The sequence below is a fragment of the Mustela nivalis genome, assembly GCF_964662115.1.
Source record: "Mustela nivalis genome assembly, chromosome: 2".
Classification (NCBI taxonomy): Eukaryota; Metazoa; Chordata; class Mammalia; order Carnivora; family Mustelidae; genus Mustela; species Mustela nivalis.
This window is the reverse complement of record NC_139021.1, coordinates 110,730,641-110,802,164: the sequence shown is the minus strand read 5'-3', so window position 1 is coordinate 110,802,164 and position 71,524 is coordinate 110,730,641. Positions and strand designations below refer to the sequence as shown.

Sequence of the window (71,524 nt, the reverse complement as noted above, 5' to 3'; positions counted from 1 at the left end):
AAAAGAAAAGAATATTCAAATCAACCCTTCCACCAGACTATTTGACATAACACACAAATGGTTTCTTTAGCAACTTTTCTTAAAATATACATTTTATTAAAGTGTAACACATATACAAGTGTTTGGCTCATTGATTTTTTTTTTTTTTTCTCCACAAGTGGCCATACCATATGCTGGAATCAAAAAGTGTGCACTGGAATCAAAAAGTAAAACATTACCAACATCCTCATGCCCCTTACCAGGCATGTCCCTTCTAGGGCTAACTGCTATCCTGATGTATCACAGAGAGATTGCTTTGTCTTGTTTTTTGTTGCTGTTGTTGTTGTTGTTGTTGTTTGTTTGTCTGTTTTTTAAAATTTTACAGAAATAAAATTGTAAGACTTTTATATACTGACTTCTTTTGATTCAGTATTGTGTTTCTGAAAATCACCTACCTTGTTGCGTAGAGCATTGTTTTACTTATGTTGTATGAAAACACTGTAATTTATATGTCCCTTCTACTCCCGATGTACATTTGAGTTAGTTTCAGTGTGAGGCTATCACGAACAATTCTGTCATGCACATTTTTGTCTGTATTGGATGGCGACTGTTTGTATGTGTGTCTTCTGGGTGTATCTTCTCAGAAGAAAGTTCGGAGTCATAGAGAATGCTCCTGTCCACTTTTACTAGATATCACCCAACAGTATACTAACGAACTTGACTATACCCTCACCACGAGTGTAGGGACTTCCTGTTGAGCCACAATATCACCAACTTGTGGAATAGCATATCTCTTTCATTTCAGTCATGCATATAATTGGGAAAGGGTGTTTTAATTGTTCCTACTTAGCATTTCCCTAACTACGTACAAAGTTGAGCACCTTCTCCTATGATGACTGGTCATCTCAAGACCTCTGTTTGACACGTGTTTCTTCATGTCTTTTGCTCACATTTTTCTATTGTTATCTGACTTTGTTCTTTTTGTTTCTATGAGCTTTATATATGAATATGTAAATACAAATACATGTTGTGTATACGAATGCTTTTAGGATATCGGCTTTGCAAATATCTCTACCCTTTCTGTAGCTTACCTTTTCATGGCTTTAGTGATACCTTTTGGTGAACTGATATATATTTTTTTAAGATTTATGTATTCATTTGAGAGAGAGAGAGAGGGAGCAGAGGGGAGTGGGAGAGGAAAAAGGAGGGAAATCCTCAAGCAGACTCCCCACAGGGCATGGAGCCCAATGCGGGGCTAAGTCCAGGACCCCGAGATCATGACCTGAACTGAAACTAAGAGTCTGACGCCTGACCAACTGAGCCACCCAGGTGCCCCAGTGAACTGATATTCTTAATTATAATGTATCTCTTCCATGGTTAGTGCTTTTCAGTGGCTCTCATTTAAGAAATCTTTGCTTGTTTCAAAGTCATAAAGACATTCTTCTGTATTTTAACTTAGAAGCTTTATTGTTTTGTCATACTATCTATCTGTGCATCTGGAATCAATCTGGTTTACAGTGAGAAGTGGGAGTGGGAACTCGTTTTTGTTCATATGGAAATCCATTTGACCCAGCAGCGTTTATGAACACTGTCCTTCTCCTGCCCCATGGCACAACAATAATCAAGGGACCATCTATGAACTGTCTGTGTCTGGTTCTCCGTTCTGTTCATTCCATTCATTTATCTATTATCATGCTGATATTGCTTTAACTGCTCTATAAAATCTTCATATCTAGTAGTGCAGTAAGACCTTCAGGTTTGTTTTTCCTCTGCAATATCCTCTTACTTATTCTTGGATCTTTGCATTGCTCACAGAAATAAGAGAGGCATCGTATTAATTTCTACACGTACACGTGCACACAAACATGCCTGAAATTTAATTAACTTGGCATTAAATTTATAGATCAATTTGAGGGGAAGGGAAATTTTTGTAATTCACAATATCTCATCTTATTGCCCACTAACATGAGGTTAGGACATGTTTTAGTAGGCTTTCTGCTTTCTTTCAAACTTGCTTTCATTTCTCAAAAAAGGCAACTCCATCCTTCCTGGGAGAACTTTTAAAAAATTTTATCACTATTTTATTAACGTACAATTTTTCTGGCTGCACCAATAATCACTATTTAGTGTACAAAAATCTTTTAATTATAAAAAAGAGGAGAGAAAAGTCAATAATTCATTCATGATCTTAACCATCTAACTATTACCATAAATGCCATAAAATGGAGATATTGTATACCTTCTTTCGTATCTTTGGTTGTCTCTCAATATTTCAGGGAGCTGTTTTCTCACTTAATTACATTTGCACTTAAAGGTGATTTTTAAAATAACTAAGTAGTATTATCCCAACGTATTGACATCAAATCAACTATATAACAAAGCCCCTATCATCGGTAATTCAGGCTTTTTTCAGATTTTTCTCTATTCTGAGTCATACTGGAGCAACCATTCTTGGAAATTGATATTTGCTCTTATGCCTGACTGCCAAGATTCTCTGAAAATATTGGGTTTCCTCAGGCCAGGTGTCCTTGTAAGAAGGATGTCATCGTTTAATCTTGTTTGGCCATTCCTGATGTACCAGCAGGATGCCCAGGGAAGACAAGTGACCCAGAGGTCTGTTTCCTTCCTTAAGGTCCCCCACCTATGAGGTTCTGGGAGCAGACAGTATGGGGTCCAAGATGCAGCCCATCCCCGTGTCCCTCCAGATGGGTGAGAGCAGCATGTCTGCAAGGCCAGCGAGGACATCTGGAAAACACCCCAGCTCCCCCCATTTCTCTATATTCTCTAACACTCAATGGTGGTCAACCCATCTGAGAGCTTCCCCAGGAATATACAATGCATTTTTCCCAAGATGCTCGGAAGCGTCAGAAGTGGTATACACTGTGCCACGGAGGTTGTTAGGAAACATTACTTTCCAGTAAGTTCTTCACTAGGGAGTTTCTGAGATTATAGAAACATCCTTCCCCTGCCCCCCTCCCTCCTTTTTGCCTTTCCTCCTTTCTCTGAGAGGAAAAAGCAGTGAGGAGGGCAAAGGGAATGGATGAGCCAACGAGATGAGGGCAGCTGTGGTCAAGTAAGTCTGGCTTTGCATAGAAACTGCTTCTCACCTCTGTGGGAGTTTGATTCTTGATTTAAGAAGTTACTGTCTGGGGCTCCTAGGTGGCTTGGTTGGTGAGGCATTTGCCTCTTGATTTCTGCTCAGGTCATGATCCCAGGGTCGTGAGATTGAACCCTGGCTCCGGCTCCATGCTCAGTGGGGAGTCTGCTTGAGGATTCTCTCTCTCCCTCTGCCCCTCCTCCAGCTCATGTGCTCTCTCTCTTTCTAGAATAAATAAATCTCATCCATTCAGGGCTAATCTTCACGGGGGATTTATCACTGAGCAATAGCTCGTTCCAAAAAATTATTCCAGAAGGATTTGTCGGCAGTGGCAAGTAGATTTAATGTGTGTATCAACTTGTCTTCATTGGTAATGAGAAACTAGAGAACTAGGTGGGGAAACAGACTCCTGGTTTAGCAGGAAAGAATGTTAGTTGGTTGATATTCACTGGGGATGTGTGTTGGAGGAAGTGTACTTCTGGTCCTGGGTCACGTGTTCTTGTGGCTCGCTGTGCTAAATTGGAGAAGACATGGGAAGTTGATGATAATGACAGTTATGAAACATCTAGAAGTAAAAGTTAGTTGGAAAATAGCGGTGGGTAAGCCCCAATGGGCACCTTTCCTGGATGACAGTGTTTCTCACATCCTGAGGGACCTTTTTCCTAACCCTAAATACAAGTCCTTAAATTGCCCTTGATGTCTTCATCCGCATTTTTACCTGTCCTACTCTTCTCCCCTCCAGGAATTTTTATTTTATTTTAATTAATTAATTAATTAATTAATTAATTTTTTACTTTCAACAAGTACATTTAGAGGGAGAAATTGCAAACAATAATAATTTAATTCAGTGCAACTTACTGGGTGCTCAGTTCAGCTGAAGTCAACCAAATTCTTCTAACTATGCATTTTTAAATTTACAAACTTTCACTGATTCACATACGGCACACAGCACTAGCAAAACCACTTTAACTCTTCCCACCGCTAATGGATTGCGTTATTTGCTAAATAGGGTCACTTCACACTTGGAAGCAAGTAAGTAGCCTTATGTATACAAGATTGTGTAGCTTACTTGTCCTGAAATAGTAAGCCCTTCTCCAAGGAGAGCACTTGCCATACACCAGATCCTGGAAGGGCAAAGCTGAGTAAGGAAACGGTATTTTCCTGGAAGTTATCGTAATATATGCTGGTTATTTCAAAATAGGAGATGAATAAACTATGGTAAAAGCTGTCAGCTGGGGGACCACTTACCAAGAACTGTGAGGGGTCTGAGATTTTGCCCTCCTTGTAAGCTAACACATTAGTCTGACAGTTTTGTGGAAGCTCCCAGAAGACTTCGGGGTCAAAGATAAAGAACTCTATTAGCCTATTACTCATGATACAAATATGAATGTCATGTTTGTATCACTTCCCCTTGTCCAGTGATTCCCACCAGGGTGACACAGAGGGATCTGGGATGTGGGTGCTGCACGAGGAGGGGCTTGCTTCACAGTCAAGGTCCCTCCAGCTCAGGGACTCTGAGTTTTTTCTACTACACAGTAAGCAGCAAGTTCTTCAGATGGAGACAGTGTATCTATCTTCCAAGGCTTCTTTCTGTATGTGCCTCTTGTGAAAGATCATCCAAAACAAAAGGACAGCTAATGCCTCCCTCCCAAGACATGTAGAACTGCAAGAACGCCATAGAGAATTAATTCTGCCTGGAAATCAAGGACGGCTTTCTGGAGGAGGTGTCTAACTTGGAGAATAAATGGGAGGTTACAGAGTGGAGAAGTAGGAGGGAAGACACTCCAGAGTGTGGAAACTGTGTGAGCAAAGACCTGGAGACAGAAGGAGGAAAGGATAAGGGCAATTTGGAAATGCTAGAGAGGAAGGAAGTATTCTCACCTTCAAAGATTCAACCAAATTTTGATCATCATTTCAATTTATTTTTTCTACAGATTGATGTCTTCGTGATCACAGTGATGTTTGTGACAAATCATTGAGCTGTGGATCCGGGGAGGGGACGGTCTGCTGGGCTAAATACATTTTGTTTTCCAGAACCACAGAGGTTGAGTACCCCTCCGCCCACACAAGCTACATGGGAAATGTGACAGATAACTGTCCCCCTCCCCGTGGCCCCAGAGCCTTCGGGTCTTTCAGCACCTCCCACGTGGGTTGTGGTTTCTAAATCCTTCACCATCTGGATCTTCTTTTCTCTGGGACAGATCTTGGGACACCACTTGAAAAGCATGTCATGCAGAACTGGACAGAATATTTGAGTTCCGAGCCCATCTTGTAAACTCCCAGGGATCTGAATGATGAAATCTATTGTTTGCCTCTTGTTCTGCTAGAATCAGTGTTGCCCGAGAACCAGCCAAACCATGAAGGGGTCATCCTACTGGCCCGGTTAGTCTTCCATGCGGCTCTCAGACTGACTTGGCCCAAGAAGGTGAGGACCAGTTTGGAGAAAAGGACTCTGGTCTAATGATTCTTCCTGAATTGGGGCCCAAGGGCCCTCAGCAACAACAGAATGGGGAGGAAATAGCATTAAAATGCAGATTCCTGTGCACTGCCCCTAGCAAATCAGTCTTCCGGCAAGAGGGCTTGGGAAATCCGCATTTGCAACAGACTTTTATGCACTCGAATATTCCTATGGGCTTCAATATTAGAAAACTCCTGCTGAAGAAGGTCCTTTAGAATTGCGTTCTGTCCTGAAGGAGTTAATAGACGCCCGCAAGGAGTCAGTCACTTTCCAGTTCCTCGGGGAGAGAGGAATTTCCCACCTACCGCTGCCAGTGTCACTTCAACATCTCTGGGTGGGGGGAAGGGGAGAGGAAGAAGTCTCCATTACAAGCGCCTGTGGGGGGCAGAGAGTGCCTCCTTTTGTCTTGAGGGTGACTCCCACAAGTGACCCAGGAGTGCAGCTCTATAGGTCCTGGCTCCAAGGTGATAATTCTCAGAAGAAGGTGCAAACAGGTTGTCAGGTTCACAGTGAGGTGAGCGGTGAGCGTGAGTCACACCAGTAAACATGACGGGGACATGCTTGAGTGTCTAGGGGAGAACACCATCAAGCCGCGATGGGCATACCAAAAACCATGCCTCATGGCAAGAACCATGAAGGAAGTACATGGGGCACAGTGAAGGAAGAAATTCGAAGTGATTTAGGTTTATTTCCCTTCAAAGGCAAAGAGTAAGATATCTTGGGGATCCCCAGGAAGGAAATCCACTCGATCTGAGGCCAACGAAAAGGCAGGCGAATGCCAATGAGGTGCCCTGAAATAAACATTTTATATTATATAGGATTACATTTGATACATTTTGGTTTTGGTCTTCCCACTATTTCCCTAGGTGAGATAAATTACAGCTGGTTTATAGATGAAGAAACCGAGAATAGGAGGTTTAAGTTATTTATTTGTTCCACAAAGATTTATGGGACCCTCCCCCGCCCCTGCCGGCACAGCATCGAGGTCCCATAACAGGCCCGGGGCTGGCCTCTCACTTCAGGATGCAGGCTTCCTGGGATGTCTGCTATCGAATTGCTGATAATATGGCTACAAAATGCACAAATGGGAGCATGTAAGTTATAGCGCGATTTCAATATAAATACATGGTGAATTCCCAAAGGAATTGTATGGATTAGAAATATCAGTGTCTGTGTTTTGGAGGGCCAGAAAAGGCTTCTTCCAGAATTATGGACTTAAGATGCGCTTTTAAATAATTTTTAAAATAATTTTTAAAGGTTTTATTTATTGTAAACACACACACAGAGATTACAAGTAGACAGAGCAGCAGGCAGAGGGAGAGGGAGAAGCAGGCTCCCTGCTGAGCAGAGAGCCCGATGTGGGGCTCAATCTCAGGACCCTGTTATCATGACCTGAGCCAAAGGCAGCCACTTAAGTGACTGAGAAACCCAGGCACCCATGGGCTTTTAAATATTAATAGAATTTAGTGAAGATCTCAGAAATAGAAGACATTTGCTCTGAGTTGATGTGAGAAGTTTAAAATGCAAACAAGCCACTGATTACACATTAAAAATACCAGTTCACTCAATAAAGCAACATGTCTTTATTGAAGATTAGGGTGTGCACAACTTCGCAAATCTGGGGGCTCTGGGGCTCCAATGTCGTAAGGACACCTGAACCCTTATTAAAGAATTTCCAACCCAGTTGGTCTGAAAAGATTTGTTAAGAGATCTAACCTCACTGTCTACATAAAGGAATATGATAATAAATGATAAGGTAGTGGTGTTTAGATAGTAAGAGCCAAAGGCATTAGAAGCAAAGTAAATCCGACTTCTCAGTCATGTGGGAAGTTCCAGGAAGACTAAACACTGGGACAAATGTGTGTGTGTGTGTGTGTGTGTGTGTGTGTGTGTGTATGTGTGTGTGCGCGCGCACAATTGTATTTTTCCAGGAAAGACAGCGCCAAGGCTATGTTGTAGTTTTTCCCTATTCTTTTGTAGTAAATTACTTCCTGATACCGTAAGGGGAAATGTGTGTGTGATCTGTTGGCCCTCCTTTTAAGAGTACAGATTTCTATTAATTTTTTTTTATTTCTCAGAGCTTTGCACTATAATGTTCATTTCTTGTTTCCTGGAGCTCTACATGTTAACTTCCTACTTGATTCAAGGTAAAGTGAAAAATTCTTAGAATGGAATTTTTGTGTTAAGAGTATTTTTATAGGGTCCCCGCCGGACATTTATTTTTAAACTTTTTTTCTTTTATTGAAATATCCAAGACACATATGACAAACGGCTGATATTTGTATACTTGTGGAGCAAGTACGTAAATGCTTTATTATTGTATTGTCCTGGGCAGTGTTGTGTTATATGTACATTATCTGTATAATGACATATACAAAATATATAGGGTCTTGTGTTACATTTACATTTTCCAAAATAGAAACAAACTTTTTGCCCAGTTGCAGCACTCTTAAATTCTTGGCATCAAGAACACTGCTTAAGATCACAATCCAAAATCCAGCATGAAACAGTGAGGCAAACCCCCAAAAATCTAAACCCAGCACAGCAAGAGGGAGGAAGGGATAAGATGAGTTTGGTCTGATGGTTACAAAACTGTCTTAACATAAAAGGAAAAGCAAAGCTCTACTTCATTAGCAGAAACAAGTTGCCGTATAGGTAAGACACACCAGCCAGAGAACAAGAAGAAGCAGTTGTGTAATTCCTTATTTTTCCATCTCTCTTTTCCTTACTTTCCTCTAAGGCTTCCATTACATCAGGCTTAGATCCTCAAAGGGGCATTTCTATCTCAAGTTCAGAAAAGCCGTTAGGAACTCAAGAAATGAGGTGACTGGCTCTCTGCAGAATAGTTTGGGGGCACAGCCCATGTGGGCATTTCTCTCGAATTCTTTCACCCACACATTCTTTTTTTGGAGAAGCTGGACCAGGACAGCCCTCAGGTTTCCATTTTGGGGAGTTTCATGTTTGAAAGACAGTGAAATATTTTATTTTTTTATTTTATATTTTAAAAGATTTTATTTATTTATTTGGGAGAGAGAGAAAGACCGTGAGCACAAGCAGTGGGGAGGGGCAGAGGGAAAAGCAGACTTCTGCCTGGTAGGGAGCCCGAGGCGGGGCTTGATCTCAGGACCCTATGATCATGACCTGAGCTGAAGGCAGATGCTTAACGGAATAAGCCACTCAGGTGCCTGAAACATTTTTTTAAAGAGATGGGTTTTTTTTGTTGTTTGTTTGTTTGTTTGTTTTTAGAACAGATTTATGGAAAAAATGAGAAGATCTTACAGGAAGTTCTCATATACCTAGCACCCAGTTTCTCCAATTATTAATCAGTATGGCACACTTGTTATAATTAATGAAGCAAGAGTCACACATTAGTATTAACTGAAGTCCATGTTTTATTCATAGTTCTTTAATTTTCACCTACTGTCCCTATTCTGTTCGAAGACCCAGCCCAGAACACCATCCCACATTCAGTCAAGGGTTTCCATGGGCTCCTCTTGGCTATGGCAGTTCATCAGGACTTCCTTATGTGTTGATGACTTTTCACAGTTTTGAGGACAGCTAGTGAGGTGTTTTGTAGGATGTCTCTCACGTGGGATTTTTCTGATGCTGCCTCCAGATTAGACCGGGGGGGGGTGAGGAAGATCACGTAGGTAAAGTGCCTTTTGATCACATCATATCCAAGTTACATACTATCAACATGCTTAATGACTTAATGACAACAAAGTCAACATGATGTTGACTTTGATCACTTGGCCGAAGTAGTGTTTGTCCAATTTCCCCGCTTTACTTCCACACCCTCCCCTTTGGAAGGAACTTACCATGCGCAGCTCACACATAAGAAGTAGGGAGCAGCTACATCAATTATTTGGAATTTTTCTGCAGAGAGGGGTTGTCTTTTCTCCTCTAGTTCTTTTTACTCCATCATTCGTTGTATCAGTATGGATTCGTGGATATTTGTTTTATAGTTTGGGTTCTAATCCAATGCTCTGCTATTCTGTTGCTGAAGTTTGTTCCAGCTTTGGCCATGGAGAGCCCTTTATTGGTTCCTGCAGGTCATAGAATTTTACATAAGTATGACCATCTCTGCAAACACTTTATTTATTTATTTATTTATTTATTAGACAGAGATTTGTTTATTATTTATTTTTTGGGCAGAGGTCACAAGTAGGCAGAGAGGCAGGCAGAAAGAGAGGTAGGGAAGCAGGCTCTCTGCTGAGTGGAGAGCCCGATGTAGGGCTCGATCCCAGGACCCTGGGATCATGACCTGAGCCGAAGGCAGAGGCTTAACCCACTGAGCCACCCAGGTGCTCTCTGCATACTGGGAGGCTAGTCCACGGATGACAAAACTTATTCTTAAGCCTAGTTCACACATGGTAAATCTTCATATTCTATTTATACTTTAGTATTAATTTTACTGGGTTGAAAACCATTCATACCAACCATAAAGGGCCACAGAAGAGGGTCTGAAGAAGATTCAGGCCAACAACGCAACGACCATGAGTGTGTGCATGCCGAGACTAGGGGGTTCACAAAGCCCATAGAGGTCAAGCCCACCACGCAGAGGGTGTCAGCCACAAGCTCGTTCGACTCGCCGGCGCCGCCTACCGCAAGCTTGGGCAGCAGCTCTTGATGCTCGTGCCTCCATCCCAGGAGTTTCGGGCTCTGCAAGTCAAAATCTGGGGCCAAGGCTCAAACCAAGACCCAAGCTGCCCTTTAGCTCTGGCCCAGCTCCAGTGCAAGAGCAAGATCAAGAAGGGGCCAGGCCTCTGCTAAAGCTCCTGAGTAGAGGCCTCTGTCTGCTGATGAGACGAGGAATGGCTGGAGTGACCTTGGGCTGCTGTCTGCATAGGGCTGGGGTCCTCCTGGGGCATTTTATAAAAAAGCCTAAGGCAGGATCTATCAACAAAGGAAGGGGAGAAGAGAGGAGGAGAGGAAGGGAGAGAGCAAGGGAGGAAGGGAGGAAAGGAGGATTGAAGGAAGGAAGGAAGAAGGGAAAGAAACTGAGTTATTCTGTTAAGATGAGGTTACCTAGAAGATGAGCAGAGGTTACCTTCCAGGGAACTGAAGTTACCATGTCAACAGACTGCAGTTTCTGGGTTGACAGTTGAAGACTTTAATACAGCTAACTCTCTGTCAAAAGTTGGACCGGCATGCAGAGCTGAGGGCCACTCAGCCCCAGCTGAGCCCCACGCACAGAAATGCTAGACTTTCCGCACACCCACATGCACCTTCTGTTTGGGTAATTACGAAGGTAATGGAAGAGTCCAAGTTAATATCCATCACAAGCTGTTAGTTTTTTCAAACTTGTCCTCTGAATTCCTAACTTAACGTCTTTCAAATACGTCCCATGAGGTGATTAGATGATACTCCGGCTCCTACGAAGGGCATTTTATTAGCTGATTGGGTTAAATAAAGTTATTTTATGTCAGAATATATTCTCTACAATTCTACAGCCATTTTAATGACCAAGATGTGTCATCTCCTTTTAACTTTTCCTAATTATTTCTTTCCCTTTATCTCAATGTTCTGTGAGAATTTGGTTCTTTCCCATGAAATGGATTTGATGTTTTTTTCTTTATAATCAGAGTATCTTAAAATAAATGTGCATTATAACACTACAAAAAAATTTTTTTGGTATAATAGCCACTTTTCCTTAATACCTCATGAGTGGATTCCATTTTTTAAAAAGATGTACTTATTTATTATTTTAAGAAAGAGAGAGGGGGGAAGCATGGTGGGGAGGGACAGGAGAGAGAGAGCATCCCAAGCTGAGTCTGAAAGAGGTTTAAGGAATTGGCTGGTGCAGGGGTGAGGCTGGCATGTCTGAGATCAGCAGGGCACGAAGGGCAGGCAAGGCAGGCCGGCAGGCATCTATGCTGTCGTTCTGAGTCCACAGCGGGTCAGGTACAGCACTCTTTCAGATTGAAGTCAGGTGTTGTCCGCTGTGCAGAAGAAATACTGCTGTTACAGGAATCCTGCTTCTCTAGAGAGCCCTGAATAATCCAGTGTGTGTGTGTATGTGTGGTGTGTGTGTGTGTGTGTGTGTGTTGTTGTTGTTGTTGTTGTTTTAAAGGTTTTATTTATTTATTTGACAGAGAGAAATCACAAGTAGATGGAGAGGCAGGTAGAGAGAGAGAGAGGGAAGCAGGCTCCCTGCTGAGCAGAGAGCCCGATGCGGGACTCGATCCCAGGACCCCGAGATCATGACCTGAGCCGAAGGCAGCGGCTTAACCCACTGAGCCACCCAGGCGCCCCGTGTGTGTGTGTTTTGAGGCGACACAGAAGTGACTCTGTAAGACTTCCAAGGCCGGATGGAGAAAAGCTTGTAGACCTTTCTCTTGCTCCTTTTTGGTGCTTGTGGTCGAGACCTGGCCACCAGGCTAGGAGGATGGCGAGGAGCCAAACGAAAACTCTGCATGATGGTGCTGTGGTCACAGTCCAGCAGAGATGGGGTGACGAGCAGCCTCGAGCCCCAGGCATGTAAGCGAGCGAGCGATCTTCTGTTCCAGAGCGAGTGGTCTTCCCTTCCAGGCCTCAGCGGTGGAGCTGCTCGGGTTTCTGCTCCCGCAGCGGAGACGAGCCCCTCCCAGCTCCCTGCGCCCCGCCTCCCCAAGCCCTGCTGCAGCTGCACACCTGTAAGCGGACGTTTCAGCCACTCGTTTCGGGGTGAAACACTCCGTAAAGGAAAGTATGGATTAGGTGAGACTGAGTCCCAGCCCGGACACGATCAGCCCACAAGCCACGGTGACTTACAAGAGCAGAGGTTGACTTCTCAGTCCTGTCGCTTGTCGGCTGCGGGGCCACCGCCGCTCTGCTCCACGGTCTCTGCTCTGGACTCGGACCGGAAGAGCAGCCGCTGTCTGCACCCTGATGCTCTCATAGTCAACTGGGGTGGACGAGGCAGTGAAGGAACCCGTGGGGCTCTTAAAGGCCCTACTTGGAAGAGGTACACTTCACTGGACAAAGAAGTCTGGAGGCGAGGCTGACGACAATTCAAAGGTATAGGAAATTATCATTCTGCCCAGAGGAGAGGAGCATGAGTCACATGGCCAGTCCACCCCTGGGGCACGCACAGGGAGGGGTGAGGGGTGAGCACTCTGGTGACCTACAGGAGGGAACATCCTTATGGAGAAAGAGAAGAGTCAAAGTGTCCATGATTTGGACTCTTTCTTTCTTTCTTTTCTTTTTTTAATATTTTATTTGTTTATTTGACACAGAGAAACCACAAGTAGGCAGAGAGGCAGGCAGAGAGAGAGAGGAGGAAGCAGGCTCCCCCACCGACCAGAGACCCTGACGGGAGGCTGGATCCCAGGACCCAGAGACCACGACACAAGCCGAAGGCAGAGGCCTAATCCGCTGAGCCACTCAGGTGCCCTTGTTTTGTTTTGTTTTAATAAAAAAGGCTTACTCTTTTTTTAAAAAAAAATTGACATATAATGATTATGTGCTTCAGGAGTACAGGTCTGTGATTCATCTGTTTTATAGAATACCCAGTGTTCCTTACAACACAAGCCCTCCCCAGTGTCCGTCATCCAGTGACCCCAACCCTGCACTCTCCTCCCCTCCTGTCACCCTCAGTTTGGTTCATGAGGTTAAGAGTCTCTTATAGTTTGTCTCCCTCTCTGGTTTCATCTTCTTTCACTTTTCCCTCCTTTCCCCTATGATCTTCTGCCTTGTTTCTCAAATTCCACATAGCAGTCAGATCATCTGATAATTGCCTTTCTCCAACTGACTGATTTTGCTTGGCATAATACCCTCTAGTTCTGTCTATCGTTGCAAATGGCAAGATTTCATTTTTGATTGCTGCGTAGTATTGCAGTGTATCTATGGACCACATCTTCTTTATCCATTCGTCTTTATCCATTCATCTGTTGATGGACATCTAGGTTTTTTTCCGTAGTTTGGCTATTGTGGACATTGCTGCCATAAACATTCGGGTGTATGTGCCCCTTCGGATCACTACGTTTGTATCTTTAGGGTAAATACCCAGTAGTGTGATTGCTGAGTCTTGTAGGGTAGCTCTATTTTTAACTTTTTAAGGAACCTTCATACTGTTTTCCAGAGTGGCTGCACCAGCTTGCTTTCCCATCAACAGTGTAGGAGGGTTCCCATTTCTCCACATCCTCGCCAGCATCTGTCGTTTCCTGACTGGTTAATTTTAGCCATTCTGACTGGTGTGAGGTGGTATCTCATTGTGGTTTTGATTTGTATTTCCCTGATGCTGAGTGAAGTTGAGCACTTTTTCACGTATCCGTTCGCCATTTGAGTATCTTCTTTGCAGAAATGTCTTCTCCTGTCTTCTGCCTATTTCTTGATTGGAATATTCATTCTTTGGGTGTTGCATTCGATAAGTTCTTTGTAGATTTCAGAAAAGACACTGATCTGCTGATGGTGACTGCTTCTCAACCTGAGTGCAAGGCTGTCTCTCTGTTCTTCTGTCCCTCCTCAATCTTTATCATACGGTTTTGTAATTTTCTGCTGCTGGAGGAGGGGTGGACAGTCATGGGATGGGTCTAACCTGAAGGCTTTCCCTCAAGGCAGTGAGAAGTTCTTGAGATTTTGTGAGCAGAGGAGAAATCAATCTGCTTTATATTTTAGACAGACTGATCTGGGGGTAATTTGGAAGATGGGTTCAAGTAGGGTGACCCCGGAGGCTGGTTGACCAGCATTTCTGAAGATTTTTGTCTAGAGCAGTGGTGGCTGGAGTCCGAAGAAGTTGATAATGGGACAAAGAGCTCAGAAGTGGTTAAAAACACATGAGTAAATCCTGGGACCAGCATAGGTGATAGATAGGATGTGGAAGATAGAAGAAAAAGGGGAGGATGCTTGAACTTTGCAGCTGAAAGCATTCCTCAGCAGAGTAGAACAGAGGGTGTTCCTTTGTTGTGTTAACCATTTCCTGCTTCCCAGAGAGCCTAATGAACGAAGACTTGTCCGGGAACATTGGGCGGTTGCTCAAGGGGTGAGTTTTCGGTTAATTTATCACAGCTTCTGTCCCTGGTCTTAACCAGTTCTTAACCCAAAACTACATGAGAAAAGGCTTAGACCAAGAAAGACAGTAACGGCAAGAAAATTTCTTCTTGAACTTTGCTGAAGTGTGTCTGTGAACTCTTGGCAAGGAAGGAGGTGAAGTCACTTCAAATGATGCTGTCTACCGCTCCCTGCTCCGTGACAAGTTGCCAAGAGACGCGAGAGACACGGAGGGCTACTCAGCAGGCATATCTACTTGGGTTTCTCCTTTGGAGGGGCCAGGAAAAGCTATCCCTTGAGAAAAGAGGAAGGAGAGAGAGTTTCTCTGCCCAGATTCCTCTTGACTGATGTTTCCCAGTGGTCAGATTTCTCCCCACAAGGAGATAATGCCCCTTGGACTTCTGAGTACGTCAGCACAGCCTTCCATGGACCCCCTGGGATGCTAGATCCCACCCCAGGTATGGAATGGTCCCTGCTGGAAATGGTGACCAGAACTGGAAACTCCCTAGTGTGCGGGTGCTCAGTCAGAGCTGAGTGAGCGTGCTCAGGGCAAGCTAGGGGTTGGCCTTGGGATCTGGAGTAGGGGGCACATGCAGAGTTTAGGGATCTGGACTGATAGCTCTGGTCCCGGGAGATAGTGGAGATGAAGGAGTCTGAAAGGATGTATAAAATCCAGCTGCTTCATTCATACCATCCAATCCTCAGGGCCCATATCCGTCTTACATGTGAGGTTCCATGTGCTGGCAACCGTCACGCCGCTGGGACTGCAGTGAGATTTGGGAAGAAATTCCAAGTCACAGCACGAAATCAGCAGGCTTGGAGGAAGATCTCACCCACCTGACTGTTGGCTTCGTGGGGTGAGTCCCTGTCTGCTTGGCTCCCCTCCCCCGACCCCGCATTCTCCACCTCATGGTATGTCTGCATTGAATTTAGGAAATAAGATGCTCCATTAGTAGGAAAGCAATATAACATAAGCAATTCTTCCTTCTCAACTTTCCTGTTGTGTAATTATTCAAAATCACAGGACCCTGGACACCTTTGAGTGCTAAAAAATATAGTTCAAAAGGAAAAAAAAAAAAAAAACAGGAGCCTCAATTATGGACACCTTGATTTTTTTTTATTGGTAGGAAAACTCTTCTCACCTGAATATGTTATTTATGAAGACGTGCTCACTGAAAGCAGACTGGAAAAAAGTCACCTCACCAGTTAGAAACAACCTATTAAATTTTTTAAAAAGATTTTATTTATTTATTAGACAGAGATCACAAGTAGGCAGAGAGGCAGGCAGAGAGAGAGGAAGGGAAGCAGGCTCCCTGCTGAGCAGAGAGCCCGATGCGGGGCTCGATCCCTCGAACCAGAGGGTTAACCCACTGAGCCACCCAGGCGCCCCAACCTATTAAAATTTTAAAAATAAAACAGCTAGCTTTCTTACCACAAATGTTAGACTCTAAGCAGTAACCTTCACTCCCATGCAGTGGTCAGTCACCAAGATGGTATAAAACTCTTTGAAGTATAGCACTAAGTAAGGTGTTAGGCTCCAATAGCTTTGGAAATCCATAATATTATAGATATTTTCCATCTTTGATTGGTACAGTTAGGTTTTCGTTGTGATGATACTGTGGTGAAAATCGACTCTGGAAACATTATTCAGTAACATAGCAGCTTGAATAATATATCTGTCTGCCAATAAGCTATATATTCGGAGTCTAATATCAACCAAGAAAAGGAAGATAAAGTATAAATTTGCTTTGCAGTTGCATGGCTTTTTTTCCCCCCCCAGAAATTGACAAACTGATATTAACATTTATGCGGAAATACAAAAGACCCCAAATAACCAAAGTAATCTTTAAAGAAGAAGAACGACGTTGAGTATGCATACTTTCTTGTTTCAGAACATACTGTGATAAAGATTGTGTGGTACTGGCATATGATAGATATATAGATCGATGGAATAGGATTAAGAGTCCGTATGTACACCCTTGCATTTATCATCAGTTGATTTTTTGACAAAGGTGCCAGGACAAGTCGAAGGAGAAGGAATCATTGTCTCCACAAATTGTACTGAGACCACTGGATCTCTATGTGCAAATACATCAAATCGGACTCCTATCTCATGCAATATCCCCAAATTAACTCAAAATAGAACACAGACCTAAGTGCAAGATATAAAACTATGAGATCCTTAGAGGAAAGCATAGAAACAAGTCTTTGGGACCGTGGGTTAAACAATGGGTTCTTAGATAAAATATCAAAAGCACAAATGACAAGAGAAGGAAACAAAGTGAAATGCTTTAAATTAATAACTTTTATGCTGCAAATGTTATTTTCAAGAAAGTGGAAAAAATAGGGATGTCTGCATGGCTCAGTTGGTTAAGCATCTGCCTTCAGCTCGGGTCATGATCCCAGGGTTCTGGGATCGAGTCCTACATCAGGCTCCTTGCTCAGCGGGAAGCCTGCTTCTCCCTATGCCTCCTTTGCCTGTTCTGCCTGTAGCTCTCCATGCTTCTGCTCTCTCTCTGACAAATAAATAAATAAAAATCTTAAAAAAAAAAAAAGAAGTGAAAAGACAGCCCACAGAATGGGAGAAATATTGGCAATCACATACTTGATAAATAACTCACAGCCACAGTATATAAAGAGCTCTTAAAATTCAATAATAAAAAGAAAGGAGATGAAAAATGGTGATAAATTTGCATAGAAATCTCTCCAACGGAGATGTACAAACAGCCAATGCACTCATAAAAGCATTTTCAACATTCTTAGTCATTAAGGAATTGCAAATCAAAACCTCAGTGAGATACCACTTCATATCCATTTAAGTTCGCTCTCATCAAAAAGACAGACGGTAACAAGTGTTAGGGATAATGTGGGGTGATTGGGAATGCATTCTTTGCTGTAAAGTGCTATGCAGACAAGTTTGGCAGTTTATTGAAATGTGAAACAGAGATAGTTACCACATAATCTGGCAATTCTGCTTACTCCTAGGTATATACCTGAGATAAAGAAATGAAAACATTTATCTGCAGAAAACTAGCATATGCGTGTTTGTTGCAGTGTTATTCATAATCACCACAGAGTGTAAACAACGAAATGTTCATCAACTGATAAATAAGGGGATATATCCACATAGTGCACTATCACCCATCCATAAAAAGGAAGTTCTGGGGGCACCTGGGTGGCTCAGTGGGTTAAGCCTCTGCCTTAGGCTCAGGTCGTGATCTCAGGGTCCTGGGATCAAGTCCCGCATTGGGCTCTCTGCTCAGTGGGGAGCCTGCCTCCCCTCTCTCTCTCTGCCTGGCTCCCTGCCTACTTGTGATCTCTGTCGAATAAATAAATAAGCTCTTTAAAAAAAAGAAAAAGGAAGTTTTGATACACAGTTCTGATACATGATACAACATGATGAACCTTGACAATAATGTACCAGGTGAAAACAGCCAGTGGAGAGAGGCAAGATAGTACATAATTACGCTGGTGTCCAATGTCCTGAATACAGACAGGAAATCGATTAGTGGTCCCGGGGGAGGAAACTCACTGCTAGTGAGTATGGGTTTTGGGGGGAGGTGATGAAAATGTTCTACATTTAGATTATGGTAATAGCTGCACGACTCTGTGAATATATTGGGAAAAAAAGGACTATACATTTTAAATGCGTGAATTGCACAGGGGCTTTCAGGAGAGGGGAGGATATTTGATTTCTCTGAGCCTCAGTTTCATTGTTTGTACAATACTTAGTTTACAGGTTTTTGTGGAAATGAAATGATGTCTGTAAAGTCCCCAGATGAGGACGTGGCACTTGGGAAGGTGCACAGCAGTGTCAGCTGTCCAAGGAGGTGACATTTAATCCATTTTCGACATGGATTTTAAAAGATTTATTTATCTATTCGAAAGAGAGAGAGAGAGAATGGGAGTGTGTGGGGAGGCGAGGGGCAGATGGAGGGGGAGAGAATCCTCAACTCATTCCTGGAGAACTATGTTAGGGGCACAGACTTTTTTTTTTTTTTAAGATTTAATTTATTTATTTGACAGACAGAGATCACAAGTAGGCAGAGAAGCAGGCGGGGGGGGGGGGAGCAGACTCCCAGTTGAGCAGAGAGCTCGATGCGGGTCTCGATCCCAGGACCCTGAGATCATGACCTGAGCCTAAGGCAGAGGCTTAACCCACTGAGCCACCCTGGTGCCCCAGGGGCTCAGATTTTTGTACTGAGCCTCTATTTTACACACTCTGGCATGAGAACAGTCCTCTAAAATTTAAATGTACCCTGCCATGTGATTCTTACACACTCACTTCCACCAAGGTTAAATTCCGGGCCATTTGCAGAAATAAGAGGATTCAGACCACGTGTCCTCAGAATGGGATTCTAGGCACCTGTCTTGCCTTGTCCACTAGCTAGCAAGCTTCCAAGCAGCGGAAACTCTAGCCAGTATCGTCCCTTGCGTCCCCACGCAGGAGGGGTACTCTGGCCAGTGTGGGTGCTTCATAGAAGAGGCCAGCTCCCTGGTGGTGCAGGAAAACTAGCCTCATGTGATGGCTTCAGGCTGTGCCCAGCAAACACTGTCCACTTTCGAGTCGGTAGTGGATATTTTGCAATCCGTTTCTCAGAGGAGTGAAACTTGAGATTTCCTAAGTGCCTCTGTGAACATCAAATAGCTCCAGAGGCACAAAATCAGGATGGTTTAAGCCGGTGATGGATATGACTTAATTATTCTTGACTATAGCTCTCAACAAATGTGCGTGTACCATTATCTGCATAGGAACCGCCTTTAAAATATATCTTTTGTGGGGGCGCCTGGGTGGCCCAGTCAGTTAACTGGCTGCCTTCGGCTCAGGGTCCTGGGATCGAGCCCCACATCCTCAGGTGGGAGTCACCTTCTCCCTCTGCCCCTCCCCCTCCACTCCACCTCCCTCTCTCTTTCACAAAAATAAAGAAAATCTTCAATAAAATAAAATGTACTTTCTATGGAAGAAAAAAGAATAATTCCACATAATTCCAATGCCCACTCCCTGGAGACAGTAATCTTTGAGTTTTTGTGAATATCTGTTCATATCTATGTAGAGCTACATTTAGATATGGAAGGACACAGGTTGAATGTCATTTTCTTGAGAAGCGTTTTCCTGATCTCCTACCCCCACCTCATTCTAGATGAAATTCTCTGTTATACCAGTTCATAGTACATGGATTTTTTCTTGATATTCCTTATTAGAGAATACATTATTTAGTTAATCACCATAGATGTTTCCTGCTATATATTTCCACCCTGAGATAAACTCAAGTGTCTGTCCTACTTATTATTGTATCCCTAGAATTTGAGTACCAGGGATATCACTGGATATCTACTCAACACATAGTTCTAGAATTCGCCAACTAATACTGAGGGTCTGTATGCGTGTGTATGGACTTGTGCTTCTAAAGCCAGCCAGCAGCAACCTCAAATACTGTGTCAAGGGCAATCATGAAAGAATCATGTGGACACAAAAAAGGCCACTTTAGCTCTCACTGGGAGCCACTACATTTTGTCGATTTGAAACAGAGTAAAGAATTCATACACGTGCACACGTGTGTGCACTCACATGCGATCGATGAAAATGGATAGCCAGAGATTTCTGGCTGAACCGAGCCTGGTCTGGTCATCTGTACTAAGTGCCAGTTGGGAAACTTCTCCTGGAAGAGACAGTCACTGCTCACCTAATGCCAGATCTTGAGCTGTGCTGGCTGGCAGCGAAAGCTCAGTAGGCTTCCAGTGAGGGTGTGACTAAGCATTCCTACAAATGACATTGCTCATGACTTAGGAATCTCTCTTGGGTATAAAAACTTAGTCTGCATTGTCAGCAGAAAGATGTGTGAATGTGCACAAATTTTGTCTTCTTGGAACCTCCATTTCTTCTTAAAATGGAGATAGGGCGCCCAGGTGGCCCAGTTGGTTAAGTGACTGACTCTTGATTTTGGCTCAGGTCATGATCTCGGGGGCATCCTGGGATTGAACATGGAGAATCTGCTTGAGATTCTCTCTCTCCCTCTGCCTCTTTTCCCACTCGTGTGCTCTCTCTCTCAGATAAATAAATAAATCTTTAAACAAAATGAAACAGAGGTAATAACATCTGCCTCAAAGTTGGAGAGTAAAATGCAGCAGCGAAAATAAAAGTAGAAAGGGTGCTTGCATGGACCAGTGATAATAATCCGTACACGGAAGCATGAGACCATCTCAAACCCCTGTGCCCCCAATACCCTCCACCCCATCCCCATTCCCCGCAGGAGACCGTCTCAGTAAACTTCCCTATTCTAACACTGGCTCTCATTGCCAGGAAGCGAGCTATTCCTGTTATCATCTGACTTCTGGATCTTTATCCAAAGCAAACTAGCTCTGGGATCTACAAGTCTGACAACATTATATATGTACCCCCCTTTGACACTGAAGACAGTGGAAAGCCTTTGAAATCGCTACTTTCAGACAGTAACTTGCTACTACTGTATCTGTTCATGGGGCTGTGCGGGGATTAAAACCTGCACCTTCACTGGAATGTTTGTAGTACTGAGTAGTATACTTCAGGGAGCAAATATAAACCATATGTATAAAACCAAATAAAACTATATAAGCAGGGGCACCTGGGTGGCTCATTGGGTTAAGCCTTTGCCTTCAGCTCAGGTCATGATCTCAGGGTCCTGGGATCGAGCCCCGCACCGGGCTTTCTGCTCAGCAGGGAGCCTGCTTCCTCCTCTCTCTCTGCCTACTGTTCTGCCTACTTGTGATCTCTATCTCTCTGTCAAATAAATAAATAAAATCTTTTAAAAAAAAAAACCCCATATAAGCATATAAAACCACACGTTGTATGAATGACAAGGAATAGTTTTAAATCCTCAGAGGCAGAAAACAGAGTGGTGGTTTCCAGAGGCTAGATGGAAGGGAGAGTGAAGTAGGGGCTTCTGAACAGGTGCTGGGTTTTCCTGGGAGTAGCGAGATGTTTTGGAACAAGGAAGTGGCTGGTTGCATAACTGCGCAGTGTGGAGTACAAGGCATGCCACAGAGTGGTATATTTCAAAGTGGGCCATTTTATGCCTTGTGAATTTCACCTCATTTAAAAACAACAGGTGGTGGAGGGAAGGAAGGGACTTTCCAAATTCCAAGTTGTTAAGAAAATCCTTTCTCGGTGGAAAAATGAGTAAGGTATGATGCATAGGAAAAGCCAAGAGCTGGAGGAGGAGTGGAGAGAATGCCCCAGAGCAGAGTACAACGTGCACAACACACACTTGGCAAGATGGGTGTAGACTGTGCCGCGCTGAGTGCCCTTCCCACCCGGATTCAGGGTTCTGCCAATCCCACAAATGGTCTTCGCGGGCCCTCCAAAGGGCAATCAAGCCCACGGATTGTTTCTTGCTTCCTGGTGCTGGAATTTCAGCTCTACCCCGGCAGAGTCCTGGGCTATTGCATTAAGCTTCTCGTGGGAAGCTTGGAATGATGCCCGGCTCAGACATGCTAGTTGTTCAGCAAATAGCTGCTGAGACAAAATCCCCTAGCTGTGTGTGAGCCCCTTCTTGTCTCCATCAGTGTGAAGTCTGAACACAGTCCTTTGCTAACCGTCCTGTCCGCTCTTGCCTAAGAGGAGAGTAGAAGGAGTCACCTCCACGTGCTGTGGTTACGGAATCCAAATCTGAGCTGTTCCTCCTCGGCTGTTGCCAAAGGACCGGACTGCGTCTCTCGCCAGCTTCTTCACACTTTGAATCAGACCTTCTCTGCTGGAGCCATAGTACAGTAGGGGTGCACCCTCCAAGGAGGGGGAGCCTGGGTCTTTGCTTAGAAATTGTGAAAACCTTGCCGGCACTGTCCGAAGTTCTGGTGGTCTTCCAAAGCCACAGGGATAGAAAATTCCAGGTTTGTGAAACTTCATTGCTAAACTTCTTGCCTGCTTCTGCAGGGTGAATGAAGCCGTGATTCAGCCATTACCAGTAGGCACTCGGTCATTTATTTGGAAGCAAAAAGGATCCTGTGGGGGTCCAAAGGCAGAGCTCAAAACAATTCTGTTGAGTCTGCCAAATCCTATGACCCAAACACACCAATAAAGGGGTAAAACTTCTAGGGTTACTCTACAGGCTGTCCCAAGTCTGTTAATCATCAGAGAAATATTTCAAACACTGGCTATGAACCTAGGAGAATGAACAAAATAGAGATTTCTGCCCTCATTCGTTAATCTGTGTGCAGTGGAGACTGTGAAACTTTTATTTACAACAGAAAATCATAAATGCCATTATAAGGGAAGGTAAGAATAACTTCTATGCCTTAGCCTTTCTCCTCCCATTAGAGCCTATTTGCAAAGGACATTTCCTTGCCTTGTGGTCCTTCAGCATCACAGTTATTGAAAGTAGTTGGTAATGTGCAAATTCCCAGGCCCAACACTGGACTTTACTGAAATATCTCTGGGAGCGGAACCTGCAAATAGGCATTTAAAAATGTTCCTCAGGCCATTCTTATGCACATTAATGGTTAAGACGTATTTTCTTCTTGTTCTACATAATTATCAGAAGGACAGGTGAAATGTGTCTTCATTTTGTAGATAAGAAAAGGGAAACTCAAGAGATGTTAAATCCAAGGCAATACAGTTAATTTGTGGCAGGGCTAAAATTTGAACCTAGATTTGCTTGATTTCAGATCTCACATTTGACTTACCCCACGCTGGCAAAAAAAAAAAAAAAAAAAAAAGGCCGTGGGGGGGGGGCGGGGAATCAAATTATGAAACCACTGGGATATATTTCCACAGGGATAACAAATCCCTGGGATTTGTGTATCTATGGGATAACTGGGCCACAGAGTCCCAGTTAGGCAGTTAGGACTGGAGAAACAGTGCCATCTGGTGGCCATTTTTGAGAGACATGACAGAGGGAGAAAATTAATTATTATTTTTTTTTAATTGAGCAGGGGATCATTTCCTCTTGCTCACTTTGGTGCACCTTTCATGGATGGATTTGGGTTGAGCTGGCCTCACTCATCTGGAGGACCCACTGACTGGTGTTTTGTGCTTTGGTTTTGTAACCGAGAACTTTTCTTCTCCTAGCTGAAGTTAATTTACTCATACAGGGCAGGACACTGCAAGGTCTTTAGGGCCACATAAAAATCAGTAGATCCAAGGGACCCTAGTGAAATACTTTCTGGAGCCAACATACCCTATTCTGTATCTCTAGAAGTTTAGTTTTCATTAAAAAAAAATTTTATTCAAAAGTGGTTTGGGTTTGTTGTTTTTGTTTTGTTTTGTTTTGTTTTTTACCATAGTTACAAAATCTTTTTGACAAAACCAGCGTGTCATCTGAGTATTAGGGAAGAGGACCCCCAAACCCCACCCCCAGGAGAACATGGAGATGAGGCGCCCCTCTGCCCCCCTCCACTCCCAGCATGCGGACCTCTGCAACTTCTGTGGAAGTCACTATGGGGAGCTGTCAAGTGGACCACAGAACTATCCAGACATCCCCTAAAGCAGCCAGGATTATCTGGCCAGGTAAATGAAACCGTCTACCTCCAAGATAACACAAAATCTGCTTAAGCCACCCCAGGCAGCTGTGCAAATTCTCAGTCCTCGTTTCTGGAAATCTTCACATGTGCTTATCTTGCTTCAGATGGTGAACTTGCAAGCTGGGGGTGGTAGACCCACAGGGATCCCCTTGCTCCCCCCCACCCCGCCCTTGCCCCCCACCAGCCCTGAGCTCCACCCCAAGCTCAACAGCCCTGCTCACCCCTCTGCCTCCCACTGCTCTTACTCATTGCTGCCGCAGGAACCTTTCATATCCTCTTCCTTCCTCCAGATCTCAGGTCCACGGTCATTTTCTTGACCTCACACACGAGATCACACCCTCCTGTCTTGCTGCCCTTCGTCCTTTTCTTCCAACAGCATCTGTCAAAGTTGTACTTGGCCATCTAACTGTGGTTCTCTCTCAGTCATGTCTGCCCTTAGACGGGAGCCCCCAGGAAGGATTAGCGTTTGTAAGCGATAGCCTCTCATGGTTCCTGGCACACAGGGGGAGAGCGGTAAGCACTGACGCACTCCCTCCCTCCCTCCCTGAGCATGCAAGGGAGGCCCATCCTGTCCCAACAGCCTCAGCCTTACCCCCTCAGATCCCATGTCCCAAGCTGCGTCTCTGTGAGATTGTTTGGTGCTGGAGATCGAAAAACTTGATGCCTAGGCCCTGTTGCCCTAAAACCCCAACCTCAAGGGCAGGGAGAGGTCAGACACACGTGGAGTCCTGGCGAGATCATGAAAGATGGCGATTTTGCTTCACAACCCCCTGCTGATTTCTTGAGAATATTCTGACTCTTACTGATTGCAACTTTGGATGAGCTCATGCAGCTTTTAAACCCTTGCCTCCTTCATCTGCAAATTGGGGATAACAGAACGATGGCAATGGCGGGCGGGGAGGAGGAGACGGGGCTCAACCAGCTACCAAGGGCTCTGTGTCCCAGCAGTTTGACAGGGTGCTGCCCCCAGCTGCCGGAGGAGACCCGGCCCGGGGCGCAGCTGCTGCGCAGTGCACGAGGGATTCGGCTTCCTGTCCATGACCCCCTGTGGTAGACCCTACCCACTCCTCCCCGGATGTCTCCATGCGCAGAGCAAGCTGCCCGTGGGCGGCTTCCGAAGCCGGCAGGAGGGTGAGCCGGTGGCGCGCACCTTCCAGACCCCGCTAAGGGCCTGGCATCAATCAGGGCACCCCTGGGTGGGGACTTCTGTATCGGGAGTGAGGGCCCCCCAAAAGGGAAGGATGTGCAGAAAAACAGATCAAAGGGGGTCAGGGGCGACAACCCGTGGAGGTCTAGGCCACCACGCAGGGAAGGCCCCTGGCTCACCGGGGGTGGGGGGTGGGCGCCCGCGAACGAGCAGGATCCAGCCTCCAGGGGAAAGTCCCTCCGCACTGGGCTTTCTCGGAGTCTCCGGCCCCGGGTCTCCAGCTCTTGAAAGTGGCCTGGATAGGGAAGTTGTTTTCCTCTCAAGAAGGCTGTGTACTCATAATTTCCCCCCAGGCCAGAGTGAAAAGACCAAGCGGGAGACCAGATTGATGGGCCCAACCCACGGGCCAGCACATTCTGTGGGAGGGAATCTCCCAGGGGGACGGCAGGGTTTTTCCACCTCTTGTCATAACCCGCTCCGGGGATAGGTGCCGAGAACTGCCCCCAGCTGTGGGTTGCGACAGCAGGCAAAGGGCCTATGGGGGAGCCGCATGTCCCTTGGAGGACAGCACCTCGGCCCCACTTTCTCCAGGATGCCAGCTGCAGTGGCTGTGTGCAAGTGACCAATCTCTTGCATTTTACTTTTTTTTTTTTTCCCCCTGTAACATCAAGATTCCGGGTTCCTATTTTTGTATATGTGAGTCCCAAGGCTCTGCTTCCTGCACCATGTTCTGAGAAGGCCAGTGAGCTCAGATTTACACTCAGGTATACACGTTGATCAGCCGGGGGAGGGGGGGCGTGTGGGGGTGGGGACAACTGTTTGGAGAGCGGAGCCTAGGAAAGGTCCCATTTTTGCAGGTAAGAGCTGGCTTATTGGCCATAGCATCCTCTCGAGAGCCCTCGCCTGCAGGGTCGGTGGGAAATTAGGCTTGAACTCAGTTGCCGCCTGACTGGATCTCCTTCTACTGAGAGACTGAAAATTGGTCTGAAGAGGAACAGGTGGTGTAGGAAAGCAAAGAGGGTCTGAACCAGGTGAAAGACCAGAGGAGAAGCCAGGATTAGCTGAGGTTTGTAAATACTACTAGAAGATTCTTGTTCTGGACTTCTAATCCCAAGGCACGGACTCCTTTTCCATACCAGATCCATTCTAAACAGGATGCACAACAAGGCGTGTGTGTGTGTGTGTGTGTGTGTGTGTGTGTGTGTGTGTAAAAATGAGTGGGTATCGTTATGTGTAAGAATAGTATCTCTGTATCCATTTTGAGCTGCCCGGGGGTGGTAGTATGAAGCAAAGGCTAACTTTTTGCATGTTTATAAATTCTGGGCTTTTCTTGTTGGCTTCCAGGGAGACCATAAGCCGTGGCTTCTTCGTGGTGCCCAGAGCCAGTGTCCTGCCCTACTGTGGCAGCAATGAGTGTCCCAGGAGCTAAAGGAGACGGACGCACTGTGAGATCCCCACAAACCACCCTCACTCCCAGGGTACCGCCTCCGCAGTGCCCATGTTCTAGGGTCCTGTCTCCTTGCACTTCCCCACCAAGTCTTTTCTTTCTTTTCTTTTTCCTTTTTTAAAGATTTATTTATTTATTGGAGAGATAGGGAGAGAACGCAAGCAGGGGAGGGGGCAGAGGGAGAGAGAGAGAATCCCAAGCAGACTCCCCTGAGCACGGAGCCTGATGTGGGGCTCGATCTCAGGACCCTGAGATCATGACCTGAGCTAAAACCAAGAGTTGGTCCCTTAACCAACTGAGCCCCCTAGGTGGCACCCCGCCCCACCAAGCTTTTAGTTCAAGGTTAAGTAAGTCAAATAGGAACTTAAGGGTGAATGCCCGTAGTGACTAAATATCTTCATATTCCTATGCAACACTCGTATTTTAGCAAAGCAAACGATAACATTTGTATCTTAAGAAAGCACAATACCTCAAAGTGGTAGAATCCTGTGCCACCTAAGTGGATGTTATATATTTTTAAATATTAAAAAGAGAGTCTCGTATTTATTAATATGGAACAGCATGCATAACCCATCGTTGAATAACCACCAGACTATAAGCATAGTCAGCAGCAGGTCACTTTTATTTAACTCTCTGTGTGTATAGATACCCACAGATTCTTGGGAGTGGTTATCTCTGGTCGGTGGGATCAGGTTACCTTGCACTTTCTTCCTTACTCTTACCTGTATTACTTGAATTTTCTAAGTGACTACACTGGCTTCAGAATTAAGGGGAAAAAACAATGAATGCATTTGCTGCCTTGTACTTCACAATCATAATTTCAAAAGAAAACAAAAAACCCACACTTTTGCTCCTTATGTTCTTCCATGATGAATTAGGGATTGACTGGCTCTCTAATTTGCGTGGTCATTTATGCAGCAAATTTTTCATAAATCCCTACATGTGGGAGACTGGCCAGACAGAACTCCTACCTTCCTGCTTTTATGGTGATAAGCTGTGTAACTGTGTGTCAGTTCCGATGAAAGTGATCTCTGGAAAAGCAGATTTCATGGTGGCGTGAGCCAGGCGCTGTACTGGGCTCTTTTTGCAGTGGTCTCCTGTCCGCTCTACCAAAGGGGAGGAAGCATATCAGCCCTGATGAGTGGCAGGGGCCCAAGCTCTGAGAATGGCAGAGTCAAAAAGGCATCTTGAGCCCGACACCCCGGGGAGGGCTTCATCAGACACGTGGCCTTCATCAAAGCCTCGGAAGAGTGTGACGTTTGACCTTCGAAGACGGAAGAGAGAATCCTACCTCCGAAGCGGTCTAAGAAGAGGTACGCGGGAGGGTCAGGCATTCGACCTGGTGCTAGACAGCTGGTTTCTCAGCTTTGCTGGGGAGACTTTTCAGATGTGATCGGCCGGGCTGGGATGAAGCTGAGGAGGACCCAGGTGCCAGGTTTTGGAGACAGATCTGAAGTTCCTGCCATCTAGGGCTACCTGGCTGGCTCAGATGGAAGAGCAGGTGACTCTCGATCTCGGGGTCGTGAATTCAAACCCCATGTTGGGTGCAGACATTATTTAAATAAATAAAACTTAAAAAAAAAAAAAGTTCCTGCCATCGAGAGAGGGAGGTGTACACTCAGACAGCACGGAGGGCAGCGGACATGCGAGGATGCCACAGAGGACAAGAAATCCTCGGCTGCTACTTGCTGGTTGGCAAGCACAGGTCTCCCGCACCCCGGGCTCTGCTGTCTGGTCGCCCTAGCTGCAGCCTCAGGGAGTTGGGATGAGAAAGGAGGCACCTTCTTTCACCTGTACCCACTGCCCTGGTCATATTCCTTGACTGCCTCCCAGTGGCCACTTGGCAGTCTTCTGCAGTAGACGTGTTTTCTACTCTAAAGCGGTGGCGCCAAGAATCCCAGGGCTGGCGGCCAAGTCCTGGCTCTGTGTGACAGCCGAGGCATGGCCAAACATCACTAGCTTTGCGTGTGGTCTCCTGGAGCATCCATGTCAAGGGTCCCGTGGCGACCTTACTGATGCACCAGTGCTGGCAGGGCCCGTGGAACCCTGGAGCTTGAGGTCTGTATAGCAGAGCTCCGTTCAGCACTTACCAGTGCTGGACACCGGGCTACGCACTCCGGATGCGGTAAGCTCACTCCAGAGCTGTGGATCCGCTTCTCCTTCTAGAGGTGAGGACACTCGGGCCGAGGGAGGTTAACTGGCTTGTCTGAGGGGGCCCGGTCCCAAACGCAGGAATGGCAGAGATCCAAATGCCCTGTCCTCAGAGCCTGCTCTCGTAAGCCCTTCTAGATGCTCCGTTTCTGTCCCAAAGGACCTGACGGATGCATCCATACCGCAAGTCAGATATTTCAGGGCACCCACTGGGATGGCCGGGGACGTCCTGAAGGCAGTCACTGTGACTTCAGGAGACGTGAGGCTGTGGGGGAGTTGGTGACTGCCCCTTGGTGGAGCTAGCATTTTCCCTGGAGCTTTGAGTAGGGGAGGGATTCGGCAAGACGTTTCTTGGAGGCAGGGGCATAGCGCAGGGTGCAGCGTTTTGACTGAGTGATGCTGTGAGAACGGATGGGGCGTTGGCGGGGTGTAGTGGAGACAGTGGGAGATGAGGCTGGAAGGGCATCGGACTAGGGGAGCACCTCGAAGGGCCTCGGATACATGTGATAACATAACGACATGATCTTTTTTTTTTTTTTTAAAGAAAAATGTCTCCCTGTAGAGGGAGTGATCAGCCATTCATTATAATTTTTCTACCAAAATGCAGTTACAAATCAACACAACTGACTAGGTAGATATTTACGCCTTCTTTCGCGGATTCAGTCAAAGAATATTGATTGAATGCATACCTACTCTGTGTCGATCATGATTTTCTGTCCTCAGGTGCCCTGTGGGCCAGCGAGGAAGAGACAAATGGCTGCCTAGAGGGCATCATTTGTGAATACCTCCGAGGCGCAGGGCAGTTCCATAGCAGGTGGCATTTAAAGCTGAGACCTGAGGAGAAAACCGAAAGTAGGGGGACAAAACGGGGAAGAAGCAGAAAGGCAAAAACCCAGAGGCAAAGACGAACAGCAGCTCTGAGGAACAATAGATGGTCTGGCCTGGTTGAGGCGTTAGACTAGAGCGGGAAAGGTGTTAGGGAGGGTGCTAGAAAGGCACGCGTGCCCGCATCACATAGGACTCATACCCCGAGTGTAGACTATTTGAGAAACAATGGGAGTCGTGGAGGATTTTGAGCCGGGAAGCGATATAATCAGATTGTGGTGGCTGCTGTTTGGAGCGTGGATTTGGAGGGTCAAGAGTGAAAGCGAGACCCCTTGGGAAGGTGTTGCAATAATTCAAGGAAAGAGCGCGGCCAAGGAGAGGTCAGGGCAGGCAATGCGGGGTGGGCCACTCAAGATGAACCTACAAAGTTCAGAAATGCATGAGGAAAATCGCACAGGAAAAGCCAAACCACAAGAGCAGCATGGATATCAGCACAGTTAAAGTGGAGATATCAAAGGACTCCTGAAAAGGACTCTGAAATGATGGTGTGTAAGATCCCCAAGGACATGAATGGTGTGTTAAGATCTGTTCAACTATAATACATCATCCGTGAAGAAAAGCAGAAATGAACAAGTACAGCGGGAAATGTGAAACCATCAGAAATATTCAGAATGAAAAAACACAGGCAACAGAATAGATACTTCAGTGGGTAGAATATTCTAGAATAACTGAGTATGAAAAAAAAAGTTAACTGGGAAAGAGTAGTGAGGAACTCCCCAAAATGCACCTAGAGAGACAACTGTATTAAGAAGTAAAAATAAAAATGGAGAGATAGGAAGAATAACTCAAGAAACTTCGGCAGATAATGCTAAGAGTTTCAGAAGAAACCCTTCTGAAGGAGACAAGAGCTGGGAATTTTCTAGAAATCGTGAAACATTTCAGACTTCTCTCTCTCATGGAAGATTTCCCCACATGAAAATAAGTCCTCACTGAAGCTCGTCACAGTGAGACTGCACAGTCCCAAGGACAAGGGCAGGGGAAGCTTTGAAAGTTTTCAGTTAGAAAAACAATGATTGCCTACGGAGGAGGGATATTTAGACCCACAGCAAACATCTCTTCAGCAGCCATAGATGTAAGAAGACAGTGGATTAGTATTTTCAAAGTGCTGAGGGAAAACTGCAAATCCACTAGTATAAATTTCTATAACCAGATAAATCACCACTTGGAAGTGAGAGTGGAAAATTCTCAGATTGTGTTGACCGTATGCCTTATCCAGACAGTTGTACAGAACATGATGGTTCAACAGCAAAGAAGGGTCTGGTGCAATCAGACGCAAGCGAACTCCAGGTACATGGCAGGTCCTCACTGAGTAAGCAAGGCTTGCCCTACGGTCTGACCTCTCCTTCTAAAAAACCTACTCTCTGCAGCATGACTGGCACTCTTCCCCAGGATGCCCACCCCAGAGAAGACCAGACCAGGTTCACCCGAATGAGGGTGATTTGGAACCGAGGCATCATGTCAGACTTGGAAACATGGCTCCCGTGATTGTGGACATGTGAGCAGTCATGCTGGGTTGAGACTCTGAGACAAAGAGCCATCACACCAACACCAAGGACCGTTCCAGCTTCCCCCTCTCTCCCAAAGGAACCCAGAGCTCTTGGCTGGGACTCACTGAGTGGGCACGCGATGCTCTCTAACTGGACTTCACCTTGCAAAGGGAAGCTTCCGCTTCTGGCCACGAAGGCTAACGAGGTTCAGACTTGCCCTTCTGCTGTCTGTCTGCAACTAGAAAACTGGACAACAGGTGGCCTCAAGTCTGATGGGGTGAGCCCTTTGAGGGCTCAGAATTTCTGTCCAGGGGCACTCTCCAACCCTGGAGGACACCGAAAGCAGAACACAGTCACCTTCTTGAGCTGAGGAGAAGAGATTGGAGCTCAGGAGGCTGCTGGCTGGCCTGACAGTATCGGGCGCTGGAAAAAAGGGAGCTACGCAGAAACAAGGGCCCCAGAGATCTGTACCATGGTTCTCTGGACTCTTAGGCTAACCACTGTGTGCCCAAGACGGGTTAAGTCTCCAAGAGGTGGGCAAAGACCAAGTACTGGGCACTGTAAATAGCATAATTCCTAAAATCCTCATTCCATAGGGGTGGAAGATGTCAGCGTTCAGGTCAATCAAAACAAAAATGAAGAGACCTTGACGCAGAGACCCAGGAAGTAGCAGGACTAGACCAGCCATGGGGTCGAGGGCTTTCAACCTGCCCTCACAGAGATATGATCTGAGCTATCTAATACAAGAGCACTAGCCATGGGTAGCTACCAAACCCTTGAAATGGCTGACTTGTCCAAACTGAGATGTGCCTTTTCATATAAATAAGACACATACCAGATTTGGAAGGCCTTCGTATGAAAAAAATGAATGTTAGCTACCTCATTAGTACTTTTATAATGGTTACACCTTCAAATGAGAATGCTTCAGGAATAATAGGTTAAATAGAATCTATTATTAAAATTAAATTTGGGGCAACTGGGTGGCTCAGTCAGTTAAGCAACTGACTTCAGCTCAGGTCATGATCTCGGGGTCCTGGGATCGAGCCCCAGGATAGGCTCCCCACTCAGCAGGGAGCCAGATTGTCCTTCTCCCTCTGCCCTTCCCCCTACTGATGCTCTTTCTCTTTCTCAAATAAATAAATAAAATCTTTTAAATTTTTTAAATTAAAAATGAGGGAGGAGTGCCTGGGTGGCTCAGTGGGTTAAGCCTCTGCTTTCGGCTCAGGTCATGGTCTCAGGGTCCTGGGATCGAGCCCCACATCAGGCTCTCTGCTCATCGGGAAGCCTGCTTCCCCCTCTCTTTCTGCCTGCTTGTGATCTCTCTCTCTGTCAAATAAAGAGAGAGAGAGAGAAAGAGAGAGAGAGAGAAAGAGAGAGAGGTAGTCCAGTGGTCATAAAGTAGCCAGAATGGAAAGTATGCAGGAAAGAACATTTTTCAAAATCCTCATTTAGCTTTCTTACCAATAAAACCTGACCTTTGAAATAGTGACTTTCTTATGCACATTCACGGCCCAACATATAATCCTTTTGTAATGTATCCTGCCACAGCGAATAATTATGTGCTATTTGGGAGAGGTGTTCTTGGCCAGAATAGCCCATGGAGAGAATTATATAACTACTGAGAGGACTTTACAAAGGAGGTACTTTCAGAGAGACCCAAGAGAGAATTCGAGATTCATAAACAGTTTACATTAAGCTGTCATTAGAGAACAGGGAAACAAAAACAAAAAGCAAGGCCCCACCAGAAAAGACATAATCATAAATGTCTGAAACGTGATTTTAATTAAATAAAGTAGTACCGCCTCTAGAGTCGGTCGTGGAGCTGGAGAGCTAATGCAGAAACCAAGTGGGCTTTCCAATGATTGATACATGGCAACCAAAAGTCACAGCTCCTGTTGATTCGTGGAATGGAGTCAATCTGCCGGCAGACATTTGTACTCACACACACCGATGCCGGTCATACCCACACCCTTCCCTTAGATACTAGAGTGTGTTCCTCATCTTCTGTCCTTTGCACACAACTTGTACACTTCATGTGACACTGAATTTACTTTGAACCATTTCTGTCTTCCCAACATCCTTGAGGTCAGAATCCTGAGACCCTCAGAACCTGCAAACATACTAGCTCTACAAATCTAACAAATGAAACACACACGCTATAAAAAGCCAAGCAATGTTCACAGTCCACAGCTGCTAAAACCCTAATTTTTCTTTCTATCGACTTGTATCTGCTCAGGGCTGAGTTATACTACATTCTTTTTGCTTTTGGCCAAGGTTTATCTTTTCTTTTCATAGTTTGAAGTTTCCATTTTCAAGTTAGCTAGTACTGTCCTCCTGGATCATTTCTTGAATTCTCTCTGCTAGTTCACAAAGATGGGCTTTTCTGAGGCCTCTAAGTAAACTGTAATAAGCATCTTTCCTCCCGTGGAGTTGGTACCAATGACGCAGCAGTTGGACTTTTTGTTCTGCTGTGTCTTGGAGGTGATCATTCTTAATCTCATCTATCTTGGCTTCGTTGATCCCATTCTTCCGAACAAATTCTCTGACTTCAGTTATTCTCATTTGTTCAGCAATAATACTTATATATGTATTCAGGTCGACGTCTGAAAAATAGAAGGTGGTCTCTGAAGATTTGTTTTTCTAAATGAAATTCTAATTCTGAAAACTATGTTTATTTCTTTTCTAATAGTAGTAAGAATACTGGTTAAGTCCTAGAGATTGAAAGACTGGTCGGGGAAAATGAAAACAGAAACTGCCCCCCCCCATCAAGTTCTAACCCTAACCCCTCCTAGGTCACCAGTAATTTGCTCCATGACATGGGCAAGATCTATGACATAGCTCTATCTTCTTTTCTCTTCTATAAAATAAGAGGGTTGGAAAAGATCACCTCCAATGTTCTTCATGGATCTGATGATCCATGACCCACAAACCTAAAAGGCAGGCAAAGACTTTAAGATCTTCTCTCTGACTCTCAGGAAAAGAGAAGCAGAACTGTAGAGAATCGTTGAAAATACCGGGGCCAGGAATATACCAGTAATAACCAAGTCTACAGATGAGTTTATTTGGTTTAGGGAAATCAATTTAAGCAGGGGAGTTCTACAATATATCTGTTTGTGAAGGAAAATTCTCTTAAGCCTCAGACTATAGTGTTTCATTGCTACCTGATTTATTCTTAATGAGGAGTATTAGTTATACATTCAAACACAGTCTGATACACCCTTGACAGTGAGCAGAGTGAGCTAGAAGCTCAAAGAACAGCAAGACCTCACGTGTCACTGAAATTAGCAACATTATTTTATTCTGAAATTGGTCTGTTAACTCCCAAGGAAGCCATCCCTGGGAAATACAGTGATAGTAGACTTACCTGCGCAATTTATTGGCATCATTTCCTGGGGGGAGACCAAAAAATAGAGGGAAGGAGCAAGATAAATAAAAATATATTTGTGACCTTCTAAATGTAATTGTCAAATTCTCCCTTAAAACTGAAGGAAGTACAATCAGTAGCTTGATGTATAAAATTAGCTAGGTGACGTGATTAAGGATGCTTTTCCTATTCAGTTTTTTATTCTGCAAAATTCCAGCCTTGCCAGAAATTAAAGAACATTCACTTAGCTCTCTCATACTCTTTGTTAATTAATTCTCAGGCTGTTCGTGTTCCTATAAACGGGACACCAAATCTTCGTCCATTCTTGTCGCCCCTCTAACCCGTGCACATGCACTCACACGAAATGTAGGTCTTAAAGCAAGGAGCAAATAAAAAACCGAATTACTACTTTCTCCATTTTCTTAAGAAAGCAGATGTTTGTTTCGATACCTACAGTAGTTGAGGGTTTGGATTCCGGGTCTTCAGTCTTTTTATTCCGGTGCCTTCTCAACCACCCTGGAAAATCAAAGACATTTCTGTCAGACTTCAGTCTCAGCCTCACAGCAAGCCTGGGAGAACAAACTCTCACACGAAGAGAAGTGGGAGAAGGAAGGAGAAACTCAGTGAAACTTCAAGTGACCAACACCCCAAGAAGCAGCCTTGTCCTGAAATCCCACCCCACGAGGTCAAATCTTCTAGAGATATGTCCCATTATAAGTGAGCCATCCAATGGTCACACGCTGGCCTAGCCTGAAGCTGGCTTTTGTCTTACCCTATGGTCACCACTACTCCTGTCACCAGAATAGAACTGGGGGCAGTGGGTGGAGGGTGTGCCCGCGGCCGGACTCAGAAGCCCCAGGATATGGAAAGTTGGCACTGAAAGTTCAGAAATTCAAGGGCATATACCCACAAATCCCTACAGTATCCTCACTTGGTCTGCAGAAACAGTGATGGGTTGCAACAGAGAAGGAAAATTGGAAGCTTCCGAGTTACTAAGACTTGACACCCCTCTGTGTTTTTGGAGTGATTTCTGGGGATTTTTCATCATGGTTATGCTCCATTTAGGCTCACCTGTTGACTTTCCTAAGTAACCCTAGCATAAGCCCTATTGCCACAGTATTTGAAGTTAAGGTAGAGAAATAACAGTAAAAAGGCAAAAACCATGGAGTCTGACTGAACAAGGGCGAGGAGGTACAGAGAAGGCAAATTCAGCAAGTGTTCCCAGCAGTCTTTTCCAGGAAGATCCTTGCTTCTCGTGCTCTCTATGGGGCCATCTCTACGAGCCGGCAAGGATTCCTTCGGATCCCTGACTGGCTCCGCTGCTGCCGGAGTGAAAACCTACCCTTGTTCATACGGAGAATGGGAATATCCATTCTGAGCTCCAGAATGATTGCTCAAAAACAGTAGTCAAGGGATGATATCGTCTTGTTCTTATCAGCTCTCCGGGGTTCATTTAGTGGCGGGAATTTAGCAATATCACAGGGCCACCTCCCTGGGATGAGCTTTCTTATGGGGAGGAGACAGAGGGGAATTCTTATGCATCACTACTTCCCAAGTTATTTCGATCTGCAGTTGTTTGGACAAAGTAAGAACTTACACCAACATATTAGCGCAACGATTAGAATCGGGATTATGGCACAAAACCACAGAAAGCTGGAGCTGGCTCCTGTGGGTAGAAACAGAACATTGAATATGAAAATAAGTCCTCTTTAAGATTAAACAGAGTACTCTCAAAGAATCGAAAGGGATTGGCTTTTCTTCATATTTTACAGTAGGGATGAGAGAAAGGAGAATGTAATCATAAAAAAGGAATAATAACCTTCTTTACATTTGGTGTTGCTGGTTGGTGTGCAATTCTCAAGGACTCCATGTTCACACCTAAAAGAAAAAAAAAAAAAGAAAGAAAAGAAAACAAAAACTAACAGGGGCATCTGGGTGACTCAGTCGCTTAAGCGTTCAACTCTTGATTTCGGCTTAGGTCGTGACCTCAGGGGCGTGGGATCGAGCCCCACATATGGCTCCCATGCTCAGCGTGGAGTCTGCTTGAGATTCTCTCTCTCTCTCTGCCTGCGCCCCTTCCCCCACCACTTGGATGCCTGTGTATGTGTGTGTGTGTGTGTGTGTGTGTGTGTGTGTGTGTGTCTCACAAAATAAATAAAGTCTTTAAGAAAACACAGAAGAAATTTAAAAAGCCGGACAGACTGACTCCTTGATCATCTGCAATGACACACTTTAAATCTAGGACCATTTTATTCATCTTTGCATCTCTAGCAGACACCATCCCTCAAATACTGACAAATTAGCATCTAAAGCCGGTACAAATTCATAACATAATTTGGATGTTGGATGAAAAATATCCTAAAGAGTAACTATACTTTAAAATACCAAGAGTTGGGGCACCTGGGTGGCTTAGTCAGTTAAGCGTCTGGCTTCAGTTCTGGTCATGATCCTGGGGTCCTGGGATTGAGTCCCACACTGGGCTCTGCGCTCAGCAGAGAGCCTGCTTCTCCCTCTCCTTGAGCCCCTTCCCCTGCTTGTGCTTTCTCTCTCTCAATTAAATAAATAAAATCTTAACAAAAAAATACCAAGAGTTAAAGGAAAGTAATCAAATATTGACAAATAGGAGAAAGGATGAAATAGACAAAGATTTAAAATTGGTAGTAAATTGTGGTCTTAAAATCATAAACTGCTATTTCAAAACAGTCCCACTGAACAATAAAATGACCGGACAACAGCCCTTGCCTGTGATGCTGCCTAAAAAGCCTACCCAGTCAGCCCTCAGAAGTTTCGCCTCTCACCAACAAGTGGTGATCAGGACCCTCGAGAGGAAAATCCTTGGGATTTCCTTCAGACGGTCAGATTGCCAGACTGAATGACAGCCTGGTTCAGCCCATTGCTTAACTCTGTGCCCTTGGGTGAGTCGCTTAACTACCCTGATCCTGTTTTCTCCTCAATAACAGGGAGATTACATTACAATACCAAGGAGGGTTATGGCGAGAAGAAAATTGAATTGAGATTATGAGGTATTTAGAACTACTATTACAGTTGACTCTTGACTCGTGGGGGGTGGGGCACTCATGCCCCCAATGCATAGCTGAATATCCTCGTATAAGTTTTTACTCCCTCAAAACTTAACTACTAACAGCCTGCTGTTGATCAGAAGACTGACTGATAACATAAACAATCGATTAACACATTTCGTATATTACATGCATTCTAGACTGTATTCTTTCAATGAAGTAAGCTAGAGAAAAGAAAATGTTACTTAAAAATCACGAGGAAGAGGCACCTGGGTGGCTCAGTCAGAGAAACATCTGACCCTTGATTTTGGCTTAGGTCACGATCTCAGGGTTGGAAGATCGAGTCCTATGCTAGGCTCCGTGCTGGGCATGGAGCCTGCTTGGGAGTCTCTCTCCCTCTCATTCTGCCCTTACCTCCCCACCCTGCTCATGCTCTCTCTCTTTAAAAAAAAAAATAAATAAAAACAATAAAATCCTAAGGAAGAGAAAATACATTTACAGTGCTGTACTGTACTTATAGGTGGAAAGAAATTGCATATAAGTGGACCGACATAGTTCAAACCCATGCTGTTGATGGGCCAAAGCATTATTATTTAAGTGCATCCGTCCCTCCCCTGCAGTCCCCACTTCTGCCGTCATCACGAGGCACTCTCAGCCATGGGAGGGCTAGAAGGGAAAGACTAGGTGAACTGCAGGTAATTTTAAATTTCTAGTCAATAGAAGACATAACCTGTCATGTCCCTACTTCTCAAGTCAACTAGGTGAACTCCTAAACATTTCCTGAGGCAAAATACAAGTTTAAGGAGAGGCACGTGACTATAATCCTAAATGTTTATATTGGTACCACACAATATCTTACAGAGCAAAAGCTACATTCCAGCACACACCACCTAGTCCATGCTTCACAGAAATGAGAAGTGAATACCATTTGCTTCCCCTGACGGAGGGATCGGATGCTCAGAGAGAGAGGTTCAGTGACCTGCTCAAAATCACCCAACTAATCAGAAGAAAAGTGAGATGTACCATCAGGTTTTCTAACTTTGAGTCCAAACCAAGCTCTTCTGTGTAACAGGCATGGCCCTTCGTGGTCTGGCCCTGGGTGCTTCTTGCTACCCTCCAGCCGGGTACTCTGCTCTCTGGAGTGGCCATCTGTCTTTCCGCAGATGCTCCTCTGCTACCTGAAATGTCCTGTCCATGTTGGCACACCTGGGAATGTTCTTTCTTTCCTGTCTCAAGACTCCCACCATGTGTCCTACCTTCACCCACCCCGTTGGGCAGGGCTGGAAGGTTCTCTGTAGAACTCGTAACAGCCTGACACATGTCTTTTCTGGTTCTTGTCCCCATAACCATTGCTTTTCTTGACTCTCTCTCTGCCTCTCGCCTGGGACCCTTGATGCCAGGAATGGGGCTTGCTTGTAACTTCAGCAGCGCGCAGTTTCAAGCACATAGGAGGTGTTCGATAAACGTTTGGAGACTGGACGTCTAGTTATCTAGCAGCTCAGAGGCAAAGTAAGACTAGAACCCAAATTCTGGACTCTCAACCAGCGTTGCTTCCCCCTGGGAAGACGTGGTCTGTCCAGGTGTATCTAGCACCGTGATCAAAGAAAGATGAAAACTTACGTAGTGCATGGGGTACAATGTTCGCATCCAGGGATGTTACAAAAAAAGTTTGGTTTACATCTGCACTTGGTGTTCTGGCTCCGGGTACAGTTTCTCTCCACTTCCAACCCTAGAAAACCAGTTTGCAGACTATTAATTCTCGCAGCTCGTGAGGAGGGGCTGCCTGAGGTTTTGAGATCTCCTGCTTCCATCAGCACACTTTTTGCAATGTGGGGAGCCTTCACATGCCAAATCAGAGATCCCAGCAGAGTTTTAAGTGGACAGACAGTCCAGCAGCCAACACAACCCCACTTCTGCTTAAAGAGTTCCCCTGTTCCTCTAGAGCCTGGCTGCATGGCTGGTGGACCAGCAGCCTTAGCCTCAGTCAGAAGCCTATTAGAAATGCAGAATATCAGTGGCACCTTGTTGAAGCATCTGACATCGGCTGGGATCATGATCTTAGGGCTCTGGAATCAAGCCCTGCACTGGCCTTCCTGCTCAGTGGGGAGTATCTTTTCTTTCTCCCTCTGCACTCCTCCAACTCATGCCTGCTCTCTCTCTCAAATAAATGAACAAAATCTTAAAAAAAAAAAAAAAAAGCAGAATATCAGACCCTACTCTGGAGCTAGTCAGTCAGAGCAGAAAGAAAATTTCATGTCCAGACATTTCTTGATATCACATGACACTGGGAGTGTTTCTGTTACATTTGAATCTGGGCTCTCACAATAGAGGACCTGCATAAAAATTCAGGCCCCCAGTTGGAATGATCAGGAGAAAACCAATCTCCAAAGCAGGGAGAGGGGAAGCACCCCACCTACCACTTGGATTGCTCTGTCCTTGTATCAGAAGGCTTCTGAGCTCTTGCTGGCTATAACAAGGGCACCGATCATGGTGGGGAAAAAAAAAATCTCCGCCAATTTTGATTACAGCTGATGAACCCTATTCACCAGGTTCATATTCAGTCATCTTGGGAGAAATGCCTAGATTTGACCCAGAAATGTCTAGACTGGTGATGAGCGCAGTTCCCTATCCTGCTTCGCTCCAGCCAGCTCCATCCTGTCCCTTCCTCCATGCCAACCCAGCCCAGAGTAGCCGAGAAAGTTGTCCCATTTCAGACTGTATTATAAATGGCTCTATTTGGAGTACCACACCAGTATTTTGGATTGATTTTTAAGATGCTTACCATGCTCTCCATCACAAATTCGACATCTTCTGCATTTATCCGAAAAATGCTTCTCTTCCATGTACTCCTCCCCGTCCTGGCAGGGCACACATTTTGACTCGCCCCCCGCAGATTTGCAGTCACCCTCCTTCCGTGTGCCTGCCCCAGAAAAAAACACGGCAAGCGTTGGAACACGAGGAACACAAGCGACAGGCAACAGCGTGGGAGATACGTGGGGATGGCAAAGAAACGGGAGTCAGGACGGTCAGACTAATGATAAAGAAATACAGTGGGAGAGAAGGCTGGTGTAGAAGTCATGTCGCCAGACAGAAAGTCTTCCAAGACAAAAGCTCAGAGAGTGACTCAAAGAATATGACTACAGACATCGGATGATTAGCAATAGGAATACATATCTTTTAAAGGGTTAGAACGACCAAATGTGTTGGTAGAAATGCGTCTAGCAACTTGGTTTGCAAGGAGGCAAGGGTTTGTATTCATTCCTCTTTCTATTCCTTTGATTTTAAGGGACAGAGCATGTTTTGATGGGAAGGTGTGAACATAAATGCCAACTTTTATCATAAGATGGTTTATTGTAATCCACACGATTGTAAATAATATTCACATTCACTTCACTAATCAAAGCGAGGCACTGGATTGGTGTTCGTAAGCTGTAGGCAACAATGCTTTCTACTGAAAATTCATTGATTTAGAAAGGGTTTATTAAATGTCTAGTGTGTGTCAGGCATTTTCTAGGGCACAGAGATCCTATAGGAAGGAAGACAAAGCCTAGGTCTGCAAGGGCTTCAAGTTGCTGGGGAAGAAGCAGGTCATGCCCAGATCAGTGTATGATGTCAAACAGTGGTAAGTGCCTTGGGGAAACTGGATTAGGGCAAGGCGAGAGAGGACGAAGAAGAAAGAGACAGAAGATATGAAGGGAAATCAAAGAGGAAAGCCAGTCTCGTGGCTCTCATTATTTATGGTGTAACTAACTGAAAAGAATTGACCCACACGTGTGGGCATGGGCAAAAACAATTTACGCTCTCTCCTGGGTACATGACTTTCTTAACAACCTCGTTGCATTCTTTCCGAGAAAACAAAATATGACATAAGCAAGTGATAAAACTGAAACAGATGTGATACTGTAGTCAGCAAAGGTGATAGTGTGTCAAAAGCACAAAGTAAGTTGTGAAAACCCAGAACCAAATTCAAATACCGAACATAATTGAGCATGGGGGCTGTGTAACATTATAGCAGTGTTTAAGGACACCGAGCCAAAGTACAATTTTGGGGGCACCTGGGTGGCTCAGTGGGTTAAGCTGCTGCCTTCGGCTCAGGTCATGATCTCAGGGTCCTGGGATCGAGTTCCGCATCAGGATCTCTGCTCAGCGGGGAGCCTGCTTCCCTCTCTCTCTCTCTCTGCCTGCCTCTCCGTCTACTTGTGATTTCTTTCTGTCAAATAAATAAATAAGATCTTTAAATATATAAATATATAAATAAATAAATAAATAAATAATAAAAACAAAGTACAATTTTGTTGGCTAGCCAGTGGTATTATACTGGTTTCTAAACGAACTGGCCCCCTTAATGAATTACTTTGCAGAACAAAGTCTAGCACAATGTCTATGAAATGAGAGTAAACAGGGTTTTCTCTCCTCCCAAGTGTGCAACGTCAATGTATCAAGTATTTATCAAAATATATGGTTATTTTCTTTTGCTTTTTAATTCCTTTTTAAAAAAATTATTATTAAAGAAAGAGTGAGCAGGGCAGGGGCAGAGAAGGAGAGAGAGAGAGTCTCAAGCAGACTCCCTGCTGAGCACAGAGCCCGAGGTAGGACTCGATCCCAAGATCCTGACTTGAGCCAAAATCACAAGTTCCCTCTCTCTGTCTGCCTGCCTTTCTGCCTACTTGTGATCTCTGGCTGTCAAATAAATAAATAAAATCTTAAAAAAAAAGAAAAGAAAAGAAAAAGAAATCCCTTGCAGGGGGCACCTGGGGTGGCTCAGGCGTTTAAGCATGTGACACTTGGTTTGGGCTCAGGTCATGATCTCAGGGTTGTAAGATGGAGCCCTGTTGTGGGCTCCCTGCTGGGCGTGGAGCCTGCTTGAGATTCTCTCTCTCCCTCCACCTGCTCTCCTTCTTTCTTTAAAAAAAAAAAAAAAAATCCTTCAGGGAATTTCTACATTGAGACTTATGTCAGAAATATATGAGAAAATGTGACATAACAGATGGAGATATTCAACTTTTGAACACTCCAAAATGTGCTTAACCGATCCCCCATCACTGAGTGTCACAATGGAACATCACGCATACAGTATTTTCCTTTGACTATTTTTAAAGACATTCTCCCCGTCAATTTATTACTACTTCAGGAGGCATGAACATTTCCAAGTTTCCAACCCACATATTGGAATTTCTTTCTTAAAAGACTGTAACAATTTACCTTCCAGTTATACTTTCCAAAGCAGACCCCCCAGGGTTGAAAGCACTTCTTCTGGGGAAAATAAAACAAAGCAAAACAGAAGAAAAGCAAACAGACAAAAGTCCTTGACCGTCTGAAGGGCAAAGCATATTATCTTTGTTTGAATTTGCATTTTAAGGTTTTAAAAATAGGACAAAAGACCTCAAGTCCTAGGGCAGATAGATGATGCTTGGCAAGACATTAGAAGGCCAGAAAGCCATTGTCTATTCCCTTTTGGAGAAAGTAAATGCAAATAGGCTTAAGTATAAATGGGTTGGATTATAGGGAGATTTTCCATGAGGGTTATTAAAAGCTGGACAGGAGGCCAAAGGAGACTGGTAGAATCTTTATAAACAGGGTCTAAGCCTGTTCAGCTGTGGGAATGCTAGAAGCCTGCCATGCTCACCACCAAACCTACTACGGACAGTCCCTCCTGGCTCTCTGTTCATCCACAGCGACCCACATGCTCCTTCCTTTCGTCTTCCTCTCGTACTTCACAACAAGGGAACCATCTCTATAGGAGACGGTAGTCAGCTCTACTCCACGTTGAAAAAAAGGTTTGCGCCATTGCATTTTGCAAAGCTTCTAATCGGCTAGTGTTTGAAGGATTTCCGATCTGAAATGGGTTTGCATTTCAAAACTGTGGTGTTAAAAATTTGCTGGGTTCTGTCCATTGCTTTTCTAGCTCATCTAGCTTCAGCTGCAAAAATGCAAATGTATTTTGCAGGCTTCAGAGACCTTCTGATGGGAGGGAATGGCTAGACACGGCTCTCAAGGCGGGGGAGGTCCCTTGCTTTCAGAGCGTCCAATAAGCTTTAATACGCACAAAGGAATCTTTTTTTTTTTTTTTTCCCTCCTCAAAAATGGAGTTTAAGAGAGAAATTCTCTCCCTTCACGGGCACATGTCATTTGCAAATTCCATTTCCTCCTCTCCCCAACAAGCAGGGTAAAGCTGAACTCAGGTAGTCTCCAGAAAGTAATTTCCTGGTGGTTTTTTCTTCCCAGTAATGCTACAATGCGGGAGAAGCAAGCACTGTGAACCGTTCTCTCCATTATCACTGTTTGCTCCTCCTCATCCTGATTGTCAAGCTAATTGTAGGCTGTTGGGTGGAACATACCGGCAGGACATGGCCGACAGCAGACTCTCTTCTCACCATGCTGATCTTCCCAGCACCCGGTCTCCCTTATGGTAATGTCCTTACGAAATCTCAATGCCTTGGAGTTGACAGCAGTTGCTTGAGCACTGACAGCTTTAGGCCATGGTCCAGCAATGGAAGTAAATACCTGTTAAGGAAAAGCATGAGAAGAAAGTTACTGACTTCCTTCCCAATTAGACAACTTGGACCACAGGTGTAAGTTGCTCCAAGGGGCTATGTCTGAGGCTGCAGAGACTAAATGCATGGGATAGGGGGGCTCCATCCTTCTACTTGCACATCTCTGGAAAAGGGATGGTCCAAACTACTCTGGAAACAGCATCATGGATAGTGGGAGCCAGGGCTGTGGGCTCGAAAGCGAAACGTGGCTCTCACCTACCAGCCTTGTCGCTGTGGTTTGTGAAGTCACTTAAATTTTCTGTCTCTCCACTGTTTTATCTGTAAAGTGGAAATCATTTCCTCTTCATGGTTTGTTGTGCTCATTCAATGCACTGAAAGCTCTTAGCGTGATTTCTGGCACATAATAAATAGATGTCCAGTAAACGGTATCATTATTAATTTATTAATTGCTATTATTGTTATCGTCATGAAGTTCTAGTGAGGAACAACATAGTCAAGTAGGAAAAAAACCATGAAATTTCAAAACGATGGCAGCATGAATCCCAGCTCTACTGTCAGCTCGCTGACTTTAGGCAAATTATAGAACCAAGTGGCCTCATTGCCTGACCTGGAGGTGATGATGGCACTTTCTATCTTGAAGATAAAAAGTGATAATTTCTCCCAAGCCTGGTTCTTAGTTTATAGCATGTTCTATTTCTTGTCTCTTTATACATAACCACAGAATAAACAATTTTGATGAACTCCTGTCTGGTTCACCAACCATACAATGTATCTCATGGAATTTTCTTCACCTTTGCTCAGGGGGAAAAAAAAAAAAAAAGAACTTCTTTTATTTATTTATTTTTTAAAAAGATTTTATTTGTTTATTTGACAGACAGAGATCACAAGTAGACAGAGAGGCAGGCAGAGAGAGAGAGAGAGAGAGGGAAGCAGGCTCCCTGCTGAGCAGAGATCCCAATGCGGGAATCAATCCCTGGACCCTGAGATCATGACCTGAGCCGAAGGCAGCGGCTTAACCCACAGAGCCACCCAGACGCCCAAAATGAACTTCTTTTAGTGGAGAACCAATCTTTAATCTATTTGGGCTTCCTTGCTTCTGAAGGTGAAAGTCTGTTGGTCTAAGTGATATTGTCTCAGAATTATCTCATGAGTTATAGACTAGAATTCTTTAGAAAAATGAGCCCTCCAAGATGTATGGAAGCATTTGGGGATAATCTTAAAAAAAAAAATCTCTCCCCAATTGGAAGAGACCAGTGAGTCTTGTTTGCAACGGATAATGGAAAACTGAACCTAAGCAACCCGACTGAGTAGAAGCAGTTCTTTCCTACTGTTAGCCGCCCCCAATGCTGTGAAGGGGGGTTCACAGGGAGATATCACGAGCTCTCCTCTTTAGATTCTGGTGTCTCACCAGAAATTGAAGAAACCAGTACAAGCTTAAATTCAGAAGCGATTGATAGGGATTGAGCAGGCCAAAAGTGACCAGTGAAAAGCACTGATAGTTGATGCCCAATCCTGTGTGTGTGTGTGTGTGTGTGTGTGTGTGTGTGTCCTATGGCCCCGGGGGGCCCTAGCCTCCTTCCTCCTTCGTATTCTAATTCCATCCAGGATTCCTGAGACAATATCACAGGCAGGTCCACAATTCCTCTCTTAGCTGATAAGCGCTCAGGACAGCAGCACATTTCACATTTATGGGTCGTGACATGGATGCTATTTCTGGAAAACTCCACATATGTCAACTTTCTCAAGCCGTCTAAAGCAAATGTATGCCCTCCCTCATTTTGTTTTCGTTTTGAAGTTTCTCAGTGGGAATCAAGATCCACCATCCAAATTCCGTCCAGGATTTGAGGAATTCGAAGCGTGGGGCAGAATACTGCAAGTCAGGACCACCACTGGCCTCAAAGGGCAGACACCAGCATGCAGCTCGGCTCGTGTCTGATCACGGCTGGGTCACAGAGCTGAATTTCTGGAAACGTTTCTTACTTAGTTCAGCATCAAAAACTGTCTTCAAGTAGGAGAAAGAAAGCTGGTTCAAAGAGCATGTGGGAGCTGCTGCCCAAGATGAGGCCAGCACTGCTCCCAAGAGCTTGTATTTGCTTTTTAATCATTGCATTAACTCAAGTTTGCAATATGCAAAGATTAAACCAAACCGTCCAGGCAGTAACTGCGTTTTGACTGTGACAAGGCAGGAAACCCACAAAGGGCAAAATGATCTGACTGCTCAGAGAACTTATTTTCAGAAGAGCTGAAAAGGTCAGAAAATGGATAAAGTGAATGCCCTGGAAAATGTGAATTAACTAAGTCACGTGATCACCAAATGGGAAACAAATGAGGAATAAGAAGTTTTATATCTCCATCATCCTAAAGATGAAAAAAGTCAGAGAAACCTAGATTGATGATTCTGCTGGGAATATTAATGAATTGAATGAATACTTTGTTGGGCACCTACTAGGTGCCAGACACGTAGCTGGAAACAACCCAGTGAACAGATTAAAAACTCTGCTCTCATAGGGTTTATATGTTAGTGAGGTATGTTAGGGTTCTCCAGAGACCAAAAGCAAGTCCCAAATCTGATCCGGTAGGCCACCAGGCTGGAAAGTCACAGAGAATCACAGTTCAAGTCCAAAGGTGATTTGGAGGCAGAACTTCCTCTTCCTCAGGGGACCACAGTCTCTATGCTGTTAGGCCATCGACCGACTGGATGAAACCCACCCGCATTGGGAAGGGGATCTGCTTTACTCAGAGTCTACCACCTGAAATGTCAACTCGTCAAAAACCGACAGTGGCAGAAAACAAAACCAAAACCAAAAAACACCTTCACAAAACATCCAGGGTAAGGTTGGAGTGGACGTCTGAACTCACGTCTGAGTCACAAGGACACGAGAAATGAAGCATCACATGCAGGGAGATGAATCACCAGAGAAACAGGGCCTCTGCCAGGGAGGGATTCGTGCTGTGTAAAGCAATGAAGCAAGCTTGGGGGACATGGAGAGTTTGAAGGGTGGGGTAGGGCTGTGTTAGAAAGCGTGGTCCGGGAAGGCCACGGAATGAGAGGGTGTGTGCTCACTGTGGTGAATGAAATGTGGGTAAGAGCTGGCTTTCAGGAAAGAGCTGTCCTAGTGGGTCATACCCAGAGGAACTCGGCCTGATCAAGATGAGGGACAGCCTCACGTCCTCAGCAAAACCATCGTTAGCAACTAGGTGTGAAGATAAATAAAGATCTCCGTCTCCTGAGCCACACAAGTCATCAGGCTTTTGCCGATGGAAGTCATGGCGGGATTATATGGCAAACCTTTACCCCTAGATGCCGCAGTCTCGTGGACTCCTGGAATGTCAGAGCAAGGGGACCATACGCACCTGTTCAGTGGCAAGACAGATTTCAGAAAATGGACTGTCTTAGGTCTTTCGTTATCTACAGGAAGTTCATGTTTTCTGCAAATCTAGAAAATGCGCCTCTCTCTCTCTCCTGACTCATCCATGAAAATGTGAAGTGAGGGGCACCTAGGAGGCTCAGTGGGTTAAAGCCTCTGCCTTCGGCTCAGGTCATGATCCCAGGGTCCTGGGATTGAGCCCTGCATCGCATTGGGCTCTCTGCTCAGCTGGGAGCCTGCTTCCCCGCCCCCCTCTGCCTACCTCTCTGCCTACTTGTGACCTCTGTCTGTCAAACAAGTAAATTAAATCTTAAAAAAAAAGAAGAAGAAGAAGAAGAAAGAAAGAAAATGTGAAGTGAGAGCTCCAGTCCCTGGAGGGCGGTTTTCCCTTTCCCCCAGGACCTATGACAGGCCTGTTAACAAAATTTCTTAATATATGTCTTCTCGTGGTAGTTTCAAGAAGCCTCTGCATGAGGAATTCTTACTGTCTTATTTTACAGTTGAGGAAGCTGAGCACAGAGTATGGGAAACAACCTGTCCAATAATCCACAGTGAGGAGAGGCCGGGGGAAAGCCGGCACCTCTGACCCAGACCTGGCCTCTGTTTTAGGTTTGTAAATCAGCTTCCTAATTATTTCTACTCCATTTAGGGGCACCAACAACTCAATTTGTTTTCAGAAAGATAACTGTTGACAAAATACCCAAGTATTAATTATACAAAGAACCTTCAGGAGCGCCTGGCTGGCTCAGTCGGTTAAGTGTTTGACTTCCGCTCAGGTCATGATCCCAGGGTCCTGGGGTCAAGCCCCATGTTGGGCTCTCTGCTCAGCAGGAAGCCTGCTTCTCCCTCTCCTTCTGCCTGCTTCTCCCCCTGCTTGTGCTCTCTCTCTCTCTATGTCAAGTAAATAAGTAAAATGTCTTAAAAAAAAAAATCTTCAAAACAAATGCGTATTTTGGATTGGGGAGGAGGGTCCAGCAGGAACTCTCTGAGAACCAGAAGACAGTCTCAGTGTAAGAAGGCTGTAGCAGGGCCCCTCAAGGCTGGGGTTCTGGCTGGCATGGGAGAGAGGCAGACAGTTTGCACCCCTGGTCTGCAGCTGGGAAAGAAGTGGGGTTTACACTTCCTTTCCTCAGGGAAGGAACTTAGAAACTCGGGGTGCTGAGTTTCTAAGAATGGCCATGACGCCCGCTGGGACAGCAGTCTCTTGCGGGAATGGGGGTCCGAAATGTACAAATAGAAACCCTAAGTCTTCCTAGACTAGAATCTTGGCACTGACTCCCTTTGAAACTCAGTGACGGGCCTACAGGAGAGTTTGTCCCCTGTATCAGTGGATGAGGAATTAAGAGAATAACTGGGCATTCATTAGTTATCTGCATCATGGATGGACCATTTTTCAAAGCCAACCAGGGCACTCAATACAAGAAATGAAGCCGGCAGAGCCAGACCCAGAAATTGAAGACCGCCTCCCACCCCGTACCTCACCCTGAGTTGACGAGCTGTCTACCCATTGCCCAGACTCACACCACTGGAGATCTCACACGACAGTTTCAAATACAGTAACATCTCAGTGCCTGAATTAAGCGAACTGTTGGAAGAAACTGAGAATACCTTCGGATTACAAGAATCGATGGCCCTGAGAGATGAGCTAAGATATGAAAAGGAAGTTTAAAAAAAAAAAAATCACTTTTTTTTTTTCCTGTTCTTAGTGAAGCTCGAAGCAAACAGGAAAATAATTTTTTAAAAGCAGCAAGTTAAAAAAAAAAAAAAAAAAGAAGATACGAGGCAATGAAAAATGCAAGAATGGCAAGAATGACTAACAGATGCCTGAAGAGTCAGTGAATTATTTCAAGATCAAGCTCTGTCCTCTGCTGCTGAGGACATTAATGGCCCAAGAAATGACACTCAGCTGACTAACTCTGCTTGCTTGCTGTTCGGACGCTCAGTTATTTAGAACACATGAGAAGAAAGAAATTCTAAAAAGGCCATTTCCAACTATGAAAGACATCTCTTGTATATTGGTGTAAGATATAAGGAAATAGTAGCGACCTTCTGTAGTAGGTCCATCATTGAAACACTGAAATACAGAGAAATTTAAAAAAAATTTCTACATGAAAGAGATGAGTGAAGAGTCTATTCCTCCTTATTTTTTCAAAACATGTAAGTAAAAATACGCATGAGAAGCTTATGCCTGGAGTGTCTTCTTTCTTTCTCAAGGCCAGTTTCTGGGGAGACCAGGAGAGAAAGAGAGAGCTGAGGCAGTGGGCATAAGGGACTGGCTAAACCTCTGAGTTATCAAGCAATACATAAAAGAAAACGTGGGAATCTAGAAAATTCTACCTGGGATTAGATTTTGAGTTTAATGCTAGAGTGAGAAAAATAGTCTTCAAAACTGTGGTAGACCTCAGATTCATGGGGTGATGCATTAAAAAAAAAAGTAGTGTAGGTCCCACCGCAGACATGGAATCAGGGTCTCTGAGATCATCTTCAGCAAGTTCCCAATTCTGGAGATGCTCAACACAACTGGAGACAACCGAGCTCCAGGAAGATCTGAGGGCACCAGACCACTGTATTTACATGTGAGAAGCCGAAGAGGTTAACAGACCAACAGCCTCTGGGGTCCGCACTAGCAAATCAGAAGTTGACTTCTCATGGAGAAGTAATGAACCTTCCCAAAAATTGGCCTGAAGGAAGAGAAGTCCTCTTTGGTGGAGGAAACAGATAATGGGAGGGCCCCCAAGTTCTAAACTAGAGCCTAGAGTCCATAACTGCCCCGGAAGGACCAAAGAAGTAGCACAGGAATGAGGTGTCCACATGTCATAGGCAATAGGGGAGGACAGCTTTGTGGAAATGGAGAGAGCCACCTGGACCAAAGGGCAGGGGAGTGGGGGCCATGTGGCCAGTGGTCCTAGGTTTTCCATTTTTCAAGAGAAACCAAAATCCTCCAACATTTAGGTGGCAACCAATATTAAAAATAGTATTACATATATATATATATATTTACTGTATGTGTCAATACCATGCAGGCTAAAAATGAAACAAAAAACCTACAGTCTAGGGCAGTGTCTGCTCAGTGTTTGAAATCAGGCCTAAATCTGTTAAGACACCCATCTGAAAAACAGTCTACTTTGGCCAAGGATTCTCTTGTGAGGATGGCTAAAAACCAAAGCTCAGTCATCAGCAAGGGGCAAATGCTCTGAGTATGTATTTTCTCTCTCTTCTAAGACCTCTGCCCTCCAAAATCAAGTTTCGATGTTTCTCACATCTTGTATTTTTATGGCCTCCCAGAACACAGATGTGAGTACATCTGGACTCTTGCACGACTTGACCAAATGACAGTCTGTCACTAATGACTCCATGACCAAGTTTATTCTTCACTAGTCTGCCCAGTTTGCAGCTTAACAAAACCTCCAGTAGGCTTGCCAGCCTCTCTGGGCTGAGGGCATCTGCTTGGGGAGCTGCAGTCAGATCTGCTAATTTATAAGGCTGGCCTTGCTCAAAATGCCTAAATCCACAGTAAATTCATTATCATCCTTACACTTTGTGGAACTCGGGCCAGTGGTCCAACATAGACCGCTGTTTCTAAACACCCACGATGGTAGTGGCTTGGTTGCACCGAAGTCCATACCAAAACAAGAAGTGAGCAGAGATCAAAGGGGAGAACCAGCTCATTTCCTTCTGGTGAAGGTGGAGCTTTCACTCCAATGATCAGTTCCTTTCTAATTGGAGCTTTACTACTGATATCTCATATCAAAGAAAATAGAGGTTGGCTAGTAGATTCAATTATTTGTTCCTGTTTAAGACTGAGTTCAAGAGAAATAATTGGTGGTAGGAATACAGCTGCTTAAGAAGCTAAAGTTGCAGGGTGCCTGGGTGGCTCAGGGGGTTATGCCTCTGCCTTTGGCTCAGGTCATGATCTCAAGGTCCTGGAATCGAGCCCCGCATTGGGCTCTCTGCTCAGCAGGGAGCCTGCTTCCTCCTCTCTCTCCCCCTCTGCCTGCTTCTGTGCCTACTTGTGATCTCTCTCTGTCAAATAAATAAATAAAATCTCTAAAAAAAAAAAACAAACCAAAAAACAAACAAACAAAAGAAGCTAAAGTTTCTTTATTTCTCCTTTTAAAGCAAAAAGGAAATGAAAAGGACTTTCTAGGTGATTAAATGTTGTTTTCCTGCTTTTGTGAATAGAAACACCTAGATAGCAAAAAGAATACAAACTATGGACTGAGATACTAACAATGGTTCTACAAATAGCTTTTTTTTTTTTTTTGTAATAAGATATATGTAGGCAGATTCCTGTACAATTAGAAATGGTTTCTTTAAAATAATAGATTACCAGGCACCTGGGTGACTCAGTGGGTTAAGGCCTCTGCCTTCGGCTCAGGTCATGACCCTAGGGTCCTGGGATCAAGCCCCACATCGGGCTCTCTGCTCAGCGGGAAGCCTGCTTCCCCCTCTCTCTCTCTGCCTGCTTGTGAGCTCTGTCCTTCAAGTAAATAAATAAAATCTTAATAAAATAAAATAAAATAATAGATTACTAAGAAAAGAAATAAAATAATAAATGATAAGAATAATAGAAATGCTAGTTCATTGAATAAATACCCTCCCTGTAAATGCATCCAATAAAAATTATAAGATAAAAATTGTGTCCCAAAGAAGTGACAGAAAGCAGACTACAAACAGCATTGAACAAACATGCAATTACGTACAGGTATAGACAAAACTAAGAGGCCACAAAACAAGCAAAAATGCTTGTTTTAAGTGACAAAATAAGGAAAGACTACTTTTTTCAATCATTTTTTATTTCACATCATCTAGTCCGTTTCTCTCTACCTATCTCTTTAAAGAGAAGAAAGAGATTCACTGTCCTAAATTTGGTTTCGACTTGCTTTTTATTTCTGGATCCACTATTTAAGTGTGCCCTTTTATTATTCTTCATCCTAAGGTAATAGTCTTCAGTACCTATTACAAAACATGTGCTCAGTGAGGGACTTTTGGGACCTAAGAGAATTTACCAAGAGGCACTTTGCTCACTAGGGGTTTTCAAGTGGGGGATTTCCTTATTCAGGTTTTTAAACATCTCTTAAATCATTGGCTATTTTTCTGCTTGTGGTATTAGAGTCACCTGGTTTTCCTTTAGCATTCTAGAACCCTTCAGAGGGATTCCTTTCCATTGCAAGAGCTATTTACAAGTAAATTACTTGCCTGGTGTCCCAGAGTCTTACATCCAAATCCTGAGGCCCCGTTGCCTCTCTCTCACTTTTTCATCCCTCCCCCTCTAAACTTAGGGCAAGAAATAAAACCTCTTTGTCAGAGATGGACAAGAGGAGGCTTCCTACAGTCTCACAGTGGCTCTGCGGGACTCCGTGTGTCAATTTCATTTCTGCCTCCCCATCTTGCCATTGCTTATAAATTGGCATTTTCCCCTCCAGGTTGTCATTGTTTTAAATTACATTTCGTATTTTTGTTTCATTCTAAAAACTTTTCAAGTCTTTTGTGATATAAGTAAAACTCATTTTAAGAAAAAAAAAAACCCATTTCACGTTTCTGACTCCGGTTTAAGGAAAATGATTAAATTAGAAATAAACTATTCTTTATTTTTCCATTGAAAAATTTCCAGAGAATTCTTTAGAAATACACTGGTTTCTTTTCAAATGCCCTCTCCTTTCCCTTGACCGTAGTTTGAAGACAACTGTTCTAAGAAATGTAGAAAAAATTGAGTATGTAGAACTGACTGCCTCACCACAGACCACATCGATACAAATAAAATCCTATCAGAGCCATGTGCTAGAAAGGAAGGAAGGAAGGAAGAAAGAGGAAGGAAGGAAGCAATGCCTACAGCTATTTCTTATACAAACGTCTATATCAAGCCTGACTCGTTTTCAAAGTCTCCTTCGACATCTGTGAATTGCTTGGGGATTTCAAACGTATTTCTTGTAGACATCATAGACACAACAGCTAGAAACTAGAGGAGAGGAAAAAGGACCGCCCCGGGGGGCAGGAAGAAGAGAACCACAAAGAGAAGAGAGGATAGGCAGCAACAGTGACAAGGGCACCAGGGCAACAAAGAGGACAAGAGAGAATGAGGCAGCTCCTTTCCATCTACTCATAGCCCATTCATGGTCAAACAAAATCCGCTTCTGTGTTCCATGTAATTAGCAATCCCACCCACACTTGAATCTTCTTGCTACTACTAAGTAAGCACTGCTAAGTGCAAAGGCACAGAAGCACGTGTTTGCGGGAGACACACCAGATGACACGACAGACAGCCTGGAACTTTCTTTAAGAATACAGGTGTGCTATTGGGCAAGTGGCGGGTGCAAGGCAAGATTTTGTGTAACCAAACTGAAGAGTCATGTTTAGAGGGGCAAAATGGAATATACATTATAAAATATAGACAGTGGTTATCTAAGGGACAGGGTTATGTCAGATTTTTTCAGAATTATTTGTCTGCATTTATAAATTTCATTTAATCAATCTTAAATTTCTTAATCTCCTAAGCCATATGTTATATGTAAACATAATACACAAATATTTATTATAGATGTTATAATAAGTGTATATAATAAATATATACACACGCGTGTGTATGCATTGCTTCAGAGAAACAAAGTGTCCTTCGTGCTTTAAATACACTCTCTGGCAAAGATGCTAGGTTAAACAAGTGTAACTCCCTCTGGGCTTTGATAATTTTGCTGCACTTACTAGTACTGCTGTCCCAAGAACTAAGAGAGATTTTCCAAAGCAACCAACACTGCAATAATGCAGTGGTTACCGGCAGGAAAAAAAGAGCATGGTCAGAGCAATACAAATAGTACGATTTTGAATATTAAGTTTTCTCTAAGAGTTTCTAAAGGAACCCAAATATTGCACATTACTTCCAAAAGAGCCAGTGAGGTTTTGTTTTGTTTTTCTCCCCCAATCATAAGATGGTTCCAGACACTGCCTTTTTCCTTTCAACTTTTGGTGCAGTCTGGAAACCAGGTGCCAACAACAAACTGGCCTGGACTTTGGCCAAGTCCCAGCTCTGCCACTTACAGTAGCTGTATGACCTTGACTCATCTACTGGGGCTTTCTGGCCTCCATTTAGCTATCTGTGAAATGGAAGTGAAGAAGACATCTCCTTCACCCTGTGGCTGCTGTGACATCTGCCTGACGTGGCATTGATACACCGTCCCATCATGGCGCTCGGAACTTGGGGTCAGTCCCAATAAAATGAAAATCCTGGGACTTTCGGGGATTTCGGCTCGCCGCAGATGACCTGAGTCTCTTGGACTGGCCACCAAGCCGGCAGCCTGCGCTAGGGACTCTCCCAAAGTGAGGGCTGCGGCCCAGGCTTCCAAGTTAAGTGCAGGCGCGCGGGGGGCGTGCGCGCCGGGAGCAGGTACCACCGCTCCAGCCGCGGGGTCCGGATTCCCCCGCGTCCTGGGAACAGAAGCCACCAAGGGGGTGCAAGCGAGGAAGACTGCAAGAAGAAAAGGAAGGGCGAGGACAGGACGGGACCGGACGGGAGTGGGGGGGAGGGGAGAAGCGAGAAGAGGAGAGGAGGAGAAGAGAAAAGAGACAAACCTGAGACCGTGACTTACAGTCTTAAGGAGAAGTATTCCCGGAAGGGAAACAAAAACAAGTTTCTTTTTCTGAGTGATGGTAAGAAGGTAAACAAGCCTCCAGGGACGCAGTCAGCCCCCGCATAACTTTTTCGAGAAAGAAAGGGTTTGGCCTCAAGCCTCAAGTTTTCCCCACCGAGCGGGGGCCGCTTTCTTCCCTAGATCTGAGAGCGAGGGCAAAGTGTGCGCTGCGGAGCGGCCGCGGAGCGCGCGGGCTAGGTCCCCGCGGGGTTCGGTGCACCCCCTTCCCGCCCCCGGCCGCGGACACCCACCGCCCCGGGGCCGCCGGGCGGCCGGACACGCCGCTCGGCTCCCAAAGACCCCCTCCTCTCCCGGCCCGGTCCGCGCCCCGCACAGCGGTCCCCGGGGAGGGGCGTCGGGAGGGAGCGGCTCTCTGACTCCGCGGGCCGGGAGAAGCCGCGCAGACCGGTGCCGGCCCGCCGCCCGCCCGCCGCCCCAGGCGCGGTGCCCGCCCGCGCCTAGCGGGCGCCGACTCACCAGACACGGGACGACCCAGGTCCCCCACATGGCTGCGGAGCGCTCCGCCGGAGGGCCAGCGCCTCTGCGTCTGCGAACGCCGCCTGCCACCTGCCCCGGGAGGAGCGACAGCCGCGTGGCCCCTCCCTAGACCCGCCGGCCTGGGAGTGAGCTCCCCGCGCGGCCCGCCCCGGCCTCTCTTCCCGCTCCCCGGAAGTCTCTGGGCACCTGCGAGGGCTCCGCGGGTGGGCCCCGGGGCCGGGACGCAGGGGGAAGCCCGGCCGGGGAGCGCCCGGGGCGGGGGGAGCGGCGGAAGGTGCGCCCTGGGACGGCGCAGAAGGGCGCGGGGTCGGAGAACAGGGGTGGGGGGGGGGCGGCCAGGCTTCGTTGCACAAACGGGCATTCCCCGTGCGGAGGCGTTTCCGCGGGCGGCTGGCAGGCGGGGTTCAGGTGAGGACCCCGGGAGCAGTTGGATGACCTTCGGACACCCTGGGACTATTGCGGGACGCCCCTCCAGCCGGCGCCTGGGCCGCTCGCTGGGAACGTCGCGGGAAGACCTGCCCCGCTGAGCTCGCGAGCTGTGGCTGCGCCCGGAGGCTCGCGAGAGCCCCGAACCCCTGTTCCAAGTGACATTCATCCAAGAAAAGGTTCAGATACGGCGCTCAGGGGATTCAGAAGAGGGGGGATCCCTTCACCTGTATCACTCAAGAGGGGGACAAAGCTAACCAACTAGTTAGGACCCATCCCGCAGCTCCAGCCCCTCAAAATGTTCACGATGACTCCTCCTCCCTTGTTACTCATTATTTCCTGGCCAATTTTCGTATTTAAAAACGTTGTAATTCTTTGGTACTTGGGTTAAGGCAAGCTCAATAGCTCAAAGCCGCTATTGTTTTGGAAAAATAGACCTATGGGTTCAGATGGTTTTGCAAGAATTTTGCAGAAGGGAAGTGTGTATAATGAAACCGCTAGAGTGTGATTCTGAAAGCAGTTTCCAGGCCAGGCAAGAGTGAAGTACTCAGTATTTCTTGACAACCTTACTCAAGTTCTGAGCCTCAGTCTGCTGCCTCTCTTCCCTCTTCCTTCAGATTGGGGTCATCCCATCAGGAACACTCGATGCCTCCTCCCTTTGGCCGGCTCACTCCTCTAGCCAGGCTTCTTCATTGTTGACATTTTCTTTCTTTTTAATTTTTTTAAAATTAACATAAAATGTATTATTTGTTTCGAGGGTACAGGTCTGTGAATCATCAGTCTTACAATTCACAGCACTCACCATGGCACTACCCTCTGCAGTGTCCATCACCCAGCGACCCAATCCCAACCCCCCAGCCCCACCCCCCAGCAACCCTGTTTCCTGAGATTGAGTCTCTTACAGTTTGTCTCCCTCCCTGATTCATCTTGTTTCATTTTTTCCTCCCTTCCCCCACCCTGCCTCTCAAATTCCTCATGTCAGAGAGATCATATAATTGTCTTTCTCTTATTGACTTATTTCACTCAGCATAACACCCTCTAGTTCCATCCACGTCGTCACAAATGGCAAGATTTCATTTCTTTTGATGGCTGCATAGTATCCCATTGTATATATACCACATCTTCTTTATCCATTCAGCTGATGATGGACATCTAGGGTTTTTCCATAGTTTGGCTATTGTGGACATTGCTACTATAAACATTCAGGTGCACGTGCCCCTTCAGATCATTACATTTGTATCTTTAGGGTAAGTACCCAGTTGTGCGATTGCTGGATCATAGAGTAGCTCTATTTTCAACTTTTTGAGGAACCTCCATATTGTTTTCCAGAATGGCTTCACCAGCTTGCATTCCCGCCAATGGTGTAGGAGGGTTCTCCTTTCTCCACATCCTTGCCAACATCTGTCATTTCCTGATTTGTTAATTTTAACCATTCTGACTGGTGTGAGGTGATATCTCATTGTGGTTTGGATTTGTATTTCCCTGATGCTGAGTGATGTGGAGCACTTTTTCATGTGTCTGTTGGCCATCTGGATGTCTTCTTTGCAGAAATGTCTGTTCATGTCTCCTGCCCATTTCTTGGTTGGATTATTTGTTCTTTGGGTGTTGAGTTTGATAAGTTCTTTATAGATTTTAGATACTAACCCTTTATCTGATATGTGTTGATATTTTCTTTTGGAAGATTATTCAGGCACCCAAAGCCTGGGTTAGGTCACTCTCTTGGGGGCCTTCACTCACCTTAGGGTTTGCACTGCACTTACAGCCCAGGCTTGTAGGTGTGCATTTGCTCATTTCTGCCTCACCTTCCAGTTTATTGTTAATGAGTCCTGGCCAGACCCTGGTGGGCCAGGCTCTTTCCTGCCACTGTTCTGACACAGAAGAAACACAAAAGAAGTGAATTTGGTGGGAGTTGGCATATAGGGGACTGTTAGCAACTTTTCTGTATATCCAAAACCATTCTTAAATTAAAAACTCATCAAATTTAAAAATATGGAAAGAAGAAGGAAGGAGGGAGGGGGAAAAGGAGAGAGAAAGAGAGAGAGGGGACAATGGACAAAATCAGCATCTCCTGAGTGTGAATTATGAACCAGCAACTTTCACAAATGGCTCTCCCTTACTTAATATTAATCATTTTAGTCCAGAGACGTGGGTGCTTATTAAACTAACTTTACAAATAAAAAACAGTAGCCAAAAAAAGCTTAAGCAATATTGACAAAGTTGGTTAGTTAATCAATAGCAGAGCCAGGAATTAAACTTAGGTATTTTTGCTCCTGGGCCCTGCTCTTTCCATCCACCACTCCTCTCACCCCCTGCCCCAGCAATTACCCTCAGCTTCAATGAGATAGTAGTAGGTGCTTTGTGGGGAGATATGTATTTCACAGCCAATGATTTTAGAATATTCTAGATCTTTAAAATTTAAACAGGTCTCTCATTCAAGACTTCTCAGAGCCTTTACTATGCTAATATGTATTATCTAAGAGGGGGTTATCATATAGACTGTTGCCCACACTTGTTTGTCCTCTTCAGGGGGTCCTTTTAGGAACACCTGCTGAATGAACACCTCAGGAATGCTGGTGTTCTAGGGAAAACTGTTTGGATGTTTCTAAAGGCTATTTTTATTTTAACAACACAATCTTAAGGGTCTCCAAGCCTTCATGGCAAATAAATACAATTTTAATAATGGAATTTCAGGCCCTCTACCAGATGTGGGAGATATTTTGGATAATCATCCTGGTTTTACTCAAACCACACCATATAGGTTAAAGCTTGGTTTTTCTCCTCTAAAGATAGGCTTGCCACTCAACATCCCAGGCTGAGTAACATTTTTTTTTTTAAGATATTACTTATTTACTTGACAGACAGAGGTCACAAGCAGACAGAAAGGCAGGCGGTGGGTGGGGGGGTGGGGGTGGGGGAGAAGGCTTGAAGCGGGGCTTGATCCCAGAACCCTAGAATCATGACCTGAGCCAAAGGCAGAAGCTTTAACCCACTGAGCCACACAGGCGCCCCAAGCTGATAACATTTAAACACGTATCTGATTATATAGAAAGTTGGGAGGAAAAAAAAAACCTTCAATACCCTTTCCCCACCAAAACTACTTTTATTTTTTCTCCCCATGGACCTGATGTTTTAAAAATTGTTGTCAACCAACTTGCTCTTACTAAATAGCAATCAGTTGGTTGTAATAATTTCTAGCTGTAATGATCATCCGTGATTCTTTTTCTACATGTTTTCTCCTTCTTCCTAGTAACAGCACTGCCAAGTTGTCTCTAGAAAAATTGCAGCTCTTTCTTCTTTTCAACTATTTGATGTGGGTGACTGTATTAGTCAGAGTTCTCAGGAAAAACAGAAACAATAGGAGATAACTGTCTAGTGAGAGAGATGTATTTTAAGGAACTGGTTTTTGTGACTATTAAGCCCAACAAATCTGAAATCTGGAAGATAGGTTGGCAGCCTGGGGACCCAGGGAAAAAGGGGAGTTTGAATCAAAAGGCAGTGTGCTGGCAGAATTCGCTCTTTCAGGGGAAGACGTTCAGCTGATTGGATGAGACCCACCCACATTGCGGAGAGCTCGGCTTTACCAAGAGTCTGCGAGTTTAAGTGTTAATTGCATCTAAAAATACCTTCCCAGAAACATCTAGAATGGCACCAAATAGTTGAGTCCTGTAGCCTCACCAGGTTGACACATAGAATTAACCATCCTTGGTCCTGTACGTGTGTATGTAGGTGGGAGGAGAGAGAGGATAGTGAACTCCGTTTGGTTCAGCAACCAGCCCATCACATTCTGTTGGCATGAGCCCTGTAATCTTTGCTGAGAACAGTAGGACACAAACACTTTTTATTCTCCACTGGATTTGAAGTGGAAATATGTGACATTCGGGACTGATACGGTTGTAGAGAGCTTGTGGGCCTGCCACGGCTGAAAGCAGAGCCAACTCCTGCCGAGCAGAAGCCATGCCGAGTGGTAGAGCCTAGTCGTGTCCTCTGAATCCTAGAATGATTTGATCCTCGGATGGAGCCTTGGAATACCCAGTTATCCAACTCTGTACTTTCTGGATGTTTGCTTAAGCCAGATTCTTGCAACTTAAAGAATCCTGAATGACGTATCATCAGAGCTTATGATCAGCATAAGAAGTCCTAGGGTACCCAAATTGATTGTTAGAAATCAACTGTTACATTTTCAGCTGCAAGTCTGGATAATGGCCTAAAGGCACCTATGGAGATGGCGCAAGATGTAGACATTCCACGCCGCCGAAGCACTTCCTACCAGTAGGGGGCGCCAAATACCACATCAGTCAAGCGACAAACCTGAACACTGTTTCTATCAATTAATAGAAATGTATTTTGGTTTGTGGGTGAGGGGAGAGAGAGTTAATTGGTGAATCTGATCACAGACACATTTTCATCTCCCTGAGAACGTATTATGTCTTACAGGGTTAAAGAAACAACAGATGAGCAGACCCTGGCAGGCTCAGTGAATACTGGTTAGTACTTCCGTCCAGACCCTTCCTAGAAGAGGTGTGCAGGGTGCTAATTTGGGGTCAAAGTTCAGATGGAAAGAAAGACAAGTTAAAGGCCTCGCAGCACCTTTCCCACACTATTTCCTGTAGGAATGTGTTCCCGGGCCTGAAAGAGCAGGCTCAAGGCAAAGTGCTTGGAGCCCCAGGGGGAAGGGAGCAGGAAAGCTTGCCTGCAGGGATGTGGGGCGTGGGGTTCAAGCTCCCATGCTGTCCCACTGAGGGCAGTAGGGTCCTAGCCCACCTCTTGAGCAGAACCTGAAGACTGGATTAAAGAACGTTTAGACAGTCCTAGCCAAGACGTCGGGAACATGTGGGTAACAAGGGTTGGAGAAGGAGCTCTTCTGTAGGTCTGCGTTCCTGATGTGGTGGGTGGGGACAGTCCCCTCCTGCTGTTTCTGCATATGGGGCTCCCTGAAGACACACATGAGAAGCATGATCACCTCCTGCTGGCCCCTAGCAAAATAGGGACTGCTTTCCAAGAGGGGCTGATCTGGGGGGGCAGAGGGGACAAGGTGATGTGATCTGAAGCTGAAATGAAGGCAATAGTTCCCAATCCTCTGCCGTTTCTGGGGTTCACTCGTCCTGTTATTTAACTATATACGTTTTAAAATCAACTGCCTTGGTTTCTGAAGTGATTTTATTTTGAAAAGAAAACACTATGTTGTAATATCACCATAAATGGAAAATCAGGGTTCCTTACCCAAGATAGACGGGATCCACAAAAATAAATCTACAACTATTGAAATAGAATATTTATCTGCTTGCGTCTAGAAATTGTTTTCCACACCGGCTCGTGGTCAGGCCACCGTACTTCTGGAGAAGTTGACTGAGGGAATGGAAGGGGCTTCTGTCTGCTTTGGGTGACGGCTGGAGAAAGAGCAGCAGTCTGGACCTCAGGCCCTTCCCGGGGGAGGCTGGAAGGGAGACAAGGATCAGGAGCCACACCAGGTGTCACATAGCATGGGGGGAGGGGTTGTCATCACACTGCAGGGGTGGGTTGGGAGAACCCTCTACCAGGCACGGGCCTTTCCCTGTTAGAGCAGCTGAGTCAGCTTGAGGGACACTTTGGGTGGGGAAAGAGGAAAGCGAGTCTGGCAGGGCCAGCAAGAGAGCAAGTGGGGTGTTGGAGGAGAGAGCTTTGTGGGGGGCGGGGAGGGCTGGAGGCCAATCTAGAGCACATCACTTGCCCAGAAGGGAGAAGTAGCAGGTTTTCTGCAGAAGACGGTCTTCGTCAACGAATGCAGAACAGAGACAAGGGAAGGCCCGTGGATTCCGTCCTTGTAACTTCACTAACTGGGAGAAGCTTTGCCTAATATTTAGCATCTCTCTGCCTCAGTTTAACATAAGCCCTTTGAGTGGCAATGATTAGCTTGGGAATTGGTCTTGCCTTTTGTAATCTCATTTTATTTTATTTTTGCAATTTGCAAATGGTCTACTCCAGACCCTGTGGGCCACCAACATGTTTGTTTATAGGTGACAAGGTGTGTGGGCCCTGCCCACGGTTACCAGTATCATTGCCTTTTGTTTCCTGATCAGATCTGGTCTGAAGAAGAGATGCCCCCCTCTCTCCTTCTGTCTCTCTCCCCCCATAAATAATGTGACTGTTCAGACAGGCCCAAAGTTTTCATGAGAAACTAAATGCAAGCCACATGGCCAGTCTGTGTTCTCTGGGTCATGTCTGCATTCAATTCCACCAAATGGGTATCAATGAAGAAAAGAACAAATAACTTAATAATTTGTCTTGTGAGGTGCCTAAATGATAATTATTAAATTGTTCAAAATGATCAGGAGACACACCCACCAAAGGGAGAGAGGCACGGACATAGGACTTAAAATTGTTTTAAATTTCTGAGCATTCCCTCCTGTCGTATGCACAGCGCCTTCTAGGAAGGATGGTTCTCTAGACACGTTCATGATTGTCATGTGATAGGAATCTGCTGATTCAGAGGGGCTAGCCTTCCATGAGAAGGTGCTGGGAGATTGACACTGAGAGTGAGTATATTTGGTGGGGAGATGGATCAAGGTAGCAGTCAGGGAGGTGATATTAACATGGAGAATGACTTAGGGAAAGACTTGCCTGATGAGGTGTTTTTGTTATTTGTTTTTGTTTGTTTGTTTGGGATTTTATTTTATTTTATTTTATTGTTCCAAAATTTATTGTTTATGCACCACACCCAGTGCTCCATGCAATATGTGCCCTCCATAATACCCACCACCAGGCTCACCCAACGCCCACCCCCACAACCCTCAGTTTGCTTCTCAGAGCCAAATTGAGCCCTGTTTGATGGGTCTTCTCTCTGTGGACAGTCACAATATGCTTGGTTGGATTGGATTTCTTATCAAAGAGCGAAGGGGCCAAACAGAAGCATGGATCAAGGGGGCGGTGAACCCCAGGGATTTATGTACACGTCCCGAGAGAGGCCTGGTTTAGAGAACTTGGCCCTATCTGCCTTTGGAAGTTCTCCTAGTGCATTAAAGCCGGGCAAAATCAACACAAAGATCAAAGCGGGTTGGTGAAAACTGTGGGGTCTCTTAGGTGTTAAAACTTCAATGCAGAATCTCATTTGGGGCTAGCATCCGGAATCTTTCTCAGAGATCCTTCATGGGCGTTCTAACCCATTCCCAGCCTCAGACCCGCAGTCACAGAACTTCAGGGTGAGAGAGACCAATGGGACTCCAGCAAGGTCCTTCCCGTTTGAATCGAGCCTCCGCTCTGGGGCCCCAGGCTTGGCTTGAATCCTTCCAGTGCTGGCTCTCTCTGTCTCCCGAGCTGGCTCCTGCCATTTGAGAATGCTTTCCAGTGCTTAGAAATTTCTCCCCGACGTTACAGCTTCCTGTAGTTTGACAAGTGTTTGCTCAACATTATTATCCAAAGAGGACTACCTAGAGACGGGGCTGGACCAGCTCCAGGAAACACAGCTGCTAGTATCCCTCCTTCAGCGCGAGGTTGGAAGATGCATTTTTACCATCACAAACCTCCTTCTTCGCACTCATGTTTGGGAGACTTTTTTTTTTTTTTTTTTTTGTATCCAGGCTACGAGGACAAGGAGTCAGCCTGACTCCCTGATCATGGTACACTAGGGGAGACGGATGTTTATCCCGGAAGAAGGATATGATGCAGGAAGGTACTTCCACACGCCCCCCCACCCCTGACTTTGAAATCCCCCTTGGAATCTCCAAGCCATCCCAAAGGTTTATCAAAATTCTTTAAATTTTTTCTTCTAATTTATTTTTACTTAAACCCTGAAAAGGGGAGGTTGGGAGGAACTGTTTGGGACCTGGGAATTTGTGAAAAGAAACAAAAATGAGGTTTCACCAGTAGTAATATTTAATACTCATAGAGTGCTGGGGGCCTTGGGGGGGGGTGCCTTTACAAAACTGCTAACTCTTCCAAACCTCCCAGCTACCCAATGAACCAGGTCCTGCGACCATCCCTGTTCACAGGAGCACCTTGTAGCAACTTGCCCAGGGTCACGTGGTTACTAGGTATCTGAGAAAAATCTCTTGAGGTCCCTGCTAAATCCACTTCCTCTTCAAAAAAGTTACATCCATGGCCTTAATGATTGAGACATAAACTCCCTGAGGAAGAGTCAGCCCTGACTGTTGTGCTGTTTTGTTGAACACACGGCTTCCTGTTCAGTAAGGTCACACATTTTATCACTTTATTTGCTTAAATTTTAGGCTTTATTTACTAAGACCATAATTCTGTGAGCTGAGGGAACTCTTGATTGTGTTGAATAGTTCGATCAAGTAAGAAATTTTGCTCTGTTTATACCCCATTTTCCCTTCAAAAAATGCTTGTGCAAATTGTATTGAAATAAAGACCCAGCTAAGATTATTTGGCCACAAGTCCCCCCTCTAACTCAAAGTTTTCCTAACCTTAATATGAATATAACTCACCAGGCAATGCTGTGAAAATTCACATTCTGGGAACACCTGGGTGGCTCAGTCGGTTAAGCGTCTGCCTTCAGCTTAGGTCACGATCCCAGAGTTCTGGGATCAAGCCCCACACAGGGCTCCCTGCTCAGTGGAGAGTCTGCTTCTCCCTCTCCCTCTGCCCCTCCCCTGCCACTCATGCTTGCTCACTCTCTCTCTCAAATAAATAAAAAATCTTATTAAAAATTTCAGATTCTGATTCAGTAGGTCTGGAGAGGAGTGTGAAACCCTGTATTTCTCACAAGCTCTCCCGTGTTGCCGTCAGTAACACCATCTAGAAAGGGGGCTTGAGTTGGCAAAGGACTAGCCAGCCCAAAGAAGCCACCCATCAATTCAGTTGTTTGATCCACAGATAAAAACAAGCTGAGTCTACTTTTACCATTTTGGCCAGTCGTATTATCATCCGAGTACCTCTTTTATGGTATTAGGTGGGGTATCTAGGAAAACCAACAAACTAAATGATGCCACACAAAATTAATGAATGTATTTCTATCCAGTTTTCATTACCTTAACATTATACTCCTCAGGCCAAATTTTTACTTAGCAGAAATGCATCTGCCTTGACTATAGAAATACGCTCTTCCTATGAAGAAAAAGCAAAAGCAAACCTAGATCATTTTCAAACAGGCTGAGCTTTTATTTCTGTGAACAGTAAGAAAACTGGCCAGAAGCCTACTGATGCCTCAGCCAATCAGAATAATGTGACCATAAATGTCCATAAATTCCCGCCTCAGTGAATCTCTGCCTCTTTATTTCTGTCATGGGGATGTGTGTCTTGTTCTGTGCCACAAACTCTGCCTTTTATGTCTTTATTCTCCTCTTCTAAAAAAAGAAAGAAAGAAAAAAGAAAAAAAAAGTAAGGAAGGAAGGAAGAAAGGAAAGAAGGAAGGAGCCAGCCACTAAGGGACCTCATGGGGGGCGGGGGGGGCGGTGAGCTCCAGAGCTGGCGTCTGAACCGAGACAGTGAATTGCTTCTTGCATTTGACAAGGGGCCACTTTGTTCCTGAGCAAGCCGTGCTAACTAATTGAGCATTCACTTTTACAAGCCCTGTAATGTGTAGGATCTCACTTAATTCTGATATCCACACCTATGCAAGAATTACTTTTCTTATTCACATGCACAGGTAACTGGATCGAGTTCCCGAGGCAAGGAAGGGACCAAGGTCTGTCTGTCTGTCAAGGCAGTGTTCTTTGCACCATATCTTGTTATCTCCACCTTCTTAGTGACTGAGACAGTTGGCCTCATGCTTTTTTTTTTTTTTTTTAAACAGAGATCCAGCCTGAAAGTTTTACAAAGCACAACTAGAATCCTGCACATACCAGTGTCCCTGGGACACTTTCTGGAACCATCTAATCTGGGTCCGGATTCTTCCTCTGCCAGCTGAGCCCAATCCTACTTTGATGGTGTATCATCTTGTCCTCGGCTTGCACTGGCTTCCTCACAGTCTGCCTCCCCATACCTTGTCCCCACCCTGTCACCCAAACTGCCCCTCTGGAAGCTTCTTCTTCCAGTTTCACAATCCAGCTCCCACTTTCCCTATAAAGCAAAATTAAAAACTCAGAGCCTTCCCTGGCTGGCTTCTGCCCATTACAACCTTTCCAAACTTAGAACTTACTCAGCTCTCGTGAGGAGCGAGTGAGACCGATTTTCTCATGCGGAGTCTCCAAAAAGTATCTCTCTCTTGAAAAATTTCTGCTTCAGATAAATCCACGTGGACGTGGAATTGAACTTCTCCACTCTAACTCCTCATTGACCCCCAACTGCCCTTGACTTTAGATACTGATCAGAAAGCGAGTTGCTTGAAAAGAGGCCATTATCTTCCACGGTTTTTGAATGGAGGCTTTGAGCTTAAGTCTGGATCTCAACAATCTTCCTTAATTAAACAAACATTTATGGGCACCTATGTCATGGTGTGGCCTGAACCAGGCACTAGGACTAGCAGTGCACAGGACGGCATGGCCCCCGCCCTGGGCTCTACAGGCCAGTGAGACAACACAGTAGAGTGGTTTCAATAGTCAACCAAGGCCTCTCGTGGCCTGTAGAAACGTTCCTCTTCTTTGGTTCCCCAGACACTAGTGTTGGGGTTCATTCCTTCTCTGCATCTTCACCCTGGTTATGCCTGATGCCCTGCTGCTTACCTCGTGCCCTCAGACTTAGGTTTACACTTACAGGGCACCATTTGTAATTTTGTCCCATTTCTACTTATCTCAAACTCTTTGTGTGTCCAAGATTGAGCTCTTCACTTTCCGCCCGAGATTAGAAGGGAGAGGAAATTGCCAGCAGTGAATAAAATAAAATATAAAATGAAATTTCAAGTGGAAAGAGGTCCAAGTAGGTCTTTGGGCCCATCTGGCCATTTTTCTGAACCCACAGACTTACTTAGCAGCCGTGCTGGGCTTCTTCTGTGTCTGTCCATCTCCATAATGAGCTTCGCAGCTCCTTCAAGGCGGGGAGCGCCCCTTCCACCATTCTGTATTTCCAGGGCCTGCTCCAAAGTCTCACAGGAGCTTTGTGCGCCCGCCGGGAGGTGTGTGACGAGGACACAGAGCCGGAAATGGCCTTTGCTGCTTCTGTATGGATTCACCTGACATTGGATTGTGGAGTCAGGACTAGATAGCTCTCAAACTTCGTTCACCTTTTCTGACTGAATGGAGTTTGAATGGTGTCCTGATTTTTTTTAAATTATTAGTTGAGAAGGGGGGGGGCACAGAGGGAGAGAGAGAGAGAGAAGCAGACTCCCGGTGAGCAAGATGCCTGATGTGAGGGCTTGATCCCAGGACCCTGAGACCATGACCTGTGCTGAAGGCAGATGCTTAACCCGCTGAGTCACCCAGGGGCCCCATCCTGATTTTTTATAAACAAATCAAAACAGTTACATCCATGCTGTCCTTCCCCATCTCTCAGGGATGGCAGATGTGTTCAGAAAAACAACAACAGTGTCATCATCAACAATAGAAAAGCAGAAAGAGAGAGAGACAGAGACAGAGGAAGAGACAGAGATAGAGAGACATTAGCCTCAGCTTGAGACCATCATGTTCGCTTTCCCATTTTTTTTTTAATTAGGGTTACTCCCACCTACACTAACCAGAGCTTAAATCACCCCAAGATGCATAGCCGACATTTCAAGGGCTCCTGACAATTACTTAGCCAGACTGTTGTCCCTTCCAAATGCTGGCGTGTTCCCGTGAACATCTCTCTTTGAAGTCAGCAGGCATCTGGTCCGTGATGAATCACAGGGCCTGGCTTCCTTAGGACAGACAGCTGCCAAAGCTCTCCCTGCTGCAGAGCCTGGAAACTCGCTGACCCCGTTTTTTCTTGCCCTTTATTTCAGCTCCCCCCTCCCCCACACCAGTGTGGCACCGTAGCCTCAGCTTCCCGGTGGCTGAAGAATCTAGGGTTTGAATGCAGTTAGGTGTTTCAGCCTTGTCGACCCTGTTCTGAAACAGCAGCACGGGATCATCATGCCTTTCTCCCCGATGCCTATGGTTGGTTGCACGTCCCTTCTTTACTTCCTTTTTCTCTCTGCCTCTGCTCATCCTCCTTCTTCCTGCAGTGAACAGAGCAGACAGGGCGACGACTTGCTCCGCGTGACTGTAGATCCAGGCAAGTAGATCCGCGTGTGTTCACGGAGGTTGCGGGGCGCCCGGACCTCCTAGGACTGAAACTTCTGTCTGGAGGAGCCACGCTTCCCCGCCCTGCCTGCGCCCTGGTATTAAAGCCTTTCTCCGCTGTTCTCTTATGGACGAGGGTAGGATTCCGGGTGCAGACAGTTGGGTGGCCAGACGTGGAGCTGGCTTAGGAAACCGGGTGAGGGCCAAGAGGAGCTCTCCAGGTCACCCTGAAAACCAACTGCAGTTTGCTTTCCACTTGGTTAACAACTCTGAAGGTGTAGGTTTACGGAGACAACTTTCTCGTCTTTTATTCTCTGCCCAGGTAGCTCGCACTGTCACCTGCCATGTTCATGGTCCTCAGGGAGGAAGCTGGGATATGCCGGTCTGTCCCAGTCCAGGCGCTCCCCTGGAGACTGATTCTCTCCTCGGCTCTCATTTCAAAAATGTTTATTGACTTTCGGGCAAGTCACCATCTTTGCAGTGGTAAGAGAGAACAAAGATTTAGGATACAGGGAGGAAGGGGACTTGGGTCCCGTCACCTGGAAGGACACAGGCAGGCCGGGAGAATCTATGCACTAACGGCGTGGCCTCGGAATCGACTTCTGGCTCCACACACAATAACGATGAGGGCATGGAGCAGTCACTTCCTTTTTCTGAGCTTCTGGCTTTCTGTCTGTAAAAAGGTGGTAATAACAGAACGTACTTTACATGCTTCTAGGAGGGGACAGGTGGTTCATGGAAAGGATGTCCCACGGTATCTGACACAGAATTTCTGGATGAGTTTCAGTTCCTATTAGTGCTATTATTTCTACAAGTGAGGTGAAGTTGCTAAGAGACCCAAGAACCTGACGGCTGCTTCTAGTTTCACGTGTCACGGAAGGCTTTATGGAGAAACTGCCTCTCATATGGGACAAGTTAGCCCCTGTTAGGGGGAAAGAACACTCACATTGCCCACCTGACGCTCCCAGGGCCGTCCTGGGCCATCCTGTGGGCTGCCTGGAAGTAGGGTGAGCTTGTGTTCTAATGCACTGGACCAAGCATGATTAGACCCAGCTCTCAGAGTGAGCCTGACTGGCAATTGTTTCTTCTTTCCTTTGTGGTTGGCTCCCCGTACAACAGAATCTTTTTTCTCTCCTGTTTGCTGAAAGGCTGAGAGCAGACACTGTTTTCAGTTTTGTTCGTTACTGCATTGTCAGAGCGGGTATGACAGAGACTCCCCGAGAACCCACAGAAAACAAGATCGTGCAAATTTGCAGAGTTCAACAAATACATTGACAGTTATGTTTTTCAACTTCACCTATTTATATGAAAGGGAGAGTAAAGGCTTCTTTTAAGCTTTTTAATAATTCAACCCATAAAAAGTACCAATTGACTAGGGGTGAACGATGCAAGGATCTATTTTCTCCTTTGGGGTCCATAGGAATACATTTTGCTGCTCATCCAAGGGAATCTGGGGGAGGTAGGCAAAATTCCTTCAACCAGAGGGAAGCATCTCAAATAATATAAACATCTTCCACAAACATGGTGCTACTTTAAGCCTCCAAAAGGGTCTAACAATGTTTAATAAAAGAAACAAGCATTCATTATTTAACCCTCAACTCTACCCAGTATCTAGAGAGTTCATTTTGCTTTATTTCATGAAACATGTTCAAGGATTCTTTTTTTTTTTTAATTTTAAATTTTTTTTAATAAACATATAATGTATTATTAGCCCCAGGGGTACAGGTCTGTGAATCACTAGGTTTACACACTTCACAGCACTCACCATAGATGTTCAAGGATTCTGTTCATAATTTTCTTCCCAGAAAAGCTTCTTCATTTCTTCTCGAAATGAACCAGTATGTTGATCTCAACCCTATCAACCTCTTTGGTTGAGACTAAATATGGCCCTCCCCATCTTTACTCTTGCCTAGTAATAATATCACTTATTAACATATGAGTTAAATTATCCATAATACATTATATAATTGCTATATTTAATTTATGGTAATTTGCAGTAATAATAATCTGTGTTAGAGTCTTAGTCTAGAAAGGACATAAGATTATTTGGCTGAGCCATTTGGCCGTGGCCCCATGCTTGAGAGGGATTTCAGATTTTGGCCACAATTAATTTGATAATCTAATGAAGAGGAGCCAGGTGGGGACTCTGTTACAAGGATTGATTCTAAATGAAACTCACTGAGCTATACCTGTAGAACACAATGGTGTAGAGCTGTAGAATTAGTACTCCAGTGTCAGTACTACAGGCTAATACTACGGTACACACGCCCCACATCGAAGGGGAGAACAGATTCAAGGACAGGAAGGTTCAAAAGCTGTTAAGTCGCCAGAGTCTCACTAAGGCTCCCACTACCTTAACATTCAAGTAACTCCCAGGTTATGGCTTTGTTTTTATTCTAGAATATTTATGGAGAGCCTACCATGTGCCAGGCACTGTTTTACACCTTGGCGAAGCAGTAACGAACAAAACTGAAAACAGTGTCTGCTCTCATGCAGCTTACAGTCCAAGCGAGAAGCAGGCCTGGCCCCAGTTTCCAGAGCCTGGAGCCCACAGGCTGGTTTTCCAAAGGCTGTGCGCTCTCTCACTCCGTGTCCCTTCCTATATATGCCCTGCCTTATCCCCTGAGATCCTTGGCTCACTAAAGTTCCGGGAGACCAGGGATGACAAGAAAGTTTGTCCTGTCTCATCTGTAATGAGCCCAAACCAGAAACACTGTCAGTATTTTCAGTTTCCTTAAAAAAAAAAAAAAAAAATCAGAGACCTGGTGTTTTTCTCATCTTCTCGGGACAGGACTCCTCTGCTGCCTCTGATTTATTAAACTCCCTTTTTATAAATTTAGCAATCTTCTTCCCCAACCTTAAAAGATTTGTGTTCAAATGTTCAAAGACTTAAAAAATGTAAAGACAGCACCACTCTTGCTTGATAGTTGCCTTTTTTTTTTTTTTTTGAACTGATGACTTGGAACACTGTGTAATTTTTATTTCAGTTAGTGATTTAATGTGATACTAATGTAATCTGTAGTAATAGTTAAATGCACTGAGGACTAATTACATGCTAGACATTGCACTAAACAAATTGCCTTATATCTTCTTTCATTGCAAGATAACCTTAGGATTCTCCCCACTTTAAAGATGCAGTTTTAAGAGGTGAAATGAATTGCTCAAGGTCACAAAGCCAGCAGATCATTGATTGATCTGGGTTTCGAAATGAGCTCAGCCAACTCCAGAGACTGATCCCTAGACCACATATAACCCTCTGCTTTTTTTTTTTAAGATTTTATTTATTCATTTGACAGACAGAGCTCACAAGTAGGCAGAGAGGCAGTCAGAGAGAGAGGGGGGAAGGGCAAGCAGGCTCCCTGCTGAGCAGAGAGCCTGATTCCAGGACCCTGGGATCAGGACCTGAGCTGAAGGTGGAGACTTTAACCCACTGAGCCACCCAGGTGCCCCAACCCTCTGCTTTCTGTTCCAGAAAGTTACCTTGCTCCTGGCAACCATGGGAATATTATTTCCAGGGATGGGGGGGGGCAAGATTCCACATACTCTTT

At 45.2% G+C, this 71,524-nt stretch overlaps 1 protein-coding gene across 4 annotated transcripts; it reads right to left on the bottom strand.

Moving 5' to 3' along the window:
* Positions 1 to 33,321: 33,321 nt before the first annotated feature.
* On the bottom strand, positions 33,322 to 55,802 carry FAS (Fas cell surface death receptor). Of its 4 annotated transcripts, XM_082721047.1 has the most exons (9): positions 55,462 to 55,802; positions 43,839 to 44,004; positions 40,283 to 40,420; positions 39,121 to 39,229; positions 36,300 to 36,358; positions 36,078 to 36,146; positions 34,935 to 34,996; positions 34,481 to 34,505; positions 33,322 to 33,719 (listed from the first exon to the last, which is right to left on the bottom strand). In XM_082721047.1, the coding sequence occupies exons 1-9, from the start codon at positions 55,489 to 55,491 to the stop codon at positions 33,433 to 33,435; spliced, it is 945 nt and encodes a 314-aa protein (XP_082577173.1). In that variant the 5' UTR covers positions 55,492 to 55,802; the 3' UTR covers positions 33,322 to 33,432. The 4 variants fall into 4 exon arrangements, with proteins under 4 accessions (XP_082577173.1, XP_082577174.1, XP_082577175.1 ...); XM_082721048.1 differs by lacking the exon at positions 34,481 to 34,505 and having other exon boundaries at positions 33,322 to 33,740; positions 34,931 to 34,996; positions 55,462 to 55,801; XM_082721049.1 differs by lacking the exon at positions 36,078 to 36,146 and having other exon boundaries at positions 55,462 to 55,799.
* Positions 55,803 to 71,524: the final 15,722 nt, after the last annotated feature.

Bases quoted from the DNA above. Each gene is read 5' to 3' on its own strand.
- FAS (XM_082721047.1), bottom strand. From the start codon at position 55,491: ATGTGGGGGACCTGGGTCGTCCCGTGTCTG. The intron at 44,005-55,461 runs GTGAGTCGGCGC...TTTCCTTAACAG, and splicing joins CCTGGGTCGTCCCGTGTCTG to GTATTTACTTCCATTGCTGG. The intron at 36,147-36,299 runs GTTATTATTCCT...TTCTACCCACAG, and splicing joins CAACACCAAATGTAAAGAAG to GAGCCAGCTCCAGCTTTCTG.